The 72089-nt window shown below is 37.3% G+C and overlaps 2 protein-coding genes across 3 annotated transcripts; both read right to left on the reverse strand.

The window, feature by feature from the left end:
• Window positions 1–1463: 1463 nt before the first annotated feature.
• On the reverse strand, window positions 1464–30049 carry GXYLT1 (glucoside xylosyltransferase 1). Of its 2 annotated transcripts, none has more exons than XM_039726855.1 (7): window positions 29911–30049; window positions 14203–14377; window positions 13136–13261; window positions 12075–12326; window positions 5897–6020; window positions 5424–5596; window positions 1464–3364 (listed from the first exon to the last, which is right to left on the reverse strand). In XM_039726855.1, exons 2-7 carry the CDS (start codon window positions 14365–14367, stop codon window positions 3203–3205), a joined length of 1002 nt encoding a protein of 333 aa, XP_039582789.1. In that variant the 5' UTR covers window positions 14368–14377; window positions 29911–30049; the 3' UTR covers window positions 1464–3202. The 2 variants fall into 2 exon arrangements, with proteins under 2 accessions (XP_039582789.1, XP_039582788.1); XM_039726854.1 differs by lacking the exon at window positions 29911–30049 and adding an exon at window positions 21825–21917.
• Window positions 30050–44807: 14758 nt separating this feature from the next.
• Window positions 44808–69958, reverse strand: YAF2 (YY1 associated factor 2). Its single transcript, XM_039726690.1, has 4 exons — window positions 69776–69958; window positions 69514–69639; window positions 49967–50119; window positions 44808–47492 (listed from the first exon to the last, which is right to left on the reverse strand). Exons 1-4 carry the CDS (start codon window positions 69799–69801, stop codon window positions 47255–47257), a joined length of 543 nt encoding a protein of 180 aa, XP_039582624.1. The 5' UTR covers window positions 69802–69958; the 3' UTR covers window positions 44808–47254.
• Window positions 69959–72089: the final 2131 nt, after the last annotated feature.

Below are 72089 nucleotides of genomic sequence, written 5' to 3' on the forward strand. Positions count from 1 at the left end.
TACAGATGGAAGTGTGGAAAGCCTGAATGGTCAGAGTATGTCTGGTATGGACAGAAATCTGGTACAAATCAAGAAATACACTGACAGCTCAGTCTTCCAATCAGCATTTTGCCAGAAGTTTACAACTTGAACAAATTTGGGTCAAAACCAGCACAAGGCAACTCCATTCTCTTTTAAAATATTATTAAAAAAGAATAACAAAAAATGTTTTCCCCCCCTCTAAACCTGTTTTCTTAATCATTCTAAGCTTAAACCAAAAGGTTACCAAAACCAATGCAATTGGTATTAAAAATCACCACAGAATAATTTTGGCAAAACTACAAACAACTGGACAGACATGTTCATAAGGCTTATGCAGCCTTAGTAACTGGCAGTGGCAAAGCACCACATGCAAGGATGTTCCAGTCCCATGAAAGGATAGCTTGCTTTTCATACTGTCTGCAATGAGTGACAGAAATTCATCCAGATAAGATAACATCTTCACACAGATCTCTTTACCATGACACTGTGATCCCTTTAGAAGAGACAGAATAATGTACCATGACATAGAGACTAATCAAGCATGAGGAAAACAGATTTATCTTCAAACTGAATGTACATTTCCTGATGTTTGCATTTTTCTATTAAACTTTACATTTTATAATAACTTTATAACAAATAAATCATTAAAAATTTGATTCCTAACAGTCTGTAATTTGTTAGTACTCACTGTGTTTGTAGAAAAAGCAATGTTTGTAAAACTAGAGAACAATAAGAATTCCCAAGCTAGATGTAAGCTCTACACTTCTAAGCATCTAACCTTACAAATCAGGTATCCAAATGTTTGGGAGCATAACTGGTTTCTCTCATGTTATCTGGATTTCCAGTCTTTTTAGTGTCTCTAAATGTTTCCCTTACATACCAGATCTGGGTTTTTGTTTGTAAAGGGAGGTTGTTTTCCTAAATTTAAAACATAGGGAATAGAGAACTAAAAATGTATTTGAAACAGACAAATACTGCACAATTACTTAACACAAGCCTCTTGCTTTTTCGGAAGTGTTCATGAGTGTTACCTGGAGGTGAATGGAGATAAGCAGTTTTCATTTCTATTCAAAAAATTAATCAAAACCTATGGCATAAGGCCATATTCTGCTATTTGTAATATGGTAAGTAAACATTTCTAGTTATAAGCTAGAAAGAATTAATTCAAAGAAACAGTTTTTGTGCTACAATAAGCATCAATATTAATTCTTCTTGCTCTACTCCCCCATAAAATTTGAAATTTAAGTGGAAAGATTGCTGCTAAGGTCCACATTTTTTTCTTAAATGGTCCATTGGGTTTTAAGAGTATCTTGACATGTCTACAACACACTAAAAATAAATTCAAAGCTGAAAGTTTCTACAAAGTCAAACACAAAAACAAGTCGAAAGATTTTTTTAAATACAAACACATAGTACAAGTAAAAAGAAAAGCTGAAGACAAATTGATACAAAAATCAGTATTTATATAAAAAAATAATGCACTGCATATTGTAAAATCAGTCAGTTACAGTATTCACCTTCACAGAGATTTCTACATTTTCAGGCTTCAAAAGGTTACACAGCAAGGAGAAGAGATCTACATGAGAGGCAGACTGCTTCCTAGATTCCATCCCAAAAATTTATACCCTGAGCCCGCAGGGAAATTAGAAGCAGGATACAAACTCTGCTGACAGTGGAGTGTGTTCTTGTACTGCTAAAGCATTTGTCCAGCTCACATGGATCTGGAAGTCAAAGCCAGTCTATATTTGACAAGGAAACAGGTACAAAAATTAAGCTTTTAAAATGGGGTTGGGATGAAGGTGCAAGTCAGTGAGTGGATTCTACATGTTCACCACACAGGAACTGTCCTGGAATCCAAAAGCTCACTTTATGAAGACTTCATCTCACTTAGACAGGTTATCTAAGTTCATATATGCTTTACAAATACATTTCATACCATGCAAGTTTAAATATTTTACTGTAACACTAGAATTCAGCCCTTTTCTTCATGGTTTTCTCTGGAGAAAAAGTTTTTATTACTTAAACAGAAGCTTTTCTTTTTTCACTAAGATAATTGGAGGAAATCTAATCCTTTCCTGGATACAAATCAATATCACCCTATCGACAGTAATGCATTCATGTAGTTGAGGGTCTACCCCAAAACTATTTTAAAGCCATTTATTAAAAAAAGGTATTATAACAGGAAATATTCTCTAAAAAAAAACCCCATCTACTACACAGTCTGAATATCAGAACTCTTACTACAGTCTTCACTTTTAGGTACTACATACTCTATAACAATCATCAGGTAATAATTCCTAGTATGGAAATACAACAGCAACACCTTTCCACCACTGGGCTTTTTTTCTATTTTCAAAATGCCCTATACTATAAAGCTGCAAAACCATGATTTTTTTTAAAGTGTTGTAAGACAAGCAACTTCAAACTGGATTTTTACTTAAAACACCCTCAGTTCTGCTCTACCTTTTGGTGCTAATGGCTCTACAATGTTGAAACAAATTATTTTTAATATAAAGTCTCTGTATTTACTAACAGAGAAAGCTAGTATCACATACTAGTCATTAATTTCTCAGAAAATCATATTTATAGTGTGCAGTTTACATCTGAGATAAACGAAACAAGATTGTCAAAACAGTACTTCAACATGTAAGAGATGAACATATAAAGGCACATACAGATTGTCAATGATTAAAACACATTTCTTTGACAAGAGAGTATTTTCTGCACTTGTAAACAACTTTGTTTACATAAAGGCTCACACCTTTAAAGTGAGGTTAGTGCTGCTGACTCAGTTATTGCTACATTCACAGTTTAATAGAATTTTAGACAATATATGAGGTACACTCCCAAAGAGAGCCATCTTCATTTCTTCCTTGTTCATTTATCATTAGATAACTGAATTATGCAGACTAAAATTACTGACCATAGAAGCCAGTAACACCCAAATCATCAGATATGAGACAAACATTAGCACTGATTAAACTTCAAAAAACCAGAAAGTCACCATTGCAGAAAAAAGTTCTTGCTCTTCATTACATGAATATTTACTTCATTTTTATGTATGCTAGTAAACTTTTTTTCTGGGCACATTAAAAGCCCATTCAAGCTGTAATAGAATTCTTGCACCTTTTGACCAACTATGTTAATTCAGTCTCTTGATGTAATAGCTAGGTGTCAAAAATCACCTTCCCTTTGATCTTCTGGCATACAAGTCTCTTATGCTTTTTGTTAGCTGCTTTATGAATACTTTGTATACTCTTCCACAGTATGTGTGCGTGGTTTTCTGTAATTCCCGTTCTAGGGGCTGCAGCAGCGAATGGACCAGGTCATCTCCAAATGAATACTGTAAAGAGGTTAAGAAAATTTAAGGTTAATATGGAAGATTGTCATTACTCAGAGGTATTAAGAGTTTTATAAAAATTATTTTCAGCATCATATTTGATGCCTATAGGTTTATTAAATGTTTTCAAGAACTCATGACTGCTTCTGAATGCAATAATTTAAAAACACCTCTAAATTACAGAAGTATACTCTCATGCTTTCAATAAACCTAAGAAAGATTTTTTATGCTAAGCAAATGAACGTATTCAGACAGGCAAGGAGGAAATTTTTAAAATTACCTTACCCAATTAAAAATTTACAACTCTAAAATGATTTCTGGATATTTTTTTGTTGTATGGTAACTTTCCCAAATGACATATAACCTTTAAGTAATACAAGTCTTATCAAATTATAATGAAACAGCAGTATAAAAAGTGGTACCGAAGTTTCATTAAATTGAATGATGGTCAAACACATACTATGCTTAACATGAAATAAAGTTACCATTAGCTCAACACTGCAATAATTTTTACAAACAAATGCTAAGTTAAAGCAGCATTTTGAAGTAACATAATTTTGTTCATCTTATTACCATTGAATCAGTAGTGGTTTACGTACTTTCTCTGACACATCCACATACAAAATGGGAACATAAATAAAAGGAAATAATTTTTTCTTCTATTTTTGACAATGCTCAAAGGAAACAAAGAAATAATATTTTTATGGAAATACAATTACTTTCTCTGCAATGTATTCTCAGACCCCCAAAAGTACTTTTCTTCATTTTTATACCTATATGACAATGTGTAATAAAGCAACATTAAAATATACTCTTGATTTTTGTAGGTTATACACACACAGTAGCCTCCTACATTAAAATGTGCATCAGTGCTAAGTTTTACAGCTCTTCAGTGAGCATACTGATGTAATGATAAATGGTTCATTAGATGACTTATTGGCAGAATGAAAACAAAGTCATTGTGCTTAGTATTTAAAGGAACAGCAACATAATACACTGAATTTCTGGAAAAGGTCAAAACATAGTATACAAAAAAAATTTTTACAATCCAAATCTATATACAATTAGGTATTAAAGTTCTGCATACAAACTTTGGGAACAAGAGACTTTTTTCTGCACTTTAAAATCTCCAAAAGAATGAAGCTTCTGGTGATGGCTCATTCAGCCTGGAGACAGAGATTGTCCTCTCTACTCTGCACTGGTGTGGCCTCACCTTGAGTAAGCAGTGCGTGCACTTTCAGTCACAACACAAGAAGGATATAAAGCTCCAAGGGATATAAAGGTCCAAAGGAGGACCACAAAGATGGTGAAGGGCCTCAGGGGAAAGCGTGTGAGGAGTGGCTGAGGGCACTTGGTCTCTTCAGCCTGGAGGAGACTGACGGGAGACTTCACTGCACTTAAAATTTCCTTGTTAGGGGAAGAGGAGGGGCAGGCACTGATCTCTGCTCTGTGGTGACAGCGACAGGACCTGAGGGAATGGCCTGAAGTTGTGTCAGGGAAGGTTTAGGTTGGATATTTGGAAAAGGGTCCAGAAGAGGGTGGTTGGGCACTGGAACAGGTTCTCCAGGGAAGTGGTCACAGCATGAAGCCTGCACAGTGCAAGAAGTCTTCAGACAATGCTCTCAGGTGTATGGTGTGACTCTCAGGGATGGCCCTATGCAGGGCCAGGTACTTGGATTTCAGTGATAGTTGTCGGCCCCTTCCTAGTCAGATGTTCTAAGATGCCCAAATACTCATGGAAACAATTCAGTAGGTGATTTATTAAATAAATTATAATAAAGCCTTTTAAATAAACACTGACAACTACAGGCATAGTTCTAGAATTCTAACCTAGATACAGTCTACACTCTCTATCAAAAGATGCTCATCAAAACAGGAATATACTGGAACTCCATCCAAACAATAAAAGAGAAAAAAGTGGTAAAACACTTGACGTTACTTAAAAGTGAAAAATACTACTTTGTTGCAATCAAGGTGAATATCAACATGCCTACAAAACACATGTACTACTATAGATAAACATACATGACAGAATAACAAGTACAATGCAAAAATCACTTACATTTTTTATCGCTTCATAGACAGCTCTAAAAGTTGGTTGTTTATCATCGTGGTAAACACCTCTATTTCCATGAAGAATAAATATACCTTCTTCTTCAGCTGCCTTACAATTGCTTCCATAGATACAGTGGTCAGGCCGGTAATTCCATTGGCAAGGAAAGACATAAAGACTTTCTGTGTAGAAAAATGAGAACTCTGGGTTAAGTATCAAAATTGTTTCAGGAAATAAACCAATATTTTCTTTATTTATTTAGGACAGCTTTATAAATTTCTGAACAGTTGTTTTGAAATCTAACAGTTAATTACACTCTAGCAAGCTCCAGCACGTCTCAAATGCTTTCAGAAGTGAATAGTCCCTTGCTTTGACCCAAAAGCCTGCTTATTGAATATTTTCCTAGATTTTTTCCTGGATATTTTTTTTTCCATGGAAAAGATAATTTCACATTGTTAGGCTGAAAATCAATGTGGATTTACCTGGATTGTGAAAAAACATAATGTTCAATAGATCCTGATCACCCCATGTTATGTTCAGCTTGTATTTCTTCAGTAGTGGCATCAGAATTTCTCCCCATTGTAACCGGACTGGTGTCATATCATTCTGTTAAACAGAACAAAGCAAAACAACACACGTTCAGGACAGTTCTACCTGCAGGGAAGGAAATGCCTTACAGAATCGCAGTAGCTTGCACTGCAAAGATACAAATCTCAAATGTACAGATAACTTCATCCTTTTAAACCAACAAGCCCATCTAAGGAAACTTGTTATTGACATTTCCAATATGCTTTATTTCTCAATGATCAACTTACCAAAAAATTTCCCTCTAAAATCTTAACCCAGAATTCTAAGAATAACAAGGGATTTTTTATACAGCAGTAGGATCCAATACCAAAACTGCATTTAAGTCATGCAGCAAATAGATGGGGAGTACTTCAATATCCACATATCATGCAATTTCTCTATTTATCACAGAGTTATAATATACACAGGTTCTAACAATAACTGTAAAAATTCGAACCAATTCAATATAAAATTAATTCTTAAATAGTTCTGAACACACAGATAAAAAATACTGGCTACAAAGTAGTGTACAAAAATTCAGAAATTTTTCAAGGTTTTCAGAAGTATTTTCATCAAGTTGAACTTATTTTTTTTAGTTACTGAACTTGAATTTCCTCATCAACAGGACAACTTTTCAGTAGCAAAAGTCAGTAAGAACAAAAAAAAAACAGCTGATACCAAATTCCCGAATTCTTGATTTAGCAGAATCACTTCAAAAGAAAAGGAGTTCTAAGGTTCTGGTTGAGGAGTAAACTGGCCTACACTGAATTCCATGTTAACAAAGGGATTCAAATCTGCAGTTTAAATGGTTACATATTCTAAAGCTAATCTCTTCTCTTTACACCCTGTTTAACTCAACTAGAACAGAGCAGGAGCAAGGCTGCTCACTTTGTACTCTGTACTTCACAGTTTTGAGAGTGTGGATGCAGTAGCAGTAAGTCCCATAGAGAGAAAACTCCTGAACAAGTACAAGCATTGTACCCTTGCTTCTTTTTAAGCAAGTTGCCAAAAGAAAAATTATATTAGAACTCCAGAAGAGTTTCAGATTTGCATACAGGAATATCACATTAAGAGACAGATTACCAGGAGCAAAATACTCAGTTTGAGATTTACAGTATCAAAGACTTCTTTCTCTGAGCTTTACACTGACAAACTAGAAAGTGCATAAAATTGCAGTTCAGTTTTTACTCTTCCCTCAGATCATTTCAGCCATGAAATATGAAGGGCTTTCAGAACTGAAGACTAAACCAAGAAATACTACAAGATTTCAGACAAGAATTAATACAAAAAAAAGATCTATGCCTTGTATTATGCAAGAAGCCAAACAGAATATTACAGTCTCTCCTCTCCTAAAAAATTTATGATTATGACTGCCTGCAAGTAAGTATTCAATGAGTGCAGGCGTAAGAAATGCACAAGAAAATTCTTCACTAGTAAGAATTGTCATTAGATTCAATATCACTAAATTCAATTGTCATTAGATTCAATCAATTAAAAGTGATTAAATTAAGTAAAACACAGGCTTTAACACTAAGCTAAATCCTTCCAAAAAAGCAAATAAATAAGACTGAATCACACCAAGTAAATTTAAAATTTAATGATCTGAAATTTGCAATTCCCAGAATACTGACCTAAGGTTTAAGTTTAGGCAAAATGCTAAGAATTAAAAACAGAATTTAATTAGCTCAATCATACCAGGCAAATCATGGTAAGATAATATACAGCAACAAATACAGTTTTAGAGCAACACATAGAAAGAGAAGTTTAAATTGTTAAAGTCATTATTTAATAGAATTTTCTTTTCATTTGTAGAGTTTTAAGAGCAGAGAAATCTAGAGGATATCCCAAGACGATGCAAAGCAGATAAGAACATGAATCACATAGCCAGATGTCTAGAAGCACTACCACTTGACAAATAGTGCTGTCAGATTTAAGAACTGGAAATTGTAATATTTCCATAACCTTTGCATAAATAGAAAATAGCTATATATTAATAAAATGGCAGTGATATATAATGACATCTGTGTAGGAGCAAGAGAAACTGCTTGAATAATTACTTGTTTTCCTTCTTTAAAATATTCCACTGTAAAGTGAAACAGCCTGAGAAGTAGGATTCTGATAGAATTGCATTGCAGAAGTTACTCAAGTAAAAAAACTCAAAGAAAAAATGCTACATTAATTTGAAAATGTCCAGAATATAAACCTTTTCTCCAGTATTCCACAACATGCAAAGAATGTTTACTATTTGAGAAAAAAAACCTCAAATGATAGTAGGCATTTCTGTGATGACATCCAATTGAAGCAGACAGGTTCTAAAGAACTCCCAAAATTCTAGTTTATTTGAGCAGAAGAAAATATATGGAGGAACATTAAAGTATTTTCTGACATTTTTGGTTAGGCTTTCATTTATTTGTTTAGCTTGGTCATTACTAATTTCTGTACCAGAAAACTTCTGCCTAGCCAAAGCTGAAGCCAGACTTACAAAAGCTGTCACATTTAGCCTTTATTTTTTTTTAAATTCTAAGAAAATATAAAGCTGAGGAAAAATTCTCAAATCACACAGCAATATCTAAACAAACTGCAGCTGCATCCGACAAACAGCTGACCAATTTAAATTTCCTTAATGCCAAGGGAGAGCCAGCCCTCTGCCTTCTGTTTACATGATCCTACCCTGTTCTTACACTAACAATGTAGTGCCAACACTTACTGCATATTTATGTAAGCTGATATACTTCAATAACCCAGCAGAAGGATTTCCTTTTTCTACTGTCATCAAATTTAATTGAATCACAGAAAGGACCAAACACCAAAGGCTACAACCAAGTAAATAAGAAAAGTAGGGAAAAGCAGCTGGTAAGAGACAGGAACCTTCATTTTAGAAGCAATTTGGTTTTGTGCACATTCACCATACTTCTTGAAACTACAGCCCTAAGCAACAATGAATGATAAAAAAAAGTTATAATGGTTTAGGTCACAGAAGCTCTCTGAACTTTCTTTTTTTCTTTAAAGCATACCCATGAATCTCTACTTTGCACTGTTAATTAATCTGAAGTTAATTTATTTGGGGCTTGTTTGATTTTTCTAAGAGCTTGTTGTTCCCTTCCTTGACTGCCTGCATCTCAGGCATCAATAACCTTCTCAATAAATGTGATAGAAGTCATTCCTCTCTATTCACATTGCCACATTGGTCTTTTTGTTTAAAAGCACCGTATCTGTAGCATTTGCTATATCTCTTTTAAAAAATATCTACATCTATATGTATACAAACACAAAAAATGTCATCTACTATTACTGCATCAATATCCTAAACAGTCTTGAATGCTTTACATTCCCATTTTGTAACTACTGCTTTAGCAGAGACAACATGTAGGCACCAACCATCGGAAGCTTTATTATGAATTCTAGTGTCATGTGCAGTTACGCAGTGTAATGAACACACCATATTCGGTAACACATCTGTGCATGCACATCTATCTGTATACAAGCCTATAGATGTGTGCATTTAGTGCATGTATTTGTGCTGTACACACACACAGAGACTCCACACACAAGGCAAATAAGACAGGACCAGAAGGAACAACATCCATTAGGCACCACCGACAGCCAAGGAGCTGGGATGCTTGTCTGAAATGGCCTGATCTGACACTCCTGAGAAGACTGAGGAGGCTCAAACAGGTAAGTGGATAAAAGATTACTTACTCCTCGAGCAGTACATGGAACTACAGCTTATTGCTACCCAGATGAACATTATAACCATTGGCTAAAGTCTCTGGTTCTATTTTTTCTTTATCCATCTTCTGGATCCTCCTGACTCTTAAAAATCAATGTGACAACAGAAGAAAGATGCTTAAAGGCCTCAAGCGGCTCAGCTTGTAATTTGGGCTACAACAGACAAAGAACCCACAGTTTTAAATTCATAGCACTGCAGGAATATCCTGATCCAAAACTTTCACTTCAGATAAATGCTCTAGCACTACAGTATCATGCAAAAAGGTCTACGGGTATTTTTAAAAAGATAAAAAAATTCCCAGCACTTATATACTCCTTGAAGAATTTGTTGAGCCTCCTGAAAGAATATAAACAAATTCACACCTTCCCTTAACACAAGGAAGCATTTTCTAGTCCTACTGTATTTCACTGGAATAGTTAGTGGGACACAACATGGAACTGTTACTGTAAGGTCCAAAAGCATCTGCAGTGTCACTGGCAAGGGTATTAGGACAGTCCCTACCCCTGAATTTGGTCTACCTCTTTTCCCAAGGTTTGAGAATAGTCGTTCCTTTGCTAACAGTCACAAGCAAAAATCATACACTCTCAGGCCCACTGTGTATAGACTCAGCTACACTAAATCCTTTTCGAAGTTTTGCTTTGATGTCTGCAACTTTTCCTATTGACCAATTCTCTTCATAATAAGGCATTCAAGGAACCTGAAGATGCAAACAGTCTCTGCAAGTTTCCATGAACAGTAGGTTTTGTAATAAAGCTTGTGCGTCTTTGGGCACTGTGACACCTGGCAAGCTTGTGGGACCACACTCTAAGTACTGGGGCAGAATAACCTAAATGGTTCCCCTGCTCAGTGCTCTCTTAGCCCAGATCTCATAGAAACACAGAACAAATATTTTAGCCCTCTAGAACCAAGGGAAAGTGTAGTGTTTCATTTTGAATTTCAAAATATTCATGAATTATTTAACTTAATTAAATCTTATATTTTAAATATATATATACATTTAAATTTGAAGAAAACACCAGTTTTAGGTGTTAAGGAGAAAGGACTTCATGTTGTCCTCTAGAAAACTACAGTTCATTTTATGGATAATTTTAGTATCCTACATAATCTGTATGCTTTTGACAAGGTGAAGTCAAATTTTACCAAAAATACATTAAGTTTCCAATTATTTGACAACCTAAGTTGTACTGAGAAGCTAAACCAGAATTCTGGCACAGTGTGAATAAAAGACCAAATTTATCTTAGTGTTTACCGTACTGAAAATAAATCACTATACAGAAATGCACTATCAGAGCTTAAGATATATGTAGCTTTCAATCCCATGTTTTTCTCTTCACACTTTTCAGTCTTTTTGTTTCTCCATATGCTATAATCAGTAAAATAAAGTAGACAATGCAAGATTTCACTGATGGTACATATATATTTATCACGATAAGAGATAAATCTCTTTTTTGGAGAAACTGCAGCCATACACTACAGCTACTAAAACTTTCTACTTTTAACTACAACTGAGATAATCCATTCTCCATTTCTCTTAAATTCTCTGAATTTCCTTCAAGAAAAATACATAGCAAGAATGCTAGGATGAAAGCTGCTTATTAGACTGGAAATGGGGGAGAATTAATGTCTTCTGCAAATATATATTGCTTCTCTTATGGATGCATCTTCCTTAAGTTTTTCACTGCATGATTATTCTTCCCTAATCAAACTTCTCTTAAACAGAGATGTACTTTCCCCCAAGCATAATCACACAACTCTGCTTTTGTACTTGTTTCAAGTACATAAGAAAAAACTTCAAGTCTGAGAAGCAATGACTATTTCTACTGCTGTGTGCATTGCTTCCATGCATGTAGTAGTAGCTACTTTCATGAAAAACTTCTTTGTCTACAAAAACTAGGACTTCAAAGCAAATTAAAAAATACTTAGGGTGATAATCACCTGGCTACAATGTAAAAGATCAAAATTTGGAAAGCTCAGTTTTCAACAACTTACTAAATGTTTTAGCACCACCTTCTGGTCATACACCTACACACATTTTACAAGTTTGCAATAACTGCTTTTCTGGGATGACTGTAGTGAAGAAATAATGTGTGCATATCTATTGGCAAATGTAATTTACAGCAAACTGTATCAAGTCAAAGGATCTTTCAAAACTAAGAAAAAATAAATCAGTCAAGAACACTTGAAATTCAAGTCTTACAGTGAATGACATTTAAAAAATAGATACTGCTTTAAACACAGTGTACTTTCAGAGCACTATTACAATTACAGAAAAAAACATTTTGAAAAATATATATGAATATTAAACAGAAATAGAATTAAAATATTGAAATCCATCAAAAATGCGATTGTGGCAACACACATACCTTGAAATATTTCCTTCTGATACGTGTCATATTCATTAGCATGACTCCAGAATTAATTCCAGTTACTCCATAATAGGGATGTCTAGCAAATCGATTATACCACCCAATACGAGGCTCTTCATGTTCTGGTGCCATTGCAGCAATTTGTGTGGAGTTGAACTTTCCCAGAAAAGACCAAATATCATCAACAGGCCTCAAAAACAAGATGTCGGTATCAACATACAGTAGTGAATCCACATTTTTGAGGATTAACTGTGAGGGAAAGAAATTTAAAACCAAAATTTTAAGTTTTATGGAACTTCCCTTAATAAAACACAAGAAAGTTAAACAAATTTTTGTCACAGGCAAATAAATTCACTTTACAATGACAGTTTGCAATCAATAAATTTGTCATCATTCCTTTTCCTCACATTTTTAAGAATTTCTGTAGAGGGAAATAATTTTCAGATAGAACAGCATTGCAAAGGCACTCATTTTACATGTTATATGTCAGGGCTCCTTAGGAGCAGGGGGAGGCCAGGTGTTACCCTAACAGGAGCTCCTCTCTGGCTCCTGCTCCCTCGCTTTCCCATGCAGCTGATCAAACAAGTGTCAAGAGCCCACCTTTGGGAGATAGCTGCCATGGCTCTCATTCCCCAAGCCTGAAGTATGTCCTCTGAAGTGTCTTAGATGAGCATATGCACAAAACAGTGGCAACAAGAGCCCATTCCTTGTCTCCTTTCTCTAGCACTTCCCAGACCCAAGCATACAGGAGACTTTCCAATGGAATAAGGAGATGAGGTGTGATAAATCCATCTCACCTTCAAGATGACGACATGACCTACACCTCTTTCTGAGGATACTGTGCCATAATGCATCAAGTGAGAAAAGGAATTTTATGCCATAGGGTACTAGTGCCACAGAAAAACATTAAATTCAGAGGGCTTTTTTGGATGCCAAAAAAGCAACTTTAAGGAGTAGTAGTAGTTCTTAATTTAAAACCAAACAGAAATCAGAATAACAAGGACAGTTTGATGCTTCATAAACAGACTTCTGGATTGTCCTACTACAAAGTAACTTACTGGCAAAAATAGTCTTTGTGAAGCACATGGTTTAAATAATTTCTTCCATTCTGCTGCACTCTCAGATGGAAATGTTATTGGATATAATGTGTAATTAACTTTTCCTTCATAGGGAAATTCTTCAAGCTATGTGAAAATAAGAAATCACAAAAATTACTTCAATTCTATTACCAAAACAGAAAAAAAAATCAATTCGCAATTCAAATTGATACTTTGAACACAAGTGCAATGCTTCTTTTCCATAACAGAAATCCAAGAATTTGTCAGCTAATCAAAACACTTGAACAAAAAGTGGCACCTGCAAGCCACTATGAAGAAAACACATCATATCAGATCTCATGCAAAAGGAAGAGGAAGCAAAACAAGTATTTACAAAAAATAAGTATATTAATTAAAACCCTCTTAACTAGTTACCACAGAACAAATAGCAATGAAATATTTCCAAATTTAATCTTACTCCATTTTTACCACAGCTACTGTTTACATAACAGTGTATATAAATTAGCATGTGCAACATACTAATGTCACAGTAATATGACATTTTGAGCACGAAAACAGTCAAACCCTCCAGTTATAGCTTCATCAGCTTCTAAAGCTGCTACTCCAGTCATAATGTAATTTTCATTAACTGAAATTTACTAAAACTAGACATAACTGTATCCACCATATTCAAAAACTGGTGTTTCACTTTCTCTTAACAGTATAAGACTGACTCATGCTGTAAGCACAGAGACAAAAAAAGGATTTAAGATTTAAAATTTTTTCTTGTAAAGCCAACTCTAAATAAGCTCACACAAGATAACTGGTTTGTGTTCAGAACATCAGGTTTGTATTTAACAGATTCAAGATTACAAATCAGAAAGTTTTGGTCTGTTTCTAGGAGAAACTCTGGTATCAGCAGCTGGCATTCTCACACATGAAAAGATTTCAAAGATCCCCATCCAACACTATGAATACCTTATTACCTTAGACTCCTGCATTTCTGCCTCTATCAAACAAGCAGAATTGCTGTATATTGTACTACAAATTGTGCTACAATTTGATTGAATACATTTTTGAATACTTACTATGTCTTTGAAACTCTCATGCAACTGGTCCTCAGCAAAAATATGAAAATGGAGAGGTTTGATGCTGAAAATAATGGCTGATCTCAACATAGTAACAGTCTCCTCCAGTCTTTCACCACAGGCCACCACTGCTAGATGCATTTTCTCAGAAGGATGTGTTTTCATATAATCATATCTGATACAAAAATATTTTTTCATTTGACATTATTTCTAGCACAGGCTTAAAGAAAAACTCTACTAATTACTGCAGCAAGAAATTAACAAAATACCCTTTACCATACTTAAACCAGCAAAGTATAACCAACAGAACATGCTCATATGTATGCTTCCATTTAACCTGAACCTCCACCACCCCAGCCTACAAGGTAAAAAAAAAGGTCTGGAAGGTCTATACACAAACATTTATTTTTTATAATCTTACTATTCATTACTAGCAAGGAAATTCATCAAAACAGCTATGCTAAAAGAAAGACTACATGAAGCTACATCAAAATGTCAAAGGCTGACAGTACATTAAGTCTATACATCCCCTTTCCCTGGACTAAATACAGACATAGGGAAAAAAATACAAATACAGCAGAGGTGAACACAACAACAAAAGTGAGATAACACCAACTTTCAAGAAGTTTCGTTAAGGACATTTTTGACTGATCTAGGCTTTGTTCATTTTCTGCTCCACTAAGTCCTTTTTTGTCAAACACACCCTTCAGCCCAAGCACTGACAAAATACAGAAAGCTTTCTCCTGTCCTTCCATCTTGGAGAAGTACAACGTGGGCTGGATGAGGGGGGAAACGAACAGCTCAGATGGCCGTGTGGGATGCCTGGCGCTCCCAGTGGTTCTGGGAAAGCCCTCAGGTACACTGACCACACACACTGTCCATGGCCTTGAGGCAAATCATTGCAAGGAGTGGGGACTGGGAATCCTTTATTCCTGAAGACGCCTGAGCAACAGTTATCGTGAGATGTGCCTGGAATGTATTATCTACAGGGCACATTTTAAAGTTATTTCACTACTTCAATATAATAAACTAAAATTGTCATCAGACAAATACCATTAGCTGGGTGGCAAACAAGTTTGGTATACCAAAAATCTCCTGGATTTCACACATTTAGAAAGAAAAGCTATCAGAAAAGGTTTCAAAGCTTTTAAACACACATCAACTCAAATCCCATGTGGAAAACAATATTATGCACAGCTGTTTGCACAGACTATGGGAGGAGGAGGCTAATAGAACCAAAAGTATCTGAAGATTTAAATTACAAGTTTAATGCCAAATTATGCACACAAAACCAATTCTGAAGTTAGAAAAGACTTTACCAAACCACTAACAATAGAGAAATGCTTGACAAATCACCCATTCTTAGAAACTTGTTGAAGAGAGACGCTTCAAAACAGAAATTACCAGATGTGACTCTCCACTCAATTTATGCAACCATGTAAATACAAACAAGTTTCCCTTTAAATCTGCAATAGATAATATGCAAATATGCCTCTTTTCTTTAAGGCACAGAAGACCTACACACAGAAGACCTACTTCCACAAGACAAACTATAAGCAAAGTTATCACTGTAAAACTACTGAATTTTAATGCCATAAATAATTACTACATTTAAAAAACATTTCTGAGTTTTGAAAGAATTTAATGCCCTGGAACTAAAAAAAACCTCAATTTTTTTCAATAAAATTTTATAGATTAAGCAGCAAGTCTTAAGGTCTGGAGCATTATTAAAAATCACATGGAAAGACTTCACAGGTCAGATTTAGATCCAAAACAGGGCAACCTAAATGAAGATGCTCACCTCAACTGTGTCTGAAGTCTCACTAAAGCCAATAGAGATCTAGTGAGCAGGTTATGGAGTATAGAGAGTAATCTACCTTATTTCAAAGTAAACACCTAAGGCTTGAATCAACTTTTTAACATAGGTATAGTGCCATTTGGTAAGTTCTACAATATCCCACTTGATCTCCAGATGCTAAAAAGACTGAGTATTTCAAAGATCATCTTGTGTCTACTAGTCCTAAAAAGATGTCTAGGATATCCAAGTGCTTCCCGATTAACACCAACAACTTACATCTCAGCAGCTAAATGGCTGGTCATCCTCTATGCCCTTTCTATTTTAGTGACTGTTTAAGACCTACCTGACATAGACACCAATATGCAGACATCTATATTCAGATTATTTAATCTGCAGATTGAAACTTTTTCTAGATCTTGAAGCAAAATTTGAAAATTAGTTCACACACTCACAATAAAAAAGAATTCTGAAATATAATCAAGACATGCCCCATTCAGACTTTTATACATAAAGCTAATTTAAACATTACACCATGTAGTAGGTAGTAATGTAAAAACCACAATGCAAGCTGAATATGATGAGGGAAACCCAGAAATAAGTACACTGCTGCAGTGTGAACAAGCTGCAAGCAGCAGATTAGCCTCATCACTAATCCACTGAAAAGGGAATTACAATAATTAAGCCCTGAAATCATGAGAGCCTACAGTGATATTACAAGGTCATGTGATAAATAAGGGCAAAACCTACAAGCTGCATAGCTGAAAGCCAAGCTCCTAAACTACATGTAAAAAACAGCTTTCCATGAATAAAGTATGACAAAAATTATGCTGAAGAAACACTACAATGCACTAAGATTCAAAGACTGTAGTTTATTATTTCTACATCTAGTGACCTCTGTCAATAAAAGAAGATTTTTAAGCTACACAACAAAAAACTGATTAAGTTATAACGCTGTTACAGTTACTCTGCTCACACAACTTCTTCTGTAACTTTCAGACTTATGAATTCAATATTTTTAAATCTGTGCTTAAAATTATTTCTTTAAATGCAAAAAAAAAAATTAGAGCTAACAAAAACTGAATTTCAGCTCGTACCAAATGGGAAACAGCTGGCCTCAGATCCATAAATTCACAACATAAAGTTTTATCTCTGAAGCAGATGGAGCAAGAAGCCATTGGAAAGAACAGGCCACCATTCCCTCTGTGGACTATCCACTACAAAGGGCATGAGACATATTGGATCCTAGAAATGTATTCAGGCAGAAGGTAAAAGACTTCAGAACTGTGGTCCTTACTCCAGACTCCATGAAAAGACACCCTTTAGTGATTATAAGCTGCATTTGACTTCCCTGCATACTGACTACGGGGAACCACTACCGCCTTTCAGCAAGCAGGCCTCAGTGCTGCTCCTCTCCCTTTCATACACACCTCTGTCCACTCCCAGAGAGAAGTCCTATCCCCATCTTCATCCAGGAACACTGTTTACCAATAGCCCTCATTTTTCCTCTTCCTGATGTGAGAGGCAGTATGAAGTGTAAATTGTTCAGCAGAGCTTATCCGCTTGAGCTCTGCAGTCTCACCTTCAATGTGAACATATTCCACCCACAGAGCCAATTATGTTTTTCATTATTTATTTCACTTCCTTCTTCAGTATTATGTCTAAATGGCTTTAGTTTTTCCACTGATTTTTTCCCAAATTTTCTGCCTTTAACTGCTCCCTTCTTTTCCCACCTTCGTAACCCTTCTCCCCATCGTTCTTCCACTGCACCTACCTCCCCAGAAGCCAAGGAAATGAAAACCGTGCTCATTTAGGTAACTGGTCTGTTATAACCAAGTGACACAACACCATTTGGCACTACTTTTTTTATTTAGCACATCAGTTTCTGAGTTGACAATGAGCAAAATAAAATTTATTCACAAGAACAGTGACTTGTCTGAACCTAAACAGGTTTGGTGTCAGGAATCACAGCTCTGATATGAACCTTTAGTGAAAGTCAAATACAGGTCCTCCAAGGGTTAAGATGCTTTCAGAAGCGAGGAGATACTTTCAAAAAACTTGTTGAGAAGCAGAAAAACACAAATGTAAATGTTTTTATATGCACATTTCTAATTAATAATAGCCTTATCTTTTGGTGTGGGAGAACCTAGTGGAAAAGCTGGAAAAAAGCAACAATTGAGTGAAATACAAAATGTATTGTAGTAAGGATGCTGGATAGACTAATAAAGAAAACTTGACAGACCTAATTTCTAAAAAAAAAAAAAAAAAAAATTCAATAATGTGTGAGTCCTGGCTACTGCAGAGAAAGAAAAACCTCTGGTAATTAAAATAGAAAAGAATGTGCCTGTAACCTAGTACAAGATACCGAGCAGGATGCCATGACAGGATGTGATTCAGGAAGAAATAAGAGAAGTTCACTTTTGTGAGGATACTAATTACAGGAGGGTTAGGGACAGTAAAAATAAAATAAACACTTGAGACAAACCCCCACACATACTTCCATGAGTTTAAGAAACACATTTAAAACAATCCACTTTTGACAATGTGGGTAAAAACCATGCATTTTAAAACATGCTACTAAGCAACAGCAAAATGCCAGGTATAAGCCTTGCCCTGAAGTATTTCTGTGCCAAGTGTAGACCTTCATTCTATACTGATTCATTCTGCTGCTAATAACCTCTGAGAGAGAAGAACATAGATGATATCCTCAGTGAATCTGCTATAACAAGGTTTTCCAGAGCCTGTCTGTCAAGACACTGCCTTATATTTAAAGATGTTTATCATGACACATTGTATATTAAATTAGCATTTCTAGGTCAATTACAGCTACGAAGCTGTACTTTGATAGTAAGCTACAGAGGTATGTTTTGACAGGTTTTACTTTTTTAGAACCTTCATGGCATCCCAGCTGCACTTCCTGGGGAAAAAAAACCCAACACAAATTTTGTTGGCACTAAAATACCCACTAGCTTCACAAAAAGCTTAGCTCTGTCCTTTAGACTCGACACAAGGAACTGCAGTAGAGCTCACCTTTATTTGTACAAGGGTAATGTGGATTCTCACATAACACATGGAAATCACAGGTGAGAGGGTACCAAAACCTCAGGAATACCCTGTATACAGTTCCATGTAATTTGGTGTAACATAAGTGGTTTTCATCATTAGCACAAAAATCATTACTTATATTCATTAAACTGTGCAGGGAAAGTATTTTCACATAATCAAACTGTATTATTTCAAAGCTGACACTACAATATACCTCAGAAAATCAAATGGCAGAGATGTAAGTACAATACAGATGGCTTACTTATTGCATCCTTTTTCCTTTTAATGCCCTGTTTGATCTAAATCAACCACTAAGAAGCCTAATCCAGCAGTCTTTAGTCACCAGAAAAACAAAGCAAATGGGCAGAGTAAAAAGGCAGCAAAGCTACACTGATTAAAATCCAGCTGTTAAATCACTCCCACACTTATTACAAGTAGGATCAAGGTAACTACAGACATTATCTGGATTTGAAAGTGATGAAAATTCTAGGTTTTATTTAACTTAATGTTCTACTACAGCACTGCATGCAAAACATGTCATAATCAAGAGCTTATGTTGTAAAAGTACACTAATGATACCACTGCATATGATGTCCAAATGTAATCTACTCAATGCCAACTCATTTAGTAGATTAGGTTTGAAGTTACAATACATGAGTAATTTTGAATTGACTATAAAAATAGAAGCCCCATTCTCCAATGAGCCTGCTAATTTAGAGAAATTCCTTTTTTCAGGACTATCAGAATTCATTTCAATATAACCACACCACATGAAGCTCAATATACCCAAAAATTTAAGTGAAACTTTCTACTTTAGCAGGCAACACAAGTTAAAACCCACTTAGCTGCAACATCCAACCACTGAAATCATCCTGGTCAGACAGCCATAGTAATGACCCCTAAGAACTAAAAAAGCTAAGTGGAATTACCAGTTAGAAACCGAGAGATTACAAGCTTTTTTTCAACAAAAGTATTTAAAAATCCAAAAGCTCCCAGTGTTTTAAAAACTTAGTGGAAAATGGAAAGGAGATATTCTAACTCTGAGATAAATTAGAGCATCTCACTGAAGAATTCAACAAGCACTGAAGTCAGCACAACATTTGGGGATTAATTTAACAGTAAGATATTGATAAAACAATCCAGCTTAATGTGAAATGTTTCATCTGAACACGACACACCCTTTACTACTTTAAGCAGCTTTTTTTCTTTCAATTTCCAAATGTATAAACATGAAATTCTGCAAACATTAGCCGTTCACCATGAACCATGTTTCACCATGAAAGTGGATTCATCGAGTAAAGTCATAATCAATGCATACTTCAACAGAATTGTCTTCACATATGGAATTCTTAATAGATTAGTACAAGTTAGAGCTTAAGGTATGAGCAAATAAACTGCATGGGATTTGTCAATTTCTAGTTCCAAGGTTCTACTTGTCTCAAGCCTGACAGAATATCCAGAAAGGAAGTTTTCTGCTATTTTTGTGCATTACTTTGTATTCCTCGACTTCTTCCTGCTTAGTGGGATCAGAAGACATCAAGACCCTCTCCTGTCTCAACACTGGGCCAGTGTTAGACTCCTCCAGATGTCCAAGGATTAAATGAAACTTACAATCACATCCTGTCCCTCCACCTAGCATAAGCTAAGCCCCTACACCAGCACTTCATTTACCCCACTGCACTAAACTTCATAAAGCTGAACTCCCAAACATAACCTATAAGGAAAAGAAGTTGTTACTGTCTGATCAGATAGCTAATTCTGCCTAACAAAGTCATGTGCATCCCTACGGATTGACACAGTATGGATTCCTACCAATGGCAATGAGAAAAACTCAGCAGCCCCAAATTGCAGATGAAGTTCACTAACAGAATAAAAATCAATCTAAGTAACGTCCTTAAGGAATTTATTGACAATCCTGTTGAGCTTAAAAAGCACTGACAACACACAAGCAGAGAGGAATAATGGCTCTAAAGACCTTCCCACAATAATTTTCAAAAATTACTAAGTCTTGTGAAACTAAGCTTTTTTATTCCACTTTGCTTTCCCAGAAATATTCAAGCTTCATACTAACAGGAAAAGATAACCATATCAAAGGATGATCAGCAAAATTTTAAATGTAAGAAAAACTGACTTACAACTTTGGTTATATACTGAAGAGAACTATGCATGTCAGAAACTACCTAACAAGCAGCTTACTTCTTTTCAATCTACCTGTGTAATGTGACAGCCCAAAACATCTGAGCCACCCTGTCAAAACATTTAAACTTATTGTTAAAGATGCAGCATTAAGGAGACAGTCTATTCTTTAACATACTAAATGTTAAAGGACATTCAAAATGGTCTCTTCAGTGCTTTTGGATGAAGTACCCTCCTTAAATTCTACAAAACATGTAACTTGAATTTAAAAAATCCACATGTACTTACTAAGCATATCATTTTATTGCAAGTTATATCATAGGTATTAGTGTGCAGCAAATATTAATTCAGGAAAATAATTTATCATTAACTTTTCAGACTATACTCAGACAAGCTTTTAACAGATGTTAGCAAGTTTCTATTTAATGAAGCAATATAATTGAAATTATCTACTCTTGGTAGTAACACTTGAGTCTATAATTCCAGAACACAATGCAATGTGAAAAAAAACAGCTAAGGCAATATAAGCACGTGAAATGCATGTGAAGTAATCAAAATATTTTGTTTTGCCACCTTGCTAAAGAGCCAAAAAACATCAGCTACATCTGTCTGCAATCAAACAATAAAGTACTATTTAACATCCTACCTAAAAGCAGCTTCCCAAAAGCAGTTCATTCCACAAACATCAGAGGGCAGCATCCAATAGGAATTCCAGAAAGATACAGACAAATTCTTACACCTAACAGAATAAGACAAAAATAACCTATATAAATGTTACTGATTTTATGGCAAACTTAAACTGATAGTGTCCTAGCTCAAGCATAACTTTAACAGTTAATTAGTTGGCAGAAAACTGGCTATGTAATGCAACGTGAATAGAAAGGAGAAAGTATTAGAAGCCAATCAGAATTTTTAAAGGTAAAATGGTCCCATCCTTTAGCCTTTACTCTTCATATATTTTCAGAATGAGAAAAACAGAGGGGCTGAGATTTTTGAGGATCCTTCTATGTTCTAGGTTTAAATTAAGCCCATAGGTAATGAGTAACAATTGAATGGCAACAGTTATTACTAGAAAGAACTTCACCTTTTCAATACCTCTGTCTACTCAAAGCAGAAGAGCAACTGTAACTTTTCATTTTTGAGGTTACATTGTCCATTTAACACAATCCCTATTCAGCCATTACTCTAGTCAGTGCAAACATGCATCTATGTTCTAGGTTTAAATTAAGCCCATAGGTAATGAGTAACGAGTGAATGGCAACAGTTATTGCTAGAAAGAACTTCACCTTTTCAATACCTTTGTCTACTCAAAGCAGAAGAGCAACTGTAACTTTTCATTTTTGAGGTTACATTGTCCATTTAACACAATCCCTATTCAGCCATTACTCTAGTCAGTGCAAACATGCAGGTCGGATTTTTAATAAAAAACAGGACTTAGCAGCACCAAGGAATTCCATTGTTTCGTAACAAATGGTTAATGCAATACAGAAATAATCACAACATTTCACGAGTTTTCTTTCAACACACTAAAAGCAAGACTAATAATTTATTGACTTGTGCTACATTAACAGCTAAAAAAAAGCAGGGTTTACTAGTTCACCATTACATTTCATGCAACAGCAGCATAGGAAATATTTTTAAATAGAAACAAAAGTGTGCATTTCAAAGGTTCTGGTGAGAAAATCAACATCAAGAACTACAATCCGAAATGAGTAAGCAGAATATTGTAAAGGAAGAGATACTCTCTTGAGTGACCTTCTCTGCTCCCTGCCCTGGTGATACAAAGCCAGTAGTGTTCATTCTCCTTTGAAAGTTAGTATCTGTGAATGAAAGACATGTCCAAGAACACCGACACAAAAGCTGCTGATTTTCATCTGCACTATTTAAGGACTATAGCTCAGAACTCTACTGAAAGTTGGCTTTGCAAGTTTGAAATTAATCAGTACCATCTTGGTAGCAAAATCTGACACTTGTGAAGGCCAATGTTTTGCAAATACCAGACAATAACAGCTTAATGTAGCATTAAAAAATGTCAAGATTAGCAATTTTTGTTTTTTGTAACACTTGAGAAAAACGACTTGATAAACAGTGTTTCAAAAAGCCTCAGTTAAGTGCTGTGGGGGATGGTGCAGTTCTTTGCTAGATCACAGGAAATCCTTGTATTCTGTAGGTAAATGTGTTTGCAAGAAATTGCAAGTAATTTTATTTCATGACTTAAGAATGCTCTCCACAAATAAATACCCAGGTACAAAAAAATGGAAATATAGACTGCAACTCTATTTCATGGATATCTGCACTACTCTTTACTGAAGTAGAAAACCATGAGTTCCCTTTGCCTGATTCTTTCTTGCATTACTCTTTGTGGCTTTTCAAGTTTTATAAAAACTCCAAGGCACATAAGGTCTTGCACTTATCCAAAGAACAATCTTTATGATCTCTACTACTAGCTTTTTGAAGTAACTATTTCTCATTACTTTTAAGATAAATTAATAGAAAATCTCTCCAAAAGAGTTTTGTGGTTTGGAAGACTATTATGCTATTATTACAGGAGATTCCTCTTCCAGTTGTCAACAAGAATTTTCTTAGCTGTCTTGAGTATTACCCTACCCAAACTACCAAGGCAAGAGGCAAATCTGAAGTAATGGCTGTGTCACTTCTCTGACACATCAGGCCTTTCAAACATTCCATTTAGCACAAGATTATCAGCCTTGGGTTTGATTCATAAACTGCATATTTAAAACAAAAGTGTTACTAGGATACCTATGTATGCAATTTACCTAATGTTAGCTCAAGACATTCCTGTCAACAGCCATCTCCCTCAGTTGACCACATGCTACCATATTCCCCAAAGTTTTTTCATATAAAGGATTAAGATACTGGAATAATTGGACAACATTTTCTTCTTGTCATTCACATTAAGATCATTTAAAATGCCACTCATTAAGGTATTTTCTTACTCAAAATGAAATTTGATGAAAGCTTGGACTACAAACAATTGCTTTATACAGCTAGGGAGATGCATATACCTGTTCACAAACAGGTACAGTCATTGTTACCTCAGACAGGTTACTAGTCAGACAGGAATGGTCACCTTCAGTACTAGGGAAGGATATTTTGCTCACATCTATTATTGTTATGTGATTAAAGGCCAGTCTCCACAAATAGAAAGCAGAAAATTATGCAAAGTGAAACAAACTAAACAAGGCACACAGAGTATCCAAACACAGCCCCAATTCACAAGGGAAGAGAGCCCATGAACCAGGCAGATGATCCATCCACCAGCCTAGGTAACAGGAGAGACTCTCCAGGCCAGTTTACCAGCTGCCTAATGGGGTTACTGGTTACTGCCTGAAAGGGCAGAGGACTCGCTGTGGGATCAAAGGTGGGCTGGGGAGGAAGGAGAATGCAAAAAACAGATGATGAGAGGTTCCAGTCACATGTGAAGACTTCAGTTTTCCTGGGTGTGGGAATGGCTCCATTCCATCTGCACATGCATGGCTGCAAGTGAGGAGATGGCCACAGATGCCAGGGGCCCGTGAGCCTGCAGCGCCAGGGACTGGAGACACGCGCGTGCACACTGCGTGGGTGGGTGCACGCTGGTGCACGGAGCCACCACAACCAGACAGCCTGCAAGCACTGCAAGAGGCTGGGGAGCCAGCCAGACAGGCCCTAAGACTGGGCCAGACTGCAGAAAACAGCGAGTTTTCTCTCTGAGCTACTGAAAGAACCTCTCTCACACAGCCACAAGAGATTAGGTCTGAGGGATGGCAACTGGAAGCACCAGAAAGTCTGATCTGGCCACCTGGCGTTTGAGGAGTGGCTAATGTGGTCAGGACCAGCTATCTAGAAGACTCTCTTTCCTGAGGCAAACCTGTGGGCAGCTGCCACAAGGCTAAGGCCAGTAACTGGAAAGGTCCAGCACATTCACCTGTACACGTGTCTGCACATCCAAGAGGGTGTGAGTACCAGAAACTAAATTGGGTCTGCGAACCTCAAGGATTCACACACTCAGGTCAGCAACAGCAGAGGCCAGAGGATCAGAAGCCTGTTCCTGGATGGACCAAGTGTCTAAGGCCAGTTACTGGAGGAATCTACCTTACATACATTGATGTATTTTTCATTAAAAACCTTTCACCCTGATCAGTCAGAGAAGGAAACAAATCAGGACATTTGTTTGTGGTTGTGCAAACACTGTTTCCTGTGTGCTGATCTCTGTGGCCAGCCATGTGTGCATGCACTAGGAGCCTATGATCCCACTGGAATAAATGCTCCACTTTGCTACTGCCTGGACACCCAGGAACATGGAAATGCAGCAGCACTGCTTCCATCACACTACTGGGCTGGACAATTCCTAACACATACCACTGTCAAAAACATAAAAAAAAAGAAATAAGAAGTTTCAAAACTCACTGATGTCACAGTGAAGCATTCTCAGTGATCTGGTTGCCAATTCAAAGCACCTCTTGCTTAAGCAACCAGACATTTCTTAACTACCTCTATCAGTTAATCTAGCTTCAACATCCCTGGGTAGCAGAAATTTTAGTATTGCAGACATAGAAAAAGTGTCTATATTGTGACCTGAAAACTTTTCAGAATGAAAGAACAATTTTAAATTAGTTTGCTAAATACATAGCAGTGCATGAGTTGCAGTCATGAAGACTGAGGTCCTGTGCTCAGGCAAGTCACGTTTTAACCATAAGAAATCCCTCAACAATCAGTTGTAACCTCCTTTTGTTAATGGAAATCACCGTTGTCAGAAATACTTTTCAATCCATGTGGCACATTTGTACTACTGTAACTCCACAGCAAACTTAGCAGAATGTCCAAATGGTGAGGGGTGAAGCCCTGATGGCTACATTCCTGTCAAAACTCCTTTCATTAACAACCTAAGTTTTATCAACTGCATGAACCAACCAACAGACAGACTCATGTCTCTCCTACAGCATAGCCCACAAGTGCAGCAAAACAGGAAGGATGCATTTCCTTCCTGGTCATAACCACACAGGAGTAAAAAACTGGGATGATAAATGCTTAATTCAACTCCAAAATGCACTCACTCCTAATTCTCCTCAACAGCTTTTCTGAACGTTTGCAGCAATACCACAAATTTGTTATGACATATTTAGTCATAGAAGCAATGGCTTTATTAGATAGGAGATAGTTGATACAATGCTAGATGTCTGATACCTCAACTTTTTAATGGGAAAAATCTTGATAACATTTCATTGCTTCACAACATTCCTATGCAAAATAATATTTGCTGGTCAAATGTTTGTCAAATTCAGCAGAGTTTTTAAATGTAGTTTCAACTTCAAATCAATACATGTTTCATCCTTTTAAGTTTACCTCATATTTTGAAGTTCTTTGACAGGTTCTGGAACAATTTCTTCAAATAAAAATAGCTGAGAAACAAACTGGTGAAACTGCTGGTTAAGCTCTAATATCAATGAAACCAGCTGTGTACAGGCCAAGGGAAGAACCAGCTACCGGTTATAACCACTCTCCTCTGCTAAGCTTGTGGATATACTTTCTAGCCTCTTCCAGGCACTACAATCCACTTAACTCTCCCTCTGCCAGAACAGTTAGAGAGCAAGAGACTGGTACAATCAAACATCAGTGCCACACATAGAACGGTATGGCTGGCAGCACAAAAATGCTAAACTACAGTGTAAGGGAAACATGTTCCATTTTAATAGGGTCAAATTCACTGACCTCACTAAATTCACAGAACTGACAACAGACTGATTCCTGCTGTGTATATCTCAAAATTGCTATTAGAATAGCACTTTTTTGGACCTGAACAGAAAAATTTGTATTATCTGCCTAACTGAAGTGGCAATATTGACAAAATATTGTCTTTGAGGGAGTCAACACCTACTTCCAGTTTAGTATCACTTGCAAACTTGCTTAGTACCCCTTCCAGTCCTGCATCCCAGGCATTTATGAAGATGTTTAGCTATTAACTTCTTAAAGTGTTCTTAAGCTGTTTATATCAAGTCTCAAGATACAAGCCAGTCCTCTGCTCCTCAGGCTAGAGCAGTGTTTGAAACAAACTCCTTACCAAATTGATTACTCAATTAATTCCAGTGAATTATTATGTTTATTGGAGGACCCTGCTTCAATCTGTTTCCAGTTGTTTCTAGTTTCAATATCATACTTCCTTTTAAGTTATTTTCTTCTTAAACATGTTGCCACCATTGCTAAATTCTTCCAGGTGCACTATTCCAAAGCCTTATTCAATGCTTGAAATTTTCATGTTTGCATGTTTCCAAAAACTAACAGAAAATTCAATGTCTCCCTCCCCTATCCCAGAGCATGATCGAGCTCTTTCTACCCTTGAGGAATATACCAAACTAGACTATTCGGGCAAAGAAAACACTTCTTGGCTACAGAAAAACACTGCCTGTTGATGATAGTTAGATTTGCTTTGCTGAACTGTATTTTAAGCTATCACTGAACACAGCTGAAGCAACCCATTTATGAAAGTTACTATTAATACATACAAAATGTTAAACTTCAAGGATTAGAAGGTGATCTAAATGCAATTTTCTCCGTAAGGTTATGCACCCTGCAGGATATTACATGATCACCAGACAGTCAGAAGTGGGCATAAAACAGGTATGTGGCCATAGTGGTCAGCTGCTACTGGAGAAGCAGCTGACACATAAAATCTGAAAAACACCAATACATTCAGCAAGATGTGTGTGTTCACTTATGATAGTGAAAGGATGCAGTTTAACACTCAAGAATAATTTACAAATGCATCTAAAGGAAAATTCGGTGGGACATTTCTTAACTGCCACAGGATAGAGCTTTCCCTTAAACAAAAGCCTTTTTTTCTAAGAGTCTGACTCACAAATAAGTTTTGAACATGCACTTTTTGCACAAACAGCATGTTTCCAGAACCTACAAGAGGGATGTTTATCCTGAGCCTTCAGCCTGACAGCAGTTTATAGGTAAAGAACTCCCACACAGGTGACAACACACACTGGTTTTGCAAGGAGATATACCCCCAAAAACCTGTATACAGTGGAATGCTTTGTGGCACTTGAGACCTTTAGAAAATAACTTAGTCAGTCAGTAAAACTTTTCTATTTGACAACACAGGGCAGATTTACATCTTATCTAACTGCAGCAAGAAGCTTCTTGCACCTTGCTGAAGCTCTTCTCCACTTGTATATTTAATTTTAAAACTACACTTTTAGTACAAATACTAGAACAGTATAGCTTTTAAAATAAACTTGGTTCTTCTTTTGCTCACTAGCAGTATGATGCAGCTTAAAGTCATTTCAGTGTTCAATAGTATAAATCATTTATTTACATTATTATCTTCTACCCAAAAAAAGTTTGCTTCATTTAAACTGCATGTTTTCTTTAGTAAAACAAATATGATACATATGGTTTTGTCCATATTTTTATTTGGAACTAGTAGATTTCAACTACTCACAAGAAGTTCTTCATCACAAACTAGAAGTGAGGCACAATTATCCTTACATTTTTTTCATGTTAAAATCTGTATTAACTTGAACTAACGCAAAAACACGGGGAAAAAAAATTCTTTTAAGTAGTTACACCAGTCGAAAGCTGGGTTTCACATTTCAGCTGACTCCACCCCTAGTAACTCAGAATGCTGTTTCATGGTATTCCAAGATTATTAAGTCAGAGTTTGTCATCCTGCCATCCTCCATAAGTCCTTTACAACAGCATCGACAGTTTCATAATTACAGGATGAGGCAATACATGATGAGCGCTGAGTTGGCCAAAAACTTGGTCGTTTTCAATCAGGTCACCACATCAGATCAGCTCACTCGTATGCTGAGGAGCACAAGCAGGGCAAGGACCGGGGGGCGCCAGAGCTCGTACACCACTGGGAAGCAGCGACCACAGCCAAACCAATAAACTCACTTTGCTTTAAACTGCTGTGGGATCTGAGCAGAGGCAGGGCTTGACTGGCCCAGAACAGTCTGGTCCTAATCTTTCCTCCATTTTCAGTAACAGATTTCTGATCACTCCTCTTTTCCTGGCATTAGAGTTCCTAAACAGGAACAGGTGAACAGGATTATGAAACTACAATCTAAAGGCAAACTAGTAATTTCCATTCCATAATCTCAACCACCACTTGGCCACACTAAAATTTCTGCTGACAGAGGGCAACAGAACTTTGCGGAGCGTGAGATGCTCGGATATGCACCCCTTTAATTACAGAACTGAACTCACTGGTCTGTATCCCACAGCAAACACTTTTGCTTCACTGAAGTTATATTTGATAATCTTAAAGTTACTAAGTTTCAGACCTGAAAGAGCACCGTGAAATTTTATCCTTTTGGAAGAAGGAAACGCAACCCTCGTCGCTTCACTCGCCCTGTCCCACCAAGCAGCAGCCAGGGACGGGCACAGCGCCGCGGGGGCGGCCTCGGCCGCCAGCAACGCCACTCCTGAAAGTTTTCCTCGCTTGTTTAAGGCTTCCCCAACCGCCGTTCTCCGGTACCCGGCCCGCGGGAGGCCGGGAGGGAGCGCACAGAGACACCACGGTGCCGAAAGCGCCGCCAGGCCTCGGCCCCGCTCCGCCCGGCCGGCACGGAGAGCAGCGCGCCCCCGCGCCTGCCGGCCCTCCCCGCAGGAATAGGCAGCGGCGGGCCGGGGGCGGGGCCGGGGCCGGGGCCGGGCGGGCCGCAGGGCGGGGCCGCAGCGGCGCCCACTGTTTATTTGCCCCAAAAGTGAAAAAGCCGCACCCCACTATTCCCGCTGCGTCCTTTCCTCCATCGGGGCTCCGTGTTCAGCTCGGTCTCGTCTTCATTCAGGGCTCCCGAGCTTGGTCCCTGGGAGAAGTCGAGGGACGAAATATCCAAAGTAGAGACGGTGGCAGTCCCGGTCTGCTCCGCACCGTGCGGCCTCCCCTTGAATCCCGCGTGCAGTTTTGAGAACCTCAATATAAGAAGAATGTAAAGCTGTTATAGGGTCTAACACGTGTGTGTCTTCATTAAGGGCTAAAGCTCCCTCAAAATACCACCCTTTCCTTGCTCTCAATGTTTCTGATGCACTAACTTTTCCTGTGTGAAAGCTTCACAGCTGCTTCTGCACAAGGATATTCTGTACGTATAAATATTTAAAGGGAGGGTGCCAAGAAGACAGAGACAAACTGTTCTTGGTGGTGCCAAGCAATAGGACAAGAGGCAATGGGAGAAATTGGGACACAGGAAGTTCCACCTGAATATGAGGAATAACTTCTTTACTGTGCAGGTGACTGAGCACTAGAACAGATTTCCAGAGAGGTTGTGGAGTCTCCCCCACTGGAGATATTCCAGAACCATATGGACAGAAGCCTGTGCAGTGTGTTCTAGGAGAACCCTCTGGTCCAGGGAGGCTGGACCAGATGACCCCCTGTGGTCCCTTCCAACCTTTACCCATTTTGTGATATGCCCACTCATTCCTTAGGCAGCTAAAGCTACACAGATGTCCTTTCTCCTTGTGCAGACACAGTCTGAGCATGCAAATCACTTTGGACTCCAGGCCCCTTCCCTCTGCTGGCCTTGGCACACGGGTGATGGCGTGGCACCCTGGCCAGAGGAACAGATGCGTGCTGCTGGGCAAGGGAGATGCTGGGCCAGAGAACCTTGGAGAACTGAGCCTGAAGGATTTGTTTGCAGTCACTAGCAAAGATAGGGGTGTTTTAGCTCACCAAGTCATGGTTCTGGACAACAAAATGTAGGTCTGGGGAAGTGGCAGAAGAAATAATAGCTCTACATCTTGCTAGATGGGGTGAGTATTGGTTGGGTTTCAGCTGAATCCAGCACAGTTGTGCATCCTCTCCCTCCAGCCCAGACCACGGAGCAAAGGCCCGTTTAACTAACCTATACTATTGTCAATGTACGTATTTTAAAGTCATTATTCAGTGCTACTCCCTCAGCTTCTGGCATGGTTTTAAAAAATACAAGTTTGGAATAATTCTGCTTACTTCTTTGTAGTTATAGTGCATTTGGCTCACATTTTTTCTATGGACTAGAAACATCCTTTTTTAAAACAAGTGATAATATCCTCATTCAGGACCCTGCATTTTAAGACAATGCTGACATGATTTCCCCTAAACCATAAAAAAAAATAGTTCTGTTATAGCTTTTGTGGTCTAAGGATGTATGTTATATGTGACTGCCCATAAAACCTGAGCCATAGCTTACTGCTGGTCTTGGCTGTGCTTGAAAGAAGGAGAAAGCAGGATGATTCTGGTAGCTGGAAGAGAAGTAATGCCAAAATTGTTCATCACCACTTCCTCAAGATAAAAAAGAAATGAGGAGAAAAGGTGGCCCTCAGAAAATATGGGCTACTGAATTCTGTTTGCAGTAGAGATACTGGGATGATTATTAAAAGATAAAAGCAGGGAAATTGAGGCTGAGAAAAAAAAAACCATAGAATTCAAGAGAAATAAGGAACTAGAGAGGATGAAGAGAAATCAGGGCCAGAGATGGCAGGGTGGTGATGGGAGAGTCATAGATGAAATGGCAGAGGATTTGTAAAAAAGAATTCTGGAAGGAGGTTACTGTCTTGCATTGCAGGAAGAACTAGCTCTGAAAGCACCACTCAAGGTCTTAGCTGGGCTTTCTGCCCCTCTGTTCTGTGTTTCTTAGTGCTTTCTGCCACAGCCTGCCATTCAGCTTCCCTGATTTTGTGTTTGTGCTCAAAATCGGGTTCATTGCTCTCACTGCACCTGCTGAGCTGTGTCATGAATTCTTGCACTCTCACTTCACAGCCCTTTACACACACTGTCAAGTCCATATGGCAGGGCATGAGTAACACAGACATGAGAATCAGAGTAGAGATATAATGGAGTATTTGCTGACAGCAAGCTTAAAAGCAGAGACCACTTATTCCCTGCTGAGGTGTGACACTTGTCTTTTATATGGAAGAGTTCCAGCCAGGGAAAATGAGGTCTGAAGGGTGTTACAGTGGCACCAAGAATAAATGTGGCAGATGGGTAGTAATCATGGTCTCATGCTTCAGAAGAAGAAATTATATTTTTTAGAGGAGAAAATAAATAAGGAGTGCTACAGAGAGGTGACAGAGGGAGGATTTTTTTTTTATTATTATTATCAACCATGTCATTACCCAAGTATGAATTTAAGGATTTCTCTTCATTCAGTGCTGTTCAATAATATGTGAATAATTAATGAATGAGAATATATCTGCAGTGTTCTAAGAATATAACTAAGGCAAGGTCAGAGAGAAAGCATCTTTGTTAAGCCCTCTGTTGCTACTGGGGATAAAAAACCAGCTAAACTTACATACACACAAGGCTTTTTTTCAAACTGCAAAATCTGTCCATTTAATCTAAGTATCAGTTGGTCTGATAAAAGATAAAATGCTTCTTACTACAAACTTGGCCTTGTGAATAAGGAAAATAAGCAAAAGTTATTGAAATGCCATACCTAAACTTTATCACTGAGGAAAAAACCATTATCAGATGGTATATAATTACCCAATTAATTTTATAAATTCTTTAAAAATTTATATATCTTTATTACTCACCATGAATAGTTTATGAACAATATGTAACATTTTATGCTACAAGGTCTGCTAGTCTTTAATTAACTTAAAACATGAAGAGTTACAATCAGATGCAAGATTATCTCCTTTTATTAATGAATCAAAATCTTTAATACTTTTATTGACTAGAATTTAGTTATTTAGCCATGTATCTCTTGTATCTTTAGTATTCAGTTATATTTACTACTTCCAGAAAACAGCTCAAATCCAGAAAAAAAACTATCCTAATAAACTACAGGTGACAATTTTTTTTTAAAGAATCAGCATCTGATATTTCTGCAAGTGGGTTCATAAGGGTCATAAGAGCATTCACTGTGAGCCAGAAAAGGAAACCAACATTCTAACAACTCATTAGATAAAGAGATAAATCAGATCAACATACCTTTAAAAAAAACTCCTAATCAGTTGCATTTGAATCATTCCCCCTGCTTTTGTTCTTTCACAAAATTAAACCATTATTTAAGTTGGTAAAGCAATAAGATTTTGTGCTGATAGATTTGTGTCAACACTGCCCTGTATGCAGACCAGTTAAGGGTTTTTCAAAGGCAAAGACACTTCCTTTGATGTTCACGTGCCCTTTCATACAAGCTGAGGTGTCAGCACTTGGCTATGATAGATTGCAACGATGGGTAAGTAGGAAGAAGCTGCCTTGCTGCCATGTGTTGTACATATGGTATCATCAGATTCTTGGGGCAATGACCCTGTTCTCTTGCTGCCAGAAATCACTTTTTTCCCTGCCTATTAACTTTTAAGAAAAAGACTTAGCTTGGTACAACTGCCTTCCACTCTTATTGCATCTACCCCTTCAAATTTCCTAGTGTATAAAATATTAACAAAAACTCTCAAAAATCAATTTTCATTTTAACCAAAATATTACTACCTTCCCCCTTTCCTTTCCTATTTAGCTCTCACTGTTTAGCATTGTAGTGTGTTCAACCTACTTCAAGCAGGAGCTAAAAATATTTTGCAATTATTGTTGATAATCACAATAGCACCCAAGGACAATAGAAATAGGGAAAACGTCAAGGACAATAGTGCACAAAACTAAGTAAGCTGCCTTGTGAACTGTTTAGGAAGTGGTGTGATACCTTGCACATTTCCTAATTTCTTCTAATTTGAATCAATTATTTCTTTATCAATAGTACACTTCAAAATTTATTTAATAGATCCTCTGTGAATAATTGTAAGTTATTGAACATTAGTCAAAATATTTGTATCATTCCTCTTAAGAAAGTTCAAGTTTTGTGCTCTAAACTAATAAGCATGTGTATATGTAGACTTGCACAGTATTTAGTAGTTAACTATATTTAAAAAGCAGAATGAATACTTTCTAGGAGGACAAAGATAATTTTCTTTTTGTGTTTTTCTTTTCAATGGTTTTGTGTCAAGTGCTTCTTTTTCTGAAAAGATTTCTACACTTGGAGCTCCTGAACATCAGTCCAGAAGGGATTCTCAGTGTTGGACTTTTATATCTTTGCATCATCTGAAACTTTCCAAAGACTGTACCTGGCATGGGTATAATAAAGAGGAGATAGGTGACAGCCAGGATGGCTTTACCGAGGGCAAATTGTGCCTGACAAATTTGGTGACCTTCTGCAGTGGGCTTAGAATGTTGATAGATGAGGGAAGTGCAGAGATGCCATATGCCTGCACTTGTGCAAACATTTGAAACATCCCATGCGATATCCTTGTCTCTAAACCAGAGGTTGACGAGAAGCTCAACACGACCCAGCAATGTGTGCTCACAGCCCAGAAAGCCAAACAGGTCCTGAGCTGCATGAAAGCAGCGTGGGCAGAAGAGCAAGGGAGGGGATTCTGCCCCTCTACTCCACTCTGAAATGAGCCAACCTGTAGTACTGTGTCCAGCTCTGGGGTCCCCAGCACAAGAAGGACCTGCTGAGATAGTGCAGAGCTGGGCCGTGAAGATGACCGAGGGCTGGAGGATCTCTCCTGTGAAGACAGACTGAGAGAGCCAGGCTTGTTCAGCTGGGAGAAGGCTCTGGGGAGACCTAACTGCAGCCCCCCAGTACCTAAAGGGGCCAAAAAGAGAGCTGGAGAGGGACTTCTTACAAGGCTATGTAATTGGTAAGACAAGGAGAAATGGCCTTAATCTGAAAGAAGGTAGGTTTAGGTTAGATGTAAGAAAAAAACTGCTATGAAGATGTAGAACATCAGAAAAAGTTGCCCAGAGAAGCTTTGGATGCCCCATCCCTATAAATTTCCAAAGCCAGGTTGGACGGGGCTTTGAGCAACCTGGTCTAAAGGAAGGTGTCCCTGCCCATGGCAGGGGGGTTGGAACTAAATGATGTTTAAGGTCCCTTCCAACCCAAACCATTCTATGATTTGTGTTTAAAGTACTTTTGCAAAGAGTCAAAGCAAACATTCTTACTTATGCAAATACGTACCATATACAATAAACAGAGAAATAAGGCAGGAAGGGCTGGTGTTTACTTGTTTCTTTATTTATACATATTTAAGTTTAAAAGTCCTTATTGTGTCCTGCTGTTGTTTGCTACTGCATCGGGTGTTTTGAGTCCCGATACTCAGATCAGGGTTTCTGAATTTTTATAAAACATTTTTTTATGTCTAATAGAAAAAATATTTACTAGCAGTAACCATGAGCAACAGTAACTTTACATTATGCCTTTAAAGTTCAATTTTTAAGATTAAATATGCCAAATAATCTGAAAGTAGTTATCTAAGGTATTTTTTACTTTTTCCATTTCACAGTAACAGTGCAGATTCCATACAGTGAATTTATACTACTTGTACTAAGTATGTTATCCTATTCACTTTTTTTTTTTAAGATCTTTAAAATGAATGCATTAGCCCAGGAAATATTCAGACCATAAACAAAAAACCCACCTTTTTATTTTTGGGGTGGGGTTTATTTAATATTTGATGTAAACATTTTATGCATTTTATTATTAGTTCCAATCAAAAAAAGCTGCATATCTAGGAAAGCAAAACTACATCTAGCAAACAGCTAAAATGAAAAAATAAATTAGATGACAACTGCCAGCTGTCCTTATGAGTGGAAACAGAGGTATAGGAGAGTTGTCAGGTCTCAGAGCCATTTAGCAATGCAAGCCAGATGACACACTGGAGCCAGTAGCTCCTGTTTTGAATGGAAAAGACAACAGATGGTCATTCAGTAAGGAGGTGTTTTGGAAAGTGGTCAGTCAGTCAAACCAGGTAAAGTGTTGACTGACTTTGCCAATTTATTTACCTTTATATTTTGTTCATCTGTACCCTGATTTTACTCCCCCTTCAAGGAGAATTTTACATGTAAACCAGTGTAGAGACAATGTCAGAGATAGAGAAAGAAAATGCTACTGTGTTTGTCTCTCTACATCTTTTTCTCTAAGGGTTGCTCAATTTTCATAAATAAGAATTCAAAACCATGACTGCTTCAAAAGCAGTCAAATGTGGTAGTTGTTAAAAGCACTTAGTACTTGAATCACCAGGAAGAGATAAGACACTAATATTGCCCTTTTTACTGACTGCTTCTTTTAACACTGAATAGAACAGCCAAATCACAGACAAGTGGCTAAGGCACCCAGCACCCTCAGAGCTGGTGGCCATGCCCGAAGCTCACACGAGTGTGTGCTGTGAGCAACCAGCCTGCCCTGGGCGTGCCCTGCAGTCTGCAGCCATCACACTGCCTTATCTGCGGTGTCAACTGGATTGCTCTCAGACTCTTCCGCTGCACGAGTGGCAGCAGAGCCAGTGAGGAGTTGGGATATTGTGTAGAGCTGAACTTTGAGCCTGAAACACCCAAAATAATTTAAAGTTCTGCTAACTCAGGACTGTATGTATGCATAACTGAGCCTTCCTTTACCCATCTTTTATCTGTAGCTTTACACATTTAATTTTTACTTTTTTTTTCAGGACAAGAAAGGGTAAAGTGAAATTGGACACTGTCCTAAACTATCTCCAGGCACCAGGCCCATATCTGCAGGGGAATGCTGTGATCTCCCATGGCTGCCAAAACATTTGTGTGGAATTTAAGAAATTTGTTTTGATCTTCAGACCCATAATTGTGTAGCAGTCTTGCCGAACAGTCAATAGCAGAAAGAAATGAATAAAAGGGTGATAGAAGGGCTTAACAACTTATTCTCTGCTTTTGAATCCCTCCTGTTCTTGCAAAATAGATGAGTAAGTAAGACTAAATTAGACCCCTTTAATTAGTCACAATAGGCCCATTCTGGTATCTGATGCCAATTTAGTCAGTATTTCTGCTGGTACCAAATTTGGTAGTTACGTCAACAGTTTCCCAACACTTGCTGCCTGCACTTGGGGATCTATGCCCAATAATGACAGGGTGGCATTTAAAGCATTCTGCACCCAAGGAGGTCCCAGCCTTACATGCTGCTTCCTTGGAGTGGGGATGAGCTCCTATACTCAATGGCCGACACTTCAATTACCTGCTATACAAATGGGAAACTCCAACGGTCTTTACAAGAGAATCAGCTACTTTCAAGAATGCCTTGTAGGACCTTTGCCTCAAGCTGCAAGGCAACAATTCAGAGAACTGAACATGGAAACTGTAGAATTGAAGACAAATTGAAAGAACCCACACAGACCACTGTTTTATAACCTGCTTCAGTAGCAAAGCAGTTTTTACATACAATGAGATGAAGCCTTAGACAAAGCCTCCTTTCTCAAGTTTCTTACCTCATTGGTTACTTTAATTTGCAAGCATGGATGCTTTCATAGTTCCTTCCTTCAGAAGCAGTACTTCCAGGAATATCTCAACTTCCATCATAACCAAAAACGGTAATGAATCATCTCTGCTAATAAATTAGCAGAGGCTTCTTGGCATTTTGAGATCAAATTCCCAAAGTCTGCTGTTTATCCCCAAACAAGTCTGCTGTTTATCCTGTTTGTGCCCACTTGTACTTCTTGCACTTTCTTCTAGACACTACAAATAATCTATTCAGAGAGGCGTTCTGAACTTAATAATTTTATTTACCATTTTATCATAACACACCCCAAGCATCCCAATGCCAGTCAAGGTTGTAGTCCACTTACATTAATTTTCACCAAAAATACTTCCTTGTCAGATTATTCACAGGCAAGAAGTATTTATTCCTGGGAAAGGCATTTCAATGTTTGTCACTATTGTAGGCATCAAAAACATTTATTTATGCTCCTCTGAAACCAACTATATGTCATCAATGTGAAATAACTATAGGGATGTAAATCTTTAAACAATTCCATTATCATTAATTGTGTACCATTTATTATAGTAAAAAAACCCCAGTCTTTGCACTGTGATACCTTCTGTTTCTTTCTTTCCAGACACCTCCCCTCAGCTTTCCTACCGAGTTTTCAGAATTTTAAATTGTTTAATATAGTCTTTGAACTGAGGTCAGGAAGAGGTCAGTTGGAGGCAGTATCCCAATGGGTTAATGTATGGTCATCTTTAAAGGAGTGCTATGATAGAACTGAACATAGTTTATCAGACAGAAAATTTGTAGCATCACCTGATGCAAATTGTACTATCTGAGTGTTACACAGAGACCTTTTAAGTAGATAATCTACTATGTTTTTCTTAGAGTACCCTTAGATTTTTTTAAATTAAATTTGTGCACATTAAAAAACTACAACCACACAAGATCTTTCATTCACAGAGATGTTTATTTTTGTCTTCAATGTTTGTAGGGAATACGATTTCACTACAAAAGTGTCTCAGAGAAACTCCATTCAAAGTCTAGGCTTAAGAATGAAGGGAAAATATACTTTCAGCTGTACCAGTCCTGAGCAAAGTTTAAAAAAAATTAAAAAAAATCCACCAGAGATAGGAAGCAGCACCAATTAAACCAGAGGGCCTCTTACTGATATCTGCTCATGCTTTCTTTTCTGCTTGAGAATTGGTAAACACTTAGGTAGGAAAAATTACTTTATTAGAATGTGGACACAAAATTCACAGTCCCAATTTCTCACCAAATACTACCCCTTTTTTTATAGTTAGTGTCCAGGGCCTCAGTTTTACTTTCCATTAAGTAGTCAGGACTGCTAACAGCAAGACTGTTGCCCCCATGGTGTAACATTTTCTCTTACTCAAATTGGTAAATAAATATTTATTTAATATACTCCTTCTAATAAATATTTATTTCCTATCAATATCAAGTTCCTGAAAAGTTACATTGTTCTTAGAAGTATACTACTCGTAGCAGTTATAAAACTTCTGATAACATCAGGTCTCAAAACAATTCAAGTGGCTTACAATCTGTCTCTTCTTGTTTCAGTGAAAGGATTTCAAGCCATTGGTAACACTTGGTACTTAATAGTTGGTTTATCCAGGACATTCAGATTCAATCTGACAAAGTAAATACTTCTAAGAGTCAGAACAGAAAAGGCACTTACTCATTTTGGGGAAGACACCTGGCAGGTAAGATTTTTGTTTTCAAAATAACAAGCCCTTTTTCTAATAATAAAATCCTTAAAAAACTAGTTGGATAAACATAATCCCTATGAACAAAACCAATTTAGGTACCCCTTCTCAAGAAAGGTAATAATACTGTCCTTGACTGAGAAACTGAGAAATGTGAAAGCATCCAGAAATACTCAAGTTATATTCACTTCTGTGATATTCCAGTAGACCATCACAATTGGCTAGAAGAAAAAAATCTCCTCCATACAATGGGTGTTTTACAAATTAAAAGCCTCAAAAATTTCTCGACTATTTTTTATCAGGTACTCATATCAGCAATAAAATGTAAGATTCTAATATGTATAACCAGGAACATAACCTTGGTTACAACCAACAACCTGTGACTTCAACCAGGTAAAATAAGGAGTAAATATTTTACCAAACTTCCTTGCAATGAATCATTGCCTCAGTGATGCTCTGTGTAAGGCACTTAGTAAATTTTAAGAGCATCTGACAGTACTGTTGGTAGTTTTGATTTGTTTGTGAGGATGCTCTAACAACGCTTCAAGGTTAACAGGTTCAGGTGTGGAATAATCACTGAAAACAGCCGTATGAATTACTGGCCACAAAACTCTTCAGAAGCCACATCCATTCTAGTCTAGGTTCATATCACCCTTGCAACATAAAGCCATCCTTTTCTTAGCAGTCCAGGAATTAGACCCTTTAAAATTGTGTAGTAGCTAATTGTATGACAGGAATTAATTTTGTTCCTAACTCTTACATCTAAACTTCCACCCTTTCAATAAATAACTTGTATGCAAGAGTGAAATATTCATGGTATTTACTATTTAATTCACAAAACCTTACATCTTTAGGCCAAATGTCATTCAACCAACAGCCATCAAGAGTTATAAAGCAAGACATACCTCTAAGAAGTGTGTGTTGCCTACTTCCAATACAGTACATAGATAGGAACACTAAACAGACAAAAAAGACAAAGAAGCCATTATATGGCTTTTCTAGGGATTATTCTGAAAATACATTTTCTTTTTTCTTCCTTCCCCCCTCCTTATTACACTGTTGTTTGTGTTTTTGTTTTTTTTGTTGGACTGGGGGTTTTTGAAGGTGTCTGACATTTTAGAAACAGAAGTTTCCTACTTGGGATTTCCGTAGGAAAGCAGAGAAAGCACTCAGTATCTGTGCATGCTCCTCAGATCTCCTTCTCCAGTGGGAACTAAAAGCATTTTACTTGGCAATATTTGCCTCCATCAGCTGGAAAGAATTTTGCTTATTTTGCCACATTTGGAAGCCTCCCAGCATAGAATGATACCATTTTCAGAAATACAGGTAATTGGCATCATAGAATGCCAGGTACCTCAGACAGAATGCTTGAATGGTACATAATCAGTGTAACTAAGTTTGCTCAGCAAGAATCTCTTCAGGTAGTCAATTACATAGAAACAAAGGCAACAGTGACAAAATTGATATTGACCTCTAAGCTCCCACAGGCCATTATTCTGTATGACCATGCTTATCTTAAAGAAACCAAAATATAGTTCAAGAACTGGGAACAGCAGTCAATTTCCCCACTTTAAAAAGCAGGCATAATAAATTATTTCAAACTCACTGCATTCCATTTATACTATAAATATATTTAAGAGAAACAAAAGAAAAGAGGAGAAGGTATCAGGAATCAGAATGTGTTTCCTTCAGAGGTGGGAGTAATGATAATACATGTAACCTGAAGAGATTTCCCTTGCCTAGATTAATTCTAGGCAATTAACAGCTGAAGGCTGTTACAGAAGAGATGATGAGTCAGATGCCAGACTTTCCTGCTCAGAGATCTGTGCCATCAGGAACTGGGCTTGTCACTGAAGCATTTTTATTTATTCTGTGCAAAGAAGAATCAGCTTGAAATAGATTCATGGATGACAGCTGTATATTAGATGCATATAAATGGTAAATTAGATCTCTGTGTTCACAAAGTGAGTATTCAAAAAGTAGAACTGGCCTTACCTCTCTCTTGTCTTAACAGATGCAAAGTAATTGAACAACTCCATCCTTCTTTAGTGACAAATAACTGGGACTAACTGAACCAAACAGAATTTGCAGTTTGTAGAATCTAGTGATCTTGGGAAGAGGGTCATGAGCCACATTTCATGAGCCTGGGTCACATTTATTTCCTTTTTCTGCATCCTTTTGCTTCTTCACACAGAAGAGGCAAATTACATGCCTGTGGTTAGCAAGCTATCAAAAAAATACATTAATAGTCTCCTTTCCTCAGCTATCTTCTCAGTAACTCCACTGTAAATTAGAGCTCCATTGGTCTACAGCTGTATGTCTTAAAAGCTTGAGGAAGCATGTTCACTTTGCTTTGACCAAGATCAGTATTTATACGCAGATATGCTGGTTTTGGCTGGGACAGTTAATTTTCTTCACAGTAGCTGGCATGGGGTTGTGTTTTACATTTGTGCTGGAAACACTGTTGATAACACAGAGATAGTTCAGCTGTTGCTGAGCAGAGGTTACACAGAGTCAAGGCTTTTTCTGCTTCTTCTATTGTCACACCAGTGAGGAGGCAGGGGGTGCACAAGGAATTGTGAGGGGACAGCTGACCCCAACTGACCACAGGGATATCCCAGACCATGTGGTGTTCTGCTCAGCATGTAGGGCTGAGGAAAGAAGGAAGAGAATGTTTGGAGGGATGGTGTTTGTCTGCTCCAGTCACTGTACTTACTTGCCAGCTGGGGTTAAACCATGACAGGAAACAGTGTAACCAAGACTACACTTCTCCAGGTGGCCTCGATCCTGAAAGAATAGTCCTGCTCAAACAGTCCTCCATCTGCCAAGATATGCCATACTTTCTAGAAAATTAAAATTTTAGAACTACTTTTTAGACTACTGTTACTGAACAGTATTTTTGGGGGGTGATTTTCTTTTTCAGCATATGGAACAAAGAGCTATTAGATAAGGTTGCAATTTTGTCTTTTACAAAACCCCAAATGGGACAGCAATCTCTTGTAATCATTCTTAATAATAATCATAAAGATCTATAGAATATGCTTTTGCCCTTTATCTTCCATGTTTAGCTTCTTAAAAGTACACCTAAAACTTCCTGTGCACATTAAACTGTCTGCTTTTAAAATCTGCCATTAGCAGACAGAGCACGTTCAGTCTGATGACTTTTATCTGTCTCCCATAATAAAAGGGGCAAGATTAGGATTGAATACATCAGAGTGATTCAGTGGTGGTTTGTTTTTATTAATTTTCACCAACACACTTAAATAGAGGCTGTAATAAGCTCCTGCATTACTAAGACTCTAGGATCTGAAACTAATTTGTTTTTTCACTGAATTTTTTTTCACTGTTTGCATCCAATGGTACAAGTTAGACCTCATTCACAGACATCACAATCTTTTGGCACAATGTCTTAGCAAAGTCATGTAAACATCACTTGCTGTTGGATAATAGTATTTTCCAGCACGCATGCAGATTTCCATTGCTGTTGTACCATTTACTCCACTCTAAACAGGAAGTTACAATAATTTCTATAGAGCATGATTTGTAATTCACTTATGAAGCAATTTTCCAAGTTTAATTAGTGGTTTTCTAAACAGGAAGTTACAATAATTTCTATTTGTAGAAAATTTGATTTGTAATTCACTTATGAAGCAATTTTCCAAGTTTAATTAGTGGTTAAATCCTCTTAATTCTTGTTAAAACACGGGTTCTTTAGATGTCAAGCTAATCTAAATATAATTGTGGTCTTAGACAAGTCTTCTAAGTCTCTTTTAACAGTTTCTCCTCTTTTTAAACTTTAACAGCACAAAAAAAAACCATCTGAGCTTCCCCAGTTTGCCTGTTCTTACTGTACAGTTTTTGCTAGTTTGAAGTTATAACCTTTCAAACTGAGACTGCTCTGACAAATGACAGACTGCTCTGGGGCATAATTTCAGGTTAAGAAAACCTCTGAAAGCTCAAGCTGTGTTTCCAGCACACCCAAATCTTAACATTGAGATAGAAGTAAGCATTTTTAAAATGCCACATTTGACTGACTGGTCCACTTGCCAAAGCCAGCATTAACTTTTTATTTTTTCTATCTTATTCCTGAGTAAGCACAGGCTAAATTTATTACAAGTATAGCACTTGCTGTTGCCTTTGGAGAAATTAAATGTAAATGCCTTTCTATTTCCCTACAGTTTCTGATTTTGAATGAATTATACCCAGACTCCCTAGGAGGAAGAAGAGCCAAATAAAGGCATATCACAGAAAAAAAAAACCCCAAACAGATACAGTTAAAGAACCCTGGATAAAAAGTACACAATAGACAGTTCCATGCCAAATCAATCCTGTTAACAAAGTAAAATCAATCAGCAAAACACAGGAAACTGTCAGGCTTTTGAGACAGGAGAGGAAAAAAGTAAAGAATTTGAGAAGCAAGATGTGAAGTTTAGAAGACCAGCCTAAACACTACAGTGAACCAATTGAACAAATTCTAGAAAGTACTGTCTCACATGGCTACTTGAACATGTGCTATTCATAATATTAAAAAAAAAATGTAAAGTGCACAAATTATAAAATCAAACTATTTTTGAGATTTTACAATCTATGCCCCAAAACATCAAATATCTAGATAAACACATAATAGGTTAAAACTTCAGTCATATTCTTAATTATTGACTCTTAATATAAAGAATTTTAAATTTTGAAATGTAATTTATTTGTTACTACCTCCTTTGTTGGAATCAAGATTTTATATGGTATAATTCAACCTGCTACTGAGTAGAAGAATTTTCAACTCCAATACGTGGATTTAAATTCATGAAAAAAAAGAGATCAGTCAACTGTATATTTGTTCTTTTTCTTATACCACCTATAATTAATAGCAAAGTTAGGAAGATAAGAGACTGAATTACTGTACACTTTATCAATGAACTATTTATACTTATTTTCCCCCATTTCTCCCCCCTTTTCCTTTCTGAAACCAGACAATCAATCAGCACATAAAGGAACTCATTTACATGGAACACTATCACACTTGTCCTTGTGGGGCCACCATTTCATGAACATCCCAGGATGTATGGCTGTTGAAGACTGATGCATATATAGATTTAACAAATAACAGTTCTTATGCAGAGAGCAATCACAGAGAAAAATAGCTAATCAGAACACATTACAACATTAAATTTTCACTTTTTATAAATGGAGTAAAGATGCTATTAAATATATTTACAGTTAGAAAAAAGGATTTAGGATTACTACAAGTCAAAATTATTTAGAAATTATGAAAGTGAAGTTCATTTAAATTATATTATGAACAGACTCAAATGCAGTATTTTGCTTAGAATTTGTCTACTCTGCTGTCAGTATTGTCATATTCTTTTAATCACCAACAGGCAAAAACTTAACTTTGCTTAATGCTAAAACAAGCATCATTGCAATAAAACTCTGGCAACCTAATTGTTCAGTTAAAACCACCACAGCTTTTAAGATCCTAGCTGACTTCTTTAGCACCTGTAGTAGCAATTGCTCTTCAATGTCTTGTTCCATAATGAACACTGAGACTTTCTGCATTATTTTTGATAACCACACTTGTACCACATTTTTGAGATTATTCTCTAGAGACAGTTGAATCATAGTAAAATCCATTCCATCCCTCCTTTCAAACCAAATAGCTACTTAATTCTGGAGATAGCATCCTTTTGTTGGCAATGCTGGGTGGTTTATTCACATAAACTTAAATAAAAATATATTTCCCATTTAGTGAAATACTGGTAATAGATTACTATTTCTTTGCAAGGAATTCTGAAATGTGTTAGAATTCATTAAATTTCAAATTCCATAATCACATTTCATAAACATTCATAAACACATTTCATAAAACTTGCAATGATATTTACAACCCTAAACTGCTTACTTTAAACAGTTTCAGCTCTTTTGTAATCCATTACATCAGTATATCCTGCAAATAGTCCCACCTAAAAATAAAATATAAAAAAATAAAGTAGAGAAGCATGTATTTTTTCTTTTAAAAACTAGTGTAAGTTATTCTGAACACTAGCCCGGCCCCAAAAACATTTAAGAACCTTAAAAAGCATGTTTTACAGATACTAAATTTGGCCAGGTAACAGCAATGAACAGACATCCTATTTTCAGTAAGATAAAGCAGAATACATAATAAACAGGTCAGTAGTTATCCATCTGAAACAGCCTATAATTAACATTTGATGTCTAAAAAGTTTAAACAGCAACACCAAGGAATGAGGTATGTATGTTCTCAGATATCACATCAGACTCTCATTTTATGCAACTAACTGTATTTCACAACTAGCATCTTACAAAATAGAACAGTACCATTGTGCCTGTAGAAGTACTGCATTAAAAACAGAAAAATACATTACTACAAGAAACCACCAAACATCACAATTGTCAGGGGCTACAAAAATCCATTATTTTAAGCCGTTAAGAAGACGTATCATATGTGGGTAATAATTTGGGGCTGGATTCACTACCAAGAAGGTCCATCCAACTTCCACATAGGCTTAAAAATATATTTACTTTGAATGAAAAAGAAAAGGCTCACGGGAGTGTAAGTGCCCTACCTCACTAAAAGGAGCTAAATGGACTTTTGTACTGAACCAGATTATATAATTTAAAATCTATACATGAATTGTATGTATGTATCAAAACACTTATTGGTTGTAAACAAAAATGCAAAATCTGTATTCACAAAAATATTTTATTGGTAATTTTACATAATACCAGATGGTATTGTAAATAGTTCTGCTCTTTATCAGTATATTGCTAAGTGCGTAAATGTTGACAGCTTATGCCATAAAGTAGGATACTGAGTCTTTTTCAAATTATTTATGACATAATATATTCTAACAGGCCAATTCAATATTAAAAAATTGATTCAGGAACAAAAAAAAAAAAAAAAAAAGAATTATTATTTCCTTATTCTTGTGCAACATCTGATATTCCTGTACTGACAGAAGTGACTATGTGACACTAGAAAAATCTGGGGCAAGGAAACAGCACTAAGCAGAAATGAGAACTGCAGATCTGTTCTTTTTAAAGCTTTTCCAAACTTTCATAATTCCAAATAGTTTTTGCCAAATGCATCACCATCTGAGGTTCAGTATTTGTTACACAACACAAAATACCAGTGTACAGCGACAATGCAGTACTTCACCTGAATTGCAAGGTTAACTAATCAATGCTTAGAATGTGTTTTCTATTTTGCTTGTAAACATTGCAATAAGTGTTTTAAGTGTCAAAAAATATTGGTAAAACCATCAACATAATTCAGTAACAGTAATCTAGTAAAATGTGTCAAACATTGGCAAAAATCCATACAAATGTTTTCTTTAATAACATTTTTCCTATTTAACCACACCAAGTACCAGCAGGTGTTTTTAAGAAGATAATTATTATGAAAATTCTGTTGCAGCAATAATTAAGTTGATCTTTGACTTGCATACATATAACTATGTTTCACAATTCTCAAATAATACATATTTAGGCAGCTTGAACTATGTTATAAAAATTTAAATTCAGTACATGCCAATAGTAGAGCTTCCAAGAGTTGTGTTAGAATTCACTAAACTAAAAGTGAAAATGGACATACTGATAACACTGCATAATGAACATTCAAACCACATTTTCATGGCACCATTACACATGTAGATTAAAAAGTTGGTCTGAAGATGCTTAAGCATTTGCAGATAGCATTTAAATTACTATAGAATCACAAAATAAGCTGAGTTGGAAGGGACCGACAAGGATCATTGAGTCCAAATTCTGGCCCTGCACAGAACAGCCCCAAGAGTCACACCATGCACCTGTGAGCATTGTCCAAATACTTCTTGAACTCTGTCAGGCTGGTGCTGTGACCACTTCCCTGGGGAGCCTGTTCCAGTCCCCAGACACCCTCTCGGTGAGAAACCTTTTGTGGTATCTAACCTAAACCTCCCCTGACTGAGCTTCATGCTGTTATTGTTTCTATTACTGCACTTTGTTTCTTTCTTTTTATTAAATTGCATTGTGTTCCAGTCATCATATCAATTATGCATGACTAATCTGTCATGAAAATGTGGTGACAGAACTTACGTATTTGCATGTTTTGAAGAGACTAATGAAACTGGAGGAAATAAACTTTAATGAGATTCCCCATTCAGTGACGATGCTTCTCCTCTGGGTGAGGATGACCTGGACATTCCTCTCTCTGTGTTGTCAGAGCTAGAACCACTCTGACTGTGTTGATCTGCAGAGGCAGCACTGGAAGCAGGTGGTGACTTAGTTTTCTCCTTAAAGTCTGTAATAATGACTGTCAGATCTCCAACGGTAACTTCCAAATGCTGAGCACTACTTCGATCCACATTTTTCAACCTTGGCCTAAATAAAGCAAATAATCATATTAAAAGCACACACACCATCTTATTATTTTGTCTCCCTTCTACTTTTTAAGAGTCAGAAGAACAAATGTGTATAGAAAACTTCTTTTTGTAACATGTAATAGGTAGGAGAACAAAGTACCAGAAGTATTAAAAGTGGAGTGTTTCCTAGTATGTTTTACATTGAAATAGTTGAATGTAACACATTACCATCTCCTAAAACTATTTAGAAGTTGACATTTTGAATAACATCACTGTGCAGCATTATGTGAAGGTTTTTACTTTAAAACCCCAATTCTTTCTTTATTGTGACTATGCAAAGTTATAAATTTGATCCAGGGAAACATCCATCTCTGCAGCAGCCTGAAGCAACAATTCTAAGAGAAAATTATGTTCACTAATGAAGATATTGGTGTCTGTCTTTTGATTCAACAGCACAGACAGTGTTAACTTGCAGCAGGCGTTACCTCATTTCAAAACCTCACTGGGACCACTAGTATACTATTTGAACTGGACCTGGCATTCACAGTATAACTCTGGTATTCCTGGTATAGGGTCTGTTTTAAATTATGCAAAAATTAATGATACCTAGTGTTGACAGAGTAAGCATCTTCATTCAATCTTTCAATTGTTTGATTTTCAGTACATGCCATACTTATGTTTTGCCATTATATTTTTGCTAGTGGCATGCATAAAATACTTCCAATTTAGTCCTTTCCCATGATCATAATGAAAAACTGATACCAGATAGCTGAATTCATACAAGCAGATATGAACAGCACAGTTTGTGCATTTAACTCACTCCACAGCTATCACTGGCTCAAGCTGCAATAAAATGACACCACATGTTTGCAGGTATGACAACAGCAAAGCTCTAACCTTTACCTTACCATCAACTTTGCTTGAAGTAGAATTGGTTCCCATTCACTTCAGCTGAAACAACTCATGTCTCTTCTCCACTACAACTGAGATAGGCTTTGACATCATGCTCCCCTGAGGCTGAAGCAGCATGACTGAAGCAACTCAGAAAAATCTGAAAATCTGCTGATGCGCATCATGGGAATAGAGTGAAAACTCCAGAATTATCAACTTGTGCAAGTGCTGTGCAAGTGTACCTGGAGCTTCTTAATTATACTGAGAGTGCATGAAGATTTTTGTAGTTGTTTCCAGCAATAATATATACATTTTAAGGCAAAAAGAAAAGGATATCATTTTCTCAAAGAATACTGAAGAAATCTGCCCAAACTTAACTTACTATCATATTAGTGAAACAATTATTAGAAAAAATTAACTGTTTGAAGCATTAAAAAAAAAAACAAAAGTCAATTCTTAATGCAAGGTCATACTGGTATTTCAGTTCAAGATTTTATTTTAGTTACTTTTCTAATTTCCTTAATCTTTCCCTATCTCACTTTCTGCATTTTTACTGTATTATTGCAATTTACCCATTAATATTTCAATTTATAATTGGCTTAACTAAAGCTCACTATGCTAACATCAAATGCTTCATAACTGCAGTACTTTGGCTGCATGAGGTAAGCTTACAAATTTGAGTATTTAAAAAAGAAAAAAGGAAAGCAAATAACACCTCTGTGTCCTTAATCCTAATCATGACTCTCCTAATGACTGCTCTCTACTGACTCAGTCTCTCCCTTGTTCTGATCCTAATGATCCTATTTCAGGCACAACAGAAGCATCTGGTACTTCTCTGCCGAACTAATCCCAAAGGATATTTCTTGGCTGGGCTATTTTGGAGTGCTTCCAAAAAAAAAAAAAAAATAAATAGTTCCACATTTTAGATTATGATGAATTAGGGGTTAAACCTGCTGCTTTTGTTTAGCAGTTTGCACCCTCCTTCCTTACAGTAAGATCAAGGCTTTTACAACTGCTTGTCTGTACTGCAATATTTCATGTTTTCACTTCTAAGAGTCCTTCAGCATCACAGATGTGGCATAGAGTTCTGTCACTAAGTAATTGACATACCTTATCCTGTCAGATTAATTTATGCCTAGTTCAGGCCTTCAAAGCTGAAGGGTTCTACAAGGCTATCAATAACTAAGTTATTTTTCCTACTCACCTGCAGTCTGGTACTGGTTCTCTCTCCTCCCACTACTATTTTGCATGAAAACTAATCACTCCTATACCCTCTTTTTTCCAGAGATTAATATCATAAATTTGCCTATCAACAGTTTTGTATGGTATGAAAAATACTTCTATAAACCCTTAAAACAATATACTAAATAACCCTTAAAAAGTCTTCCTTTCTCTGTTCAGCTGATCTCCATCTTCTGGCCACAAGTACACACTGCAGGTCTTCGTATCTTATAGACAGCCTAAATGAATAAAACTTCACACCAATACATAACTTAACTGTTTGCCATAGCACTTAGAAAGCAGTAAAATCAAAGAACACTTTCTTATTTTTGTTCATAAATGACATTTTATAAATACTGCAAAAATTTCTAAATTTTTTACCTGGTTTTCTTATGACTGTTCTTTTTGCTTGTTGTTTCCTTTTCACTTTTTTCCTTTTCTACTTTGTCTTTTTTCTCTTTCTTTGATTGTGTAGGGGGCACAAATTGCTGAGGAACCTGTTGTGCAACCAGCTGTGAGACAGGTCGAGGTTTCCTGTGTGCACATATACATAGACATGCATCATGCTTAGACTTTTCAAGTCTCAAACTGTCTACGCTTCAGTTATTAACATTAACCATCACTGTAAGAAGAAATATTGTTTAAACATATCTTGCTGCTAATACTTCATTAAGACAGCATATAAAATTTAAACCCATGATAGGCTTTTGTTTCACTTACTTGCATTATCAACAAATGAGATTCTCTTTTTTTATTTTACAGCATTTAGAGACCATATTTGTAATGAGGCCTCTTCTCGCAGTTGTCATATCCAGACAGAGAGCTCAGTGTGAGCTTCAAAAGACAATTCTTCCAGAAATTACATTACCACCCACTCCCAGCCCCTTCAAATGTTGGAATAGTCTGGTTTGAGTCTACTCCAATACAGAAGTAGACAATCCTTATCACAAAAAGGAAAAATCTGACCATTGAGGTATCAGAGCTAAAACTGTTGTTGGCCTTACAGAATAAAATTAAAGCGCTTTCAGGTCAAACAAATTTATTGGAGCAATAAAAAATTCTGTTATGTATAATTTTTATCATGTTGTTCACTGGAAAAAAATATATTGCTGATTAATACGTAGGATATAGCTGTCAGAACACATATACTTTGGAAGCTGGCAACAGAAACATAAGACCACATTCCATCAGTAACACAGTGCAGGTTTAATTTCCAAGTTTTGATCCAAACTAAAAACCAGTGTGAAAAGAGCAACAGCAGGCAAAAGAAATTCAACCATTTATTATTTTTTCATTTTCCGAAATATTAGTTTGAAGTGGATTAATTTTTTATTCTTTGTGTATTGGAATACAATGATCTTAGTTTGAAATGAAACATTTTACTCATTCCATTGCAAGTGTATTTACTTGTTCTGCAGTTTTGGAATTAAGAAATTTCAAGTCATGATATATAAAAAAGTTTCTGTTATTAACACTTTGAAGATATAAATTTATTCTCCAAAAGAATGCTTACCCTGCCAAGCTCTTGGGTTTTGTTAGTTGGATTGTGATGTTAGGTCTTTTAAAATAGAAAAAGCACAAATTATATGCACTGTGATACTCTGAAAATACAAAACTGTTATCAAAGCAACAGAAGCTATCAGCTCACACGCATACTTAGTTATCCCAACTCACAGGATCACACTACTGGCACTTCTTGCTTGGGTGAAGAGATGAGAAAAATAAGTGCAGGAAATCAAGGCAGCTCCCAATAACAAGTTATATTTTCAGTAATGATTGCAATAGTTCAAGTTACAGATGGAAAGCCAAATTACAAGAACTCAAAGTGTAGGAAAGAGTTAATATAAATCAGCTGAGATTTCATGAGTCTTCACAGTAAACTCTTAATGAATTAAAATAAATTAAAAGAAAGACTATTAATAAATTGTCAACACAACAGAATTTTGTGATAAAAACTAGACTATCCCTTACCCACTCATGAACTGAGCCTACGCTGACTCATGGAGGGAGGAAGAAAAGAACAAATCCTTTTAGTGAAAACCACCCAGCTTTTAGCACTAGAACCTTGCAAAGCACACACTGTAGTGAGCCCACAGTGAACAACTCAAATGGTCTCAACAGGCTATATATATGTGCAGGTTAATAGAGGACATAAGACATTTTTAAGAAAACTTGTCTCAGAATTTTTTCAACCTTTTGTCACAGTAGTTCATAACAGAGCAAGAACCACCAAGGTGTAATTGATGCACAAGCTTACAACTTCAGGTGGAAAACAGTTGTGATATATAAAGAAAACTGATGATCTGCCCTGAATTGAAGATTGCTCCAGGAAATAGGGATACAGTTTGTCATGACAGTCAAGTGACAATCCCATCGTTACTACACAATGACTTGAGAGAATGATTGGACATGTGACTTATGAACAAGACACTAGTGAACTTGACAATGAATTGTTTCCCAGGGGTGCAGAAAACACCATGATTATGAAAACTTGTTACAAAGGGGAAGAGAGGGGAATAAACAATCTTAGCCAAGCAAGATCTGAATTTATAGCCATTTCAGTTCCTGAGGGCAAACTAGATAATTTCTGTTAGAGTACAGATGGGAAATTAAGCTCACTTCTAAGTCCTACTCTTAGAACTTTTTTCCTACCATATAAAGAATGGGACTGAAAAAAAATCCTTGCATTAAGGAGCAGAAGTCAGAAAGACAAAAAAAAAAAACACAGAGAAATCATATTTTGGAAGATGCACTAAAAATTAATCAAGAGGTTCTATGTGGCTTTGCTGTGACGAGAGATTCCCTCCATTAAACAGCCATATGTTTTGCTGTCAATTTTTCTATAGCTATCAGTTACATCTCTGTTCTAAATTTTATCATCTGCTTTCTCACGTTCTGATTTATTAAATGAAGTATTCAAGGTTCCTATATTAAAAACATCGAGAAAAAAGTAATTAATCTCTCAACACTAGGAATGTCTTTCAAGTGCTCAATTTTTTTCCCCAGGTACTCAAAAGGGGCTAATGAACTGCAACCAAGCACTTCACAAGCCATCCAGGTGTCAGGAGATAACTCTACTACACTCATGAAACTTGAGCCTGATAGAATTGTTTCTGCTTAGTGGTAGCTGAATCATGTCATTCAAGCATGAATAAATTCATAGAGAAAAGGTTATTTCAGAGAAGATAAAAGAGAAACTATCCCTGTAACAGGAAATTGATTTTGATGATTTGCCAAAATACAACATTTCACATTACTCATTTTCAAAGCCAGTTAAAGACTCCTTGCAATACGCTGCTACAGATTAAGTAGATATGATGTTAACTTTTGTTTATATTTATGATAATTTGCTCTGTAAGAATATTCAAGAGCACCTGAGCTAACTGGTGTTTAGAAAGAAGCTCTATAATCTTCTGCATTAAGATTACAAGCATTTTTGCCTCTGTCACTGGACCATTATTGGACCACCACAACTGAACAATCCAGAACTACAAGCAGAAATGTTCATAAAAACAATACCTATTATTTAGCCAGACCCTAAAAGCTTTGTATTTTTGCCTAGTAATTCCACTTTAGTCATTCAAAGGGGAACACTAAGAAAGACATACACTACTACAGAAGATAAGCGCTAGCAATCCTTTCCAGAGGTGAACTTTATGGTTTAAGCACTGTAGCCATATCAAGAAACTGATTTACTGAGCTTCCATGAGATCTCCAAAACATCACATCTCTGAATATTGCACTCCCCTTCTCTACCTAGTTTTCCTTTTTACAGTTTAGACAGTGTTGTCTAAGTTGACATCAGTCATAGTTCTACCTACACTTCTATTCCAATCTCATCCATTACACTTTTTAAAATTATCTAATTCCACTGCTGTTTTCAAGGTCCTGCTTGACAGGCACTTCATAGTCTCCTTTAAAAAATTAGGAAACTAACATTTTTGGTCCTTTAACAGCCACAAGTCATTAAGACAAACATACAAGGATAAAGTTTTTGTCTTCCCTTAAATTCCCATAAATGCTCAAAAACAAGGATGTCATAATTTCAACTCTTAGTCTTCTTGTTGCAGGATTTAACTACATTTTATCCTACCAGGTTTAATCTAGCTGCTGATTTAGAAAGCATATTTAGAGGCTGCAGAAACTTGTCTTTGCTATAGCATTTGTGTGCAGAAACTCATTTGTTACTGACACTCTCAAAGGAAGAACATATTTAATACTGTGAAGGATGAATTGGTTTTCATTGCTCACATTCTTTAAAAAAATCTTTATAGCACAGAAATTTACATGCCTAGAGATGAAAAATACTCAATAAGACCACATGATATCTGGAACTGTTGCCCTGAGTCCTTTCCATGATGCAAAGCTCAACACAACACCTTCCTGCACATAAATAATTTTGAACATCTCACAGCAGTACATGCTTCCACGATTTCCCTCACCTAGTATTCACCAATAACCTATGTATTTTGACTAATTTGATACAATTAATAACTTGGTCTCATTACAGCAAAGCAGATCCATTTTGAGAAGCAAAACAAACAAAAAATATCTATCAATACTGATGACCAACAGAGACACCAGAAGTACAGTAAACTCTCAGTTGCCTGAGTTGTGCATGAAACATGCAGACAACCAAACTGGCTTAATGCTGAAACATCTTGGAGTTTAGCTGAATTTAATTTATACAGAGCACAGCTACATTTGCACAATTCCGCTTCTGCAGCCATTACAAGTCCACTCTTCTGCACTACTCAAGAGTATGAGCTCCAATTCTGACAGACATGAACTACTTACCTGTCAATCAGCTTTAGGGTTGATCTGCCACAGTCTGGAAACAAGGAGCATGATGGGGCCAACTGTGATAGTTTTTCCGTGAACCAACCCCAAATCTACCTACATCTCAAGGGAGTTTTGTGTTAGCACGAGGTACCCCTGCATGTAAAGCTGGGAGCTGATTTGTCCATTTGGTGCCACATATCCTGAATGGCCAGAGCCAGCCAAATAACACTGCCAAGTAGCACACAGTGCTGCCAAGCAAGTGAGACTGCTGAAAGCACAGAGACATCAACAGTCTAACAGAGCAGCCAACACATTCACTTTGATTTAGTGGGAGCCATCCTGGACTTGAAGTGGTCCACACAGAACCATATCCTGCCATTATCCACAGATGTCAGAACATAACCTATATTTTTCTATACAGAAATCTAGATGCTATAATTAAATCCAAGTGCTTTTTCCAGCCTGCTGAGGAAAGTGTATTGTCATCCATAATGTGCAGTTTAGAGGCTTCAGACATCCTGAAGAACAGGAAACTTACTCCAAAGCACACCCTTTCCTGAAGCTCTAGCTCCTGTTTTGTATATTTTACTGTGCAGAAATATTAAAATTACAATTTCCCAATTGAAACACAATAGGTCTATATTAAGGAAATGCTGTCACCTCAGCATTCAATGAAGCTGAAAGATGTGCTTCCACAGAAAACCTGGATCCAGAATATCCTTCCATTCTGCTTAAAATGGAACAAAACTCCCATTTTAATGTGATCCTTTCCTTCCCTTTCCTCAAGTCCAACCACCTCCTGGGCTTCAACTCAGGCCAATAGCTCTTGCCAGAGGCTTATCCTGTCTCAAGTGGCAAATTACCTGTTTTCTAAAGCTAGGAACACATGCAACTTATCTAAAAACCTAAAACAGCACATTAGGCCTGATACTTAAGTCTGCTACTGGGCTCTGGTCAACTTACTTGCCAAACTTTTCCTCCGATAACTAGAGAATAATCTAGTCTAGTTTTACTTAGCTATCAAAAATCTGATACTGTAATTAAAATGTAATTTTAATTACAAATGTCTCTTACTTCCTGGTTTCCTATTAAACTTGTCCTATCTTAAAAATCAAGAAGAAATTGTCCATGAAACACTGTTCCTACAGAAGGATGTTATGTCCTAGCTACCCAAGATGGTATTGATTTATTCTGGATTCAGGGACTCAAATTTCTCCTCCAAATACTAATCAGTTACCTTTTGGATGACAGCAGGATTCAATGAGAGAGGTAATATAATGGAATTAAAGAATCATTTAGGTTGGAAAAGACCTCTATATTCATGATGATACTATCAAACAGAAGGGGTAACTACTATATACCTGGAATTGTCTATTCATCAGAACAGTTCAAGACTGATCAGCAATATCACTCCTACCCTGTTTTTCTTCCCCAATAAAGAAAAGCTCCCAAGAAAAACAAAGCCTGTGGTAGTTCTTCATATTTTTTCACGGTTTTTAATGTAGAATCTCTACATGGTATCACATACATTTCAAAATTCCAACTTTGCAAATGAATGTCATCATTTTCTCCACTTCTTAGGAAAAAAACCCTACCACCAAACCAAATCTGGCTTCAGAGACTTAAAGAGGTCTTATAATGACACTCCTAATCCTTAAGCAGTACCATTTACCTACACTTATCTTCCCTGCAAGGAGACATGGACTTTTTGTTCAAGACAGCAGATTTATTCCTCAAGAAAGAGAAGTTAGAAATATCTGGAACAGAAACCTGATTTCATCTTGCCATTGGTCTTAGGTTCCTTTTCTCATAAATGAAAAGTCTTTAAATATAGTTTTCTTCCCTTTCAGGGAGGACAGAAATACTTCCAAGCTAATGCAAGTTTCCACATTTTCTACGCAACTTCTTGCTGCTTTTAGGCAGCACTGCACAGGGTTCAGGCAGTGAATTCAGCATGCTTCTGAACATCATTTTCTTTCTGGCCCACCAGCATGCCATGACAGGACTTATTCTTTGGAAACCTGTAGTCTAGTCAATTAGAACCCTGAATTCTATTCTCCAGCATTTTACAGGAATTAGCAAAATTGCTATAGTCAAGAGGTCTTACAAGTAGTAAATCTATTTATATATGTAATCTTTGGTCAAACTCATGAAGCTGACAGCTAATGAATAGAATCAGTACAAAAAAGAAATGCTTTTGCCATTAGAGTTTACACATATGACTTTTTCTATGATGCTTACTTGGGAAAGTCTTGGAGATCATTCCAAAAACTGCATTGTAAGCACAGGGTATGCTGACACATTATGGATTAAACCTAGAACACTCATCACAGTTCTGACTAACATAATAGAAACTCCAAAACCAGGCATTCCCAATTCAGTATATTTGTGCAAAGCATAAAAGAACAAGGTCAACCAGCTTGTAGGAAAAAATACCTAGAACTACTCACTGGGCTTCAGAGAAAGTCAGTCAGCTCCTCCAATTAACCATTCAAGTGTTCCTGAATCCCACCTTCCTCTTCATTGACTACCTATGAAAGACAATTGCTAAAAAGCAACCTTCTGTAAATAGACGAGATGATTGCATCCTTCTCTCATTCATGCCCTGCAGATTTGTCTATCTCCTTTCTATCTGCTCCTTTATTTCTAACTGACTCAGCTAATAACTGCTTCTAACTGACTCAGCTAATATTTTTTAAATGGAATTCCAGCATCATTCTTATACTAGTATTTTTCCTCCACCAGCTTCTGCTACTCCCTCATCTAGCAATGATTTCAGAAATGCCTTGTAAACATTCCAAACCCTGATAAAAATCCCGATTTGCTGATGTTTGTTTCATACATGTATTTTTAAAGTCTAAACAGAACACAGTTAAGGGCATTAAAATCTTGTTGAGAACAAAGTTGAATCATTCAAATTCTACTCTGTTCTTTCATTACTACACTGGGTCATCTTGCAATACAAATGTACAGACTTTAAATATCTTATAATTTATTTGAAGATCATTTTCCACTCACATCTATCCTAAATATTAATGTCTCAAGAGGCTAATAGAAATCTGATATCCACAGTAATACTCTAATCTCCATTTTTCCAGTCATTACTGGAATGTCAAGAAAAGCTTATCTTCACATACTTTCTACTTCCTCATCATATTCTAGCTAGTCTCTACTAAAAACTCCTCCAGCACGTCCTCGTTTCTCTAAGGTCCACATTCTCAAATATCTCTTAACACAGTAACTAGAGCAATTATTAATTTAAAAATAAAAGGTTGTTCTTAGTCTTGAAAGCAAGCAGATATACACAGGGAGACAAATAGAAAGAGATATGATTTTACAGTAAGCAGCTTTTTAAACAAATTGAAGGATGTGAAGAAGTGGTTTTAAGTAGAAGATTTTCTAAGGTAACATATTAGAACACCTTCACATAGATATTAACGTTTTCAGCAATTATTACAGCATTTATTTCAGTAACTTTAACAGGGTACATCTATAGTTGAGTATTGCAGCAATAGTTGAGTATGAAGCTCCCTGTGCATTTTCAAAACGACATTAATTACACAAAAATCCAACTCTAACTTTGTAATAGAGATTAGACAGCTTTTCACTCAGCATAGCATAGAACAGTTTGCAACCAGCAGCTTTGGAATGTGACTTTCCATGATGGATCAATGATGTAGATTTAGATGGCAAAATGTCTAGATGGCTCCAGAATGAAAGAAAGATACTTCAAATTCAGTTTCTGCAACAAGTAACACGTTACCTTGAAGTCAACCTCACTAAGAAGTCAAACTTTCCTGCCACCCATTAGCCTGGTTTTTTTGAGGCTTACCTCCCTTCTCCCACCCCCATATACTGATAACAAGTTACTATGTCAAGCAATCAATTAACATTTCCAACTCCTCAGGCATGTTTTCATTCTTTATCAGAGTTCTGCAAAACAGGTACACTGACCCTAGTGATTTTTGTATCTATGTCTCTTCCAGAGTCTCTTTTTCCTCCCAAGTAACTGGTTTTAAGGACAAAAAATGCAAGCAACTTCACCTACACATTCACCTAAAAATTAAGCATATACACAGCTATCTGACTCTTCCCTGCTTTGAGCTAACCTCTGCCTCTGAAGAGCTCAACTTCAAAGAGACTGCTCTTCTTTTCAAGACTAGGAATTCACAAAAAATGCTGGAAGGCTGAGGCCTACATTTGTACATACATTGAAATGGTATTGTCAGTGCTAAGTAAAATAAACAGGACCAAATTAAATTTTGCATCATAATCTTACCAAAGATTAAAACGCAAAAGAATTTCCTAGGAGTCAAGAAATTGTTACCTGAATTCTTTACAAAACAGAAAAAATAACTACAACCAAGACATGCATACATTTATTCAGGCCCTTCAGTAGCTGTCCTAAAGTAAAAATGCTGGCAATCAACAACCAATTTGACACAGAGAGAGTGGCAGAGTCTTATTAAACTTCCGAGTAAGAAGGCAGAAGTTTAACTGTTACATTTCAGGCTGTTTATTCCAGTTTATGCTTAAATCTGTACCATCAAGGTGTAAGTATATGCAATCTGGCTGCACAGAAACCAAGCAAAAAACTCCCTACCTTTTTTACTGATCTTTCTTTGTGCTTCAAGACAATGAAGTTTTTCCAGTGTTAGTTTGACAGTAAACCCTTAAAAGCATGCAATGTTCTTTAAACTTCAATAGTAGAGGGACTATTTTTGTTAAATGTAAAACACTAATTCCCAAATAATTAGAGAACTGTTAAGCATTTGTACACACAAAAAGCACAACAGCTTGTCATATATCCTTCCATATATTTGCAGACTAGTAGCTACAGCATTTCAGACTTTATTTTCTTCTATCAGGCAATTTTTCAACTAACTTAACTTCTTCTTCTACATTTGATACATAATCAAAAAAATTTGATACAAAAGTAAAAATTTGCTCTTTAAAATTACATTTAACTTTTTATCGACTCTCATACCGAGTCCACAATCTCTTTCAGCAGTACCTTGTACAAGAGCTTTTAGGTTCTGCCAAACAATATTCCATAACAAAGAAAGTTGCTTTTTCAACTTCACTATAAATCCAGCACAAACCTTTGTTCCATTACTATTGCTGGTTTTTGAGATCAAGTTCCAGTAAGCCACAACTTACCTCCTAATAAAAAAGGCTCACATCAGTGACTATTAAGCACATCAGTGATATTACTTAAAGTGAACAGGAAATCATCAGGGACACTGTGTATACCAAGTAGTATTGCAAATTCTGTGGCCAGTTAGATCTTGCAAACTGTATTCTACACAGAAGCAAGCAGCTCATGTTGTGATGCCACTCCTGATTTTTAACAGTTTAAATGCTGTGAAAAGAAAAAAATATTTCCTTTTGCCAAGTTCTTGTAATGCAAGTGTAAGTTGCTAGCAATTAAATTAAATCACTACCAGGAGCAGCAGTCTTTGGGTTCTGTCACAGATCAGCTCACTCTCCCTCAGTCATCAGTACTCTATTAAGCTATTCATAGAATAAAAACTATCAGATTAAACTACATTTAGCCTGCTGTGTCACATGAATATGACCTCACTAATCACCACACAAAGCCATCTTGTGAGAAACTAGTCTTTATTGCTACATTGAAGCAGTTCATGATTAAATGCATCTTCAACACTTTGCCATCCAAATTTTTTTTTCTCATTACCATTACTTCTGTCATATGCTAGAGTGTTAACAGGCCATTCACTGCCTCTGCAAATAATGCAAGTGAATGAATAATTATGACAGTGCAAACAACAGAGATAGTAGTCTGTAGGAAAAAACATTACATAGATCCATCTGCATTTAGCAGAGTAGCAATGCAACTTCTACACATCCTACGTATATCTGAATTCTAACTTTCAGACAGCTCTGATTTGTGCTTTCATATTCCTGTTTTACAGTATGAATCATTTACTTGGAATTCATCCATTCAGTGCATTTCTAGCAATCCCATCTTTCAATAGAAGCTGATTCAATTAGAACAGACTCACATGACCCATATGGTTTTATCAGTCACTGTAGAAATGTGCAGAAAACTACCCCTTGAGGCAGTGTCCCTATTTAATCATTCCCTTAAAGGGAATGCCCTATTTTCCAGGTGACATTTAACAGATGAGGCCAGCAAGTCTCCTGAAGACAACTGGTACAATGCACAACAGCCTGCTCTAAGAACTATCTTTATCAGGACCTTTAGAAAGACAAAGTTCATCTGCAAAGATAGTTTTCAAAGCAGCCATCAAATGTTACTTCTCCAACAACCAGTTAAAAGGCTCCAACCTCTTGCATATTGTTGTTAGAATTCTTCCCCATATGCCACAAGCTGTAGTGCAACAATGCTCAGTGTGACAGCAATATTGAAAATACCCTGCTTGAGAAACATATTGGTATCAACAAATTTAGGTTTCCTTGATGACAATGAGCAAAATATGAGCAGGGGGCAGGAAGCTCAATGTCCTCTAACAATATCCTCTGAGGAGGCAGTATTTAAGAAAAAGGAGGGTTACAGTCTCCCTAGATCCTTGGGATGCATGGGGAAGGATCCCCAAATGCCAATCCCACAAAGGATTGGATCCTTTACGCTGCTCCTCTGTCCCTTTCCTGCAGAAACTGTGAAACCTTGCACCTATGCAAAAAGACATGCAAAATATGAGGACCACACTGATGCAGCAGCACAGTCATTGTTGCACTGAACAGGGCCAATATTTGGTACAGCTAGTTTTGTGATCAAACTGGAAGGAGCTTGCTTCTGACCTACTGTATTTGTTCTGCACTGCAGGTGTCATCTTCCCAGAAGCTGGCAGCAATCTAGAAACTTCTTCCATTCACAGCCAGCCCCACAAAGCTTTTTTTGAGGTATATTTAGAAGAGGTAAATTTCCTCTACATTAAGTAGAGGAAAAGGCTATACACTTTCCCTAAAGAAATCAAGTCTCCATAATGTTTTCCATTTAGATGTATATTAATCTAAAAAAATGGCACAGAATGAGTTGTCACATTCTCTTTTATCCTTCTTATTCAATTACAGAATTTCTAGCGCATGACCCTCATCACAAATTTCAATGCTAGCCATAACAAATAACTTTCTTTTCACAGCATGTGCCAAACCAATTTTTTTCAGCTTTTAGAGTTGGGAACTCTATTTCCATAGTGAATTTTCAAACCCCTACTCATTCACACAATTTTTTTCTACTAGGCATTGTCATATGAGCTATATGGTACAGTGAAAGTATAGTCAAGCATTTTGGAAAAGTTTAAAGATAGGTTCCAAATCTTCAGTAAGTTAGAATAGGAAAATTTTCAATTGCTTGTTTCCTCCCCACTCCTCAATTCCTAAGAAAACAAGAAAAAACTTGTAGCACACGTCAAGGTCATATCTTCTAGTCTTCAATTTGACTTTTGATGGAAAGTTTGCCAGCCAAAGGCCTCCCAACAACATTCTGCAGCTGAACTCTCCAAGTTCAAGCCTGCTCTACATCAGCATACCACATACCCGTGGAATGCACTTCAGAGAACAGACAATCCTCAGGATCTCTCTGTCCTACTTAAACCAGGATAAGCCACTGCGTGAAAGTATAAAAATTGAACACTTAGTATTTTGTTCTAACTCGCCTACTTCAAAAGTATCTTGTAGCTGACTGTATGAGCCAAGAAAAGACATCATTTGATACTCTGAGGATGTTCTGCAAAGCATACTGTTCATTCTAACCTGACTTTCAAGATGAAAAGTACAGATATTTCTATCAAGTTTTAAACAGGAACAGGCATAGTGGGCTGTCACAGCAATCAAGGAAAAATTGGATAAAAAGTTTGGGGCAGAAAATGCAAATTCTCATCACGTTACAAGTGAGACAAGAGCTTTCTTTTTGCCAGCTAATCTTCTCTTTTAAAATACCTCATCTTATTTTAGGTGTTTATTCAAATCCTAGTAGCTTTTAGTCTAGGACAGACCATTTTCCCTATAAAAGATGCACAGAATACCACTGGTGGCACTAAAAACAAAGATGACATTTCCACCAAAAAACCCCAAAAAACCAAAACAAAAACCAGCAAGCAGAGCTACATGTATCAAAACCCACACCACTTATGCCCCAAAGGAAAGTACTTAATAGTGGAAAGAAAACAAATACCAGATGGCATAAAGTCTTCTTTGTTTCAGTACCCACACAAAAGTTTAATTCCGTATAACCAAAGTAAACAAGAGAGTATGAGTTCAAGCTAAAATAAAAGAAACAGACCACTGAATGTTATTAATTAAATTCATTCTCAGAAAAAGATGTTTAGAGAATACAGGAGTTGTTTAGAGAATGCAAGAATACAAGAAAGGTGAAAGAAGTCATCAAAGTACTGCAGAAGAAAAAAAGGAAAAAAATCATAAAATGGGCAAATAAAAACATGAATCTAATTCAATTTCAGAAAGATACTAGAAAAATTATTTAATAACTGGGACCATTAAAGAATAAAGCCAATTGGCTTGACAATTTAGTTTCTTTCTTTAATAGACTATTAGCCCTGCTGACTAGGAGAAAATAAATACACATTGCCAGTCTTGACTTGCAACAGTCAAAAATCTATTCTCCCACTTAAGCTAAACTACGATGGGGACAAAGGTGTGCAGAATGAAGCCCAAAATTTGAGTCTGCTTTCTTAATAGTTCCCAATAACCAGCTGTAGATATATCTACATGTATCTGTGGGGTAGCACTTATAGTAAGGTTCTACAGGGATACTATTTAATATTTTTAATTATAATTTGGACAAAGGTATAAGGAATAGAACAAGAATCAAACTGAGAGGTGGTGAGAACTATCTGACAATCCTGCATGAAGGTGACTCAAAATGAAAATTATGAATTCCAAAAAAAGCACAAAGCACAGCAGGCCCCACAATGGCATGAAAAAAAGGACTACTTAAGTAACAAGATACAAAAGAATACCAGACTGTAGTGGATCAAGTAGATTACATTTTTTATGAGCTTCTTAGAGCAACAAATTAAAATACCTGTCAGGTTTAAAACTACAAAAGATTTAACATGAGATTTAACCTCAAAAAAATTCAACAATACTCTCCCTACTCCTTTGTAAAATACTGACTTGATTTTCTTTTGGTTGGCTGCCTATTGCATTCTCTATTGCCCATACAAGCTCCACCAATGAGGAGCATCGAACAGAGCCACCCAATCAATAAAAAATAATTCATTGTTTTATAACATTGAAAATGATGTGTGCAGAATTCTGAAGTTTCTCTATATTTTTCCGGGGGAAAATCCTAAATAAATTCCTAAACAATTTCAAAGGTTACTTTTAAAAACTCTTTTTAAAAATAAAGCTGGAAGTCCAGAATGACTTGATAACTCAATGGCTATCAACAGAGCAAAAGAGAACTATTTATTATTGCTCCTCTTTATACTTCAATATTAACACTAAACGATAAACTTGTAATATACAACCCATATTTTACCAAGCTCTGTATGACTTTTCCACTCACTTCATTCCTGCAAATATTTCCTTCTCTAAACTACCACAAGCAATGAACAGCTCTTGAGTCTGTTGAGCTTGATTCAGTCACGTATTTGTAAAATCAGCATGACAGGCAGCTCTTCCTCTTTTTCTCCTTCCCCACCTTCCCCCTGACACGCACGCGCATGTGCACACACAGAGGCTGCATTCTGGAAGGCAGAAGAGTCCTTAACAAGCTGTTGTGAAACAGACATGTTAAACCAGATATACAAGACAAGTACCAACTCTATGTCCTCAGCAGTACTGCATTTCAACAGAAATACAAATACCAGATTTGATTAAATGTAACTGATTTGTGCTTATAAACATCCAGATGGTACATGACTAAACACATTGCACATGTTTTCTGAAGAAAAATGACCTTGATATCCAAGTTAAAAAATTAAACATTTTATTTATGAGTCTCAAAGCACAAAACAAACTCACGGCAGTTCCAAGCAGAGACCTGTATCTCATATTTAGGAGACCACCAGATATGATTATAAAATACATTAGAGGGCCAAACTCCCAGTCAAGGAACACTGACCAAATACCAAGGAAATATACAAAGACTCTATCCCAGTTCCTTATGTCTCACACTCTTAGGTGTAAATTTGGCTTTTCATACCTTAGCCTGTGAGAAAAAGAATGATTCAGCGATGAAGATCAATAGATCACAGAATGCAGAAGCCATGCCCCCATTTGGCTGGTTACATATTATCTCTACTTCAACAGTAAAAGACATTAAGTGATATGGATCCCAGATCCACAAAATTCATCCTTATGAAACATGACTTTCTCATTCTGGCTACAAATTTCAGGGACAACTCTATAAATGATATTGCATATAAGAGCTCACTCAATATATGCACCAAATAGGCAGCTCTTATAAAACCACCCCAAATCCAAATTTAAAAAAAAAAAAAAAAGGAAAACCCCACAAAACTTCACAGAAGTAATTTGTACCTGTCTCATCTTCTTATTCTCCCTTTCCCCCAGTCAAAAAAAAAAAAAAAAAGAGCTTGAACAGCAGGTACTAAGACTCAAATTCATTAACAAGATTAAGGTTTTGGTTTTTTTTAATTCAAAGCAAGTAATGAAAGTAGTTCTAAAAAATAAACTAAAACCATAACAATCATAAAATACACACCTGTATAACAAATCTTCCCCTACTACTAGCCAAGAGAGTTTTCACTATTAGTGAAAACATCCTTTATCCTTAAAGGGCCACACTTATGGCCTCTTTCCCTAATTTAAAAATCACAGAACGTTATCAAGTCAAAAAAGGAGAAATTGATCACATGTCCCCGCATCCTTTTTCTGCTTTGTTTACACAGTAGAATATCATTACAAGCACTTCAAAGTTTAAAAAGCCAGTATTTGCAGTTCCTCCTGTAGCTCTCACTACACTGCCCTGGATACTCATCATTCACAATGAAAGGAGAAGTGGTTTGTAACAGCATGGAAAAAAGAATAGTATTCTGCAACTAGAGATCAGACCACATGCATAAAAAACACATGAAGGAAAACAAAGTGACAGGTAATTTTAAATCTGGATGCTATTGCTAACTGAATAACAAGAGCTTTACTAACACTTCTGAGAAAGTTGAAGCCGAGAGGTGACAACAGGACAGTAATGCAGCCTCCTAGAAGTCAGCAGAGAGTAGGAAACATGCACTCCTTTAGAGGGAATGCCAATCCTCTTGTGTACTTCTTCCCAGCAACACAAACTCTTAATCCTCATCTTTACAACACTCTAAATTACAGTGACTAATGGTGTTATCTGGCAAGAAAAGCAAAATCCAAACATCTATTGAAGGACAAACAAACTGGGAGCAAATACTTGCTGCAATAAGGTCTGTCCAAGGATCCAGCCCAATTCTTGAAGGTCAACCAGTATTGGTACACTCCTGATTCAGAGAGTGCCATGAAGAACAGAAGAAGAAATGGTAGCTTGCCAGTGGAGGCAACTGTTTTTTGACAAAGCAGTAATTGTGAGAGTCAACCCAAATTCAGCAACCCCCTTATAACCTTCCCAGGAGCCATATAATTCTGTGTTTTCAGCATACCATCATCGCCTCTGTTGCTTTAACACAGTTCCAGTCTGGGCTTTTTCAGTGCTCTAGCACAGACTTTTCTGTACAGCATGAGTGACAGAGGAGGAATGAAGATTTTCAAATTATTTAGTCTCAGCCAAACTTAAACAATTTCAAGGGGCAAGGAAATCAGACCACTTATTTAGCCCAAAGACTTTTCATCTTGTCAAACTACAATGGCTTTTGCAAACAACAAACCTTCTCGAAAAGGTCATACAATTTCTTTATAATGGAAACTATTAGGCAATCTAAATATAGAAGTCACTACTAGTTCCCTCTGTAGTACAGTACATTAGGGTTCTATTCAGTATTCCTTACTTGTGCTTCTAATGAACTTCAGCAGGAGATTTGTTCAAGAAAGGAGTACTTATTACAGGCCTATGTTCCTTACATTTATATAACATCTTTCATCTAGAAAGATTTCAAAATGTCTTAAAGGTCACTTGTAGAAAATTACTATACTCAGTGTAGTCTCCTATCAAAAGGAACATAGTAATTTCTCAGTACCCAAGCAACAAAACAGAACAACTTAGGTTAGAAAGTAAATACTAAAGCCATATGTACACTGAGAGTTTAGATCCTCAGTGCCATTACCAAACTAATGCCTGGCAATAGTTGTAGAGTAAAAGGCAGAGGGATATCCATCTGGCAGATAGGATCTTAGTTTTACATCTGACTTGTGGCACATCTAACTGGCACCATGCTGGGGCTCTGCTTTAGTACCAGGTGGGAATCAGTTACACCACTTCCTGCAGCATCCAGGATTTCCCTTGGGACATCCCCCTCCAAGGACAGCCCAGTTTAACTATTCAATGCAATACTGCCATAGACAAAAAGTAAATTTAACTCCATGATCTAATCTGCTTTGAAAATTCAGTCTAGAAATAAAATATAATAAAGAAATTGTAAAAATTTGCACTAATCTTAACAATTATATCAATTACTAAAGAATATAACCCACTTCTAACCTCTGGCACAAAAGATAACTCTTTCAGAGAAAAGCAATCATTCAACAATGAAAATGTCCACAAACCCTACTCATACCTGAAAACATTTCTGTAAAGGTAAATGTGCACAATAAGTATTAAAAAAAATTGTAGCTTCAATACAATTGCCTGGTTTTCCACCTGCAAATCTGGTCACATTTAATGAAGTTTAACATGCAGAAACAGGTATTACATATTTCAACACAAAGAAAGGGATTACTCCGAATTTTAAAAAAATGTAGCACTTTACAATGTCTTATAGATAAAGCTCTAATCAGTAAAAAAACCCACAGACTTCTAAGTAAGAATGATTGCACAGCAACAACCACGCTGATGCATCACCTTAATCTAACATCAAGCTTCAAAATGGAAGACTAAAATAAATAAATAATGCATTCTCAGTGCCATCAAAACATGGTAGTATTGTTATCCTACACCATGTTGATGAAAACCATTTTGTTCTATAGGCAACACCAACAAATGATTTACCAAGGTAATAATTTGGTCACTTGGACTCCAAGTCCATAGGAAAAAAGAAAAAAAAGCCCACAAAAAAACCCAAAAAACAAAAAATAACAAAAAACCCCCAAAAAAACCCCAAAACAACATAAAAAAAAAACCCCAAAAAACAAAAATAACAAAAAACCCCCAAAACAACATTAAAAAAAAAAAAAAAAAAAAAACACAAAAAAACCCCAACCACCCAGCTGGCCTTTTGCGCTTCTTTGGCACCCTAATGATTCTCTTCATGGACACAAAGGTCTACTTACTGGCTCAACTCATATATCAGAACTGGAGACAAAAGCTGCCTGGCCTAAAACTTCAACTTTTATCTACCTCATACCATGTGTAAAACCTGGATTTTGCAGTCATATGAAGATGCAACCCATCGAAACCTTAGGGAGAAAAAGAGTCCCATTAACCTACTCAGGGACACATTGTTACAGAGTTTAAGTAGAGAAAAAAAAATCAACCTATCAACGACAGTTTGCATACCAGGTCACTGTCAGGGAGAAAGTGGAAACCAAAGAAAGAAAAAAGACATTTTGTTGCAAAACTATTTAAAAGATGAAATATTCAAGTAGGGAAACTAGAAGACAATGAAAAGATTGGTTTCTCAGGAGCTCCATTTTTTGTTTGTTTGTTCAGTTTCAATGCTTTTATCCAGCTGAGTTTCCAAAGCAATAAAACATAATTTTAAACTGACTTTTCTTATCAAACTGCCTGGATGTTAAAGAGGCTTTTTTCATTATGTTTTTGAAGACTTTGCATTAATTCATCAGTCTTATTTTGCTGAACAATACTGATCTGTAGACATCTCTCTGTGATATAAATATAATGCCATTGTTATAACTGGAAACCATAATATATGTGACAGATGCAATTCCCTCTTGTCACATTTACCTTACTGATTTCCTTTGTTAAAAAAAAAAAAACAAAAAAAAACCCCAACAAAACAAAACACACCACACAAACCAAAGCATGCAACTAATATTCACAACTGAAGTTATGATAAGTCCTTCCAATATTTATTCTGGTTTTCAGAAGTCAGGGAAACTAGCTGCAGAAATAAAGAATAATCATTTTTGTCAAGTAATTGAAGCCAACCTTGCACTTACAATTTCAAACATGTCACATTTATTGCAAGTCATAGTCAGCACTGCTTTGACCAATATCTACAATGTAATTGCGGCTTTTGATAGGATTGCAACTTGATTGCCATGTAAACTTCTCTTGCTGACGGGATTAACGCACAGGTAGGGTAACATTAGGTAAGAAAAGGCTCCTGAGCAACGTTCTCTGCCATTAGCATGCACGGCTACAAGTGCACTCAAGTTCGTTTGTAAAAAGCCTCCATTCCCCAAGCACACATGTTCAGGCCACCAGCAGACACTGGAACCAGTTAATCCACCCCAAGCTTTGTGACTGGTGTACAGAGAAAAGGTCCTCCTGGCAAGTCACGGTTACGCAGGGACACAATTCCATAAAGCACATTTCAGCTAACAATTTCTCCCTAAACGCTGAAGGGTTATAACCCACCCCCTATTGCCCTCGGAAACCTGCATGGTGATGCTCTGTGATGAAAAGCGAATTAAAATAATGCTAATACTACAAATAACAATCAAACAAAGGGGTTATGAATGAGACAAAGTTAAACTCATAGAAAAAAAATTAAATTAATGTAAAAAAAAAATTAAAAGGGTGAGTGTCTCAGCAGGCACACCCTAGGGGACAGTTCTTTTTAGTGCACAATCTCTCCAGGGTTACCCTGGGCAGGCAATTGTGCCCTTCCTGGTATTTATTCTTTCTGTTTCTACACACGCCGGCGCAGCGCTGGGTCAGGTTCAGCGAGGAGCCCCGGGCCGGGGGAGGCTGTGTGTTCCCGCCCCCACCCCTGACAAACGAGACCCGATTCCTGTCCCGGCCGCCCTCCCTCACACCCTGGGGATGCACCGCGGCTCCCCGGGCCCCGATTCTGTCACGGCCGCACGGCCGCTCCCCCGCCGCCCCCGCTCCCCCTCCGCCGGTGACCCACCGTGTGGAGGTGCCCTTCCTCACGTCGCACATCAAGCACTTGAAGGCCTCGGCGCTGTTGCGGAAGGTGCAGACGCTGCAGTCCCAGTACCCCTCGTCCGAGGAGGGTTTCGGCTGCCGCTTCGGCCTGCGGAGACACACGCGCGCCAGGGGCAGCACCGGCCGCGACGCGCCCGCCGCCCCCGGGGCGCCCCCGCCGCCGCCGCCGGCCCCGCGCTCCCGGAGGGCCCGGGGGAACGAGAAAGCGCCGCCGCTGCCCCTACCTGGTCGGGCTCTTCTTGTCTCCCATGCCGGCTCCAGACGCGTCCCGGCCCGGCCCCGGCGCGGCCCTTTGTGCGTTTGTCAATCAGGAGGAGCGCGGGGGGTCTCTGGGCTCTAGCGGGGACCCGGGGAGGAGGAGCCGCCGCCGCAACCTCCAGCTGTCGGGGAAACTCCCGCTGCTGCTGGGCAACGCGGGGGCTGCTGGGGGCGGCGGGCGGAGCGGGGGCGGGACCGGCCGGGGGGCGGCCCCGGCGGGGAGGCGGTGCTGGGCAGAACGGGCAGACCGGCGGCGTGAGTGACTGCGGCCGGCCTGCAGGCTCTTCCCTTAGAGCCGCCCTTGTTATCGCCCAAGGTTGCTCGCGTTAGCGTCCAGATTGCCTTGTGCTGCTTCCCACAGAAATTGCTCCAGGCCGTGATTTACAGTAAGAAACAAACGGGAATGAACTGAATACGAACTTCTGCTTAGAAGTCTTGCTCTAAGCATCTCGTTGGCCTGAGGCCAAGGGAGGACACGATGGGTACCAATACAAAACCAGGTGTTACCTTGTCCCTGTGTGCAAGGTGCTACTTTTGCATTCAAAAGCTTGAAAGTACAGCGTGGTTCTCATGCGTCATAGCAACCTCAGACAGGACACGGGTGTTTATCACCTCTGTTATCAGAGTGCACCAGAGTCCAGTCACAGACTAGGATGCCATTTTGCAGGATGCTGTGCAAACAGAACAAAGAGCACATGTCCTAAGAACATAACAAAGTAGACACAGTTAGACACACAGAGAGCAGAATGCAATCAGACAATGAAATTATACCGGTCAGCATCTCAGTGGCCAAAGCTATTACGGATGCATTGCCAAGAAATGATGGGATTTCGAGAACAAAATATGCCCAAGGGGAGTTTTACTGAAGTGTGTGAAGACAAGACGTGTTTAAAAATTAAGCAAGTGGACAACAGAGAAACTTTCTGATTCTGAAGGCAAAATTGTCAAGACAAATTTCAGCTAGAAATACTGGGATAGAGAATGAAAATGTAGGTAAAATACACAACACATTAGGGAAGCAATTAAAGACCCCTTAATTGGAATGTAGCATTTATGCAAAAGAACTAACACTTTTACAAGATTCACGGTTTCTTTTCTCTCTCTAGGAATGCTGTGTGTCAGCAACTGGAAACCTGTGTAGGATTTACTTGTGTCTGGCCATTTATCCTGAATTCCTTCTGCATTCACATCCAGCTTCCACTATTGCCTTTTTCCTCACCTTATAGTTCTCTTTCTGTATTTGCCTTACTTTTCTCTTTCTTTCTCTATTCAAATTTCTTTCTTCCTTATCTCTTTATGCTTCTCATGCAGTAAATTATGAATGAAATTTATGGATTGCACATCTGACAGTGAGGCATGCCACACACAGACAGCAGGCCTGGGTTCATTTGCATTAAGTTAGACATCTACAGAGACTAGGAGCCCAGACCCAGCTCTCAGCAGGAGAAACAAACTCATGCTGAAGGTGATTGATCTGATGCTAAGACAAGAATACAATTCTCTCACTTATGGGGACTATTTCTTTCCATTGACTATAAAGAGTGCTTTGCACCAGTAGTCCAGAAGTGGATGTTTAAAATCACAGAATTACATGAGGTGTCCCACTTGTGCTTGAACCTGACATTATGTAGAAATCTCTTGATGGGAAGCAGTGGAGAAACCTGTCTCCTTGTGCCCTTTTCCACAGCACACACTTTCTACTGTGTAAACAAACATTATTTCCCTACTTTTGGAAAGTGAGTATTTTGAAACTATTGCTTTCTCTTGACCTTTCCCCTGTCACAGTCTACTTTCTCTGTACCAACTGTGCAAAACAGGACTTCCAGTGATGGTTACAAAGGGCCGAGATATGTTGTAATCCCTCAGGAACCATTCTTGGAGAGGACCATTTCTAATCAGGAGGAGGAAATGCAACTGCCAGCCATAAATGTTATCCCTAACAGAAGAGTAATCTTTCTGGCTGTTGTGTTCCAGACCTTCTGCTTCAAGGTCATCACCCAAATGACCAGCCTAAAAATTATCATGTTTTCCCAGCAGCATTGGGCCTCTTTCCCCTGAGCTCTAACCAACCCTTATTTTGGGAGCTGAAATGTGATTTGGATGGTACATTCAAAAGTTCAGGTGTGTGGGTAATGGTGCAACTCACAGTGGCCATGAGTCTGCGTAAGGGTCTTATTCTTCAATAATCCTGAAAAAGAAAGAAAGACTATTTTCCTTGCATCCTTGTTCCATCCTCAAATGAGAACATCAGAGGAGACCACTGGCATGGCATCAAGCCAT

The sequence above is a fragment of the Passer montanus genome, unplaced genomic scaffold (assembly GCF_014805655.1).
Source record: "Passer montanus isolate IOZ18808 unplaced genomic scaffold, ASM1480565v1 scaffold6, whole genome shotgun sequence".
In the NCBI taxonomy this organism is placed as follows: Eukaryota; Metazoa; Chordata; class Aves; order Passeriformes; family Passeridae; genus Passer; species Passer montanus.

What these genes read in the sequence shown, in the direction of transcription:
- YAF2 (XM_039726690.1), bottom strand. Translation starts at nt 69,801, where the DNA reads ATGGGAGACAAGAAGAGCCCGACCAG. An exon ending in GACAAGAAGAGCCCGACCAG is followed by an intron (nt 69,640 to 69,775) that starts GTAGGGGCAGCG and finishes GTGTCTCCGCAG; the next exon opens with GCCGAAGCGGCAGCCGAAAC. An exon ending in AACAGTCATAAGAAAACCAG is followed by an intron (nt 47,493 to 49,966) that starts GTAAAAAATTTA and finishes TGCTTTATTTAG; the next exon opens with GCCAAGGTTGAAAAATGTGG.
- GXYLT1 (XM_039726854.1), bottom strand. Translation starts at nt 21,877, where the DNA reads ATGCTGCCCTCTGATGTTTGTGGAATGAACTGCTTTTGGGAAGCTGCT. An exon ending in ATGAGAGTTTCAAAGACATA is followed by an intron (nt 13,262 to 14,202) that starts GTAAGTATTCAA and finishes ATTTTCACATAG; the next exon opens with CTTGAAGAATTTCCCTATGA. An exon ending in TATGTTTTTTCACAATCCAG is followed by an intron (nt 5,597 to 5,896) that starts GTAAATCCACAT and finishes TTTTCTACACAG; the next exon opens with AAAGTCTTTATGTCTTTCCT.